The following is a 70,874-nucleotide window of genomic DNA, read 5'->3' on the forward strand; positions in this document are numbered from 1 at the left end:
AAATTTAAATAACAAGTATAAATAAAAATAATAAATAAGTTAAAATTATCCTTATTTTAAATATAAGTATTTTATTCCAAACATGAAATAATTATCAAACAAAATTAATAACTTCTATTTTTACTTCTTTTATTGCTTAAAATAAAATTTTAAAATTATGCTAAGAAGCAATTTTATTTATTGTAAGGAATAGGCTTGCCAAAACTTGCTTTGCAAGAAGTCATTTATAACTATAAAATATAAAATAAGATACAAATTACGAAATTATTTTTCATAAATTGGGGAATGATTTTGAGTGAAGGTTAAGAGTTTGGTAAAAATTAATTATTTTTTACTTAATAACTTAACAGAATTAAAATTTATTACTTGATTTTTAAGATTGTTTTATAAAATTAATTTAATTTTTTTCCAAAATCATCAAATTAACATATTTACTTTTATTAATTTTAATTAATATTTATCCAATTGAATGAAAACTAATATTCATATTAAAAGTTAAATAAGTACAAAATATGAATTGTAGAGATAGAAACAGGAACTTCCATTGGATGCACACAGATAACCTTATGAACATTATTTAGGAAATTTAAGAATCTTAGAAAAAATTGAAAAGATTTCATATTTCACCAAAAAAAAAAAAAAAATTAGGATACTTAAAATGATTTGGAAAAATTTTCTTTGTTAAATTAAAAAAGATTTAGAAATATTTTTTTTAAATCCTCAAATTAAATTTCTTTCCAAATTTCTTCCAAAATTTCGAAATATTTTCCTTTTCAAATTTTCAATTTAATTTTTTTTCTAAATTAATTTTATTCCTAATTTTCATTTATTATGTAATTTCTCATTATTCTCCTTCAACTCAAAACATACTTATTTATTTAACCTCAAATTAAATCTATAGCAACCTTAAATTTTTAAAGGAATGTAAATCGTATAAAAATGCACAAAGTCCTAAACGAATATAACAAAATTATCGACTTAATAACCTAAATAGTCTAATGTACTAAGATAGAGTAAAAAAGATTTAAGATAAAGAATAAAGTTAATTATTTTGACTTAATACCTAAAATTATTTTTAGTTTTAAGATGTGATATTAAATTTTATTATCATATATTTAGTGTATTTACCAAACAAACTTAATTTTTTTATAAATTCACTATTGTTGTATATATTTTCAACTTTTTACTTTCTCGATGTTTCAATGCTAATATACTGATATTTCACATCAGGGCGTTTCTACGCAATTCTAAGATAAGAATATCATTAGATGCTAATTTTGTTTCAATGGTTGGTTTACAAATTCAATTGTGAGATGGGACCTTATAAGGGAATTTGTGAATATGACCTTTCCATAATCATTTGCATCCCTTTAGTTCACTTAAGCTAAGGATTCTTTAATCAAGCAATTACCAAAGGTATCTTCCCACTAATTTTTTATTTAAAAAAAAAAAACCCTAAAATTTAAATTTTGAATGACTTTGAATCCCATCAAAATTATTACTAATTTGGGATGAATGCATGAGGACCACTATTTTTTGGCATTTAAAAAGGTCCCAAAAAAAAAGGGTGGGGGGGAGGGGAAGTGGGCACCATACCTTGAAAGCAAATGTCAAGATCATATCTTGAACAGTGGTGAAGCAAGAGTCAACAACTCCTTTTTTAGGGGACGATCTCAAAGGGGGCTGCCCCCACAACACCCTAGAGAAAAAAATATGGGAGAGGAATGGAGATTGAAATAGGAATATAATACAATGAGTGCCCTACTTTGGAATTGATGCCCTACTTGGACATATTACCATTAAAAAAAATGTATTCTTTACTTTATTGAACCTTTGCCATGATACTTCATACTTTAGTATATTCATATCCTTTGTTAGTGGAGCACTCAAGCCCAACATTGCCCTAATATTTTTGTGCTTGGAATATATACCTCTTCCGTATATATTAAGCCCATCAATTTCATAAGCATGTGGTTTAATTATTATTAATTTAATTTAAAAGTTGATTTAGGTCCATTTCAACTTCCAATGTAAAGTCATGTTCTTTTAAGATTAATATTTGGAAGCAATATTTTTAGTTATTCGTGGGTTATACTTTTTTATGGGTTCGTATCTTATATAAAGGGATGTTACACGTAAACTTTTGGAAGATTGTGGGGGGTTTGTATACGTTTCCAATTAAATGCCAAATGAAAGGCGTGGTCCTCTTTGCATGGCTTTGCCCGTGGTCAAGTGATAGTGTGGAGAAGCATAGAATGTAGAGAGGTGTGGTATTGGAAGGGTTCCACTTCTCGAGTCTTGGTGTCAGGTTGAGTTGCATCCTTCTTGGGGTGCCTAGGCGACACGTACCTAATTTCAGAATCACCAATATTAATATTATACAAAATTTATTAAATATTAAAAAGTATTATTTACTTTTATATTAAGGTATTGTGCGGGAAAGCTTTTCATTTTTTGTTTTAGCTAAAAATTGAAGTTGAAATTAATGTCCAATTTTTAAAAGGTAATATTATTGTTATAAATTTTTTATTAAATATGAAAAAAAATAATTGTATAAGATAAAATAAAACTTCTAAAAAAGTAATATTTTTATGAATTTTATATTAAGCTCTTTTTTTAAATCATAAATATTTTGAATAAAATTAATCAAATAAATATAAAAACTCTTATTCAATCTAAAAATGAATTTTTACTTTCTAAAAAATCAGGTTTAATTTTTATTTTTTATAAATAATGGTTACTTTTAACAAAATTAGTCACACAAGCCTTTATCAAACTTAAGAAAGTTTACGGGTAGTAAGAAATTAATTCCATCAAGACTTTAATTAATTCATATTCGGACGCTAATAACTTAATCAACATAGAGGCTTATCTAATTTACATATTAGCTCAATAAATAAAAGAAATAAATAGATAATAAAATTTAAATTCAAAGGTATAAATTATCAAACCATTAGTGATATATAATATGCTTTAAAATTATTAAATTGTTATTGCTAAAGAGAATGGTATGTACATTAAATTTAAAATTTTAAAGAAATCGATAATTCAATATAGTATTATACTTTGGTTTGACAGGAGGTTTTATGTTCCGATAGTCTGAAACGTGTTCAATTATTGCACTGCTTGTGTGGTCCTTGAACATAAGATTTTCATTATAGAAAGGGAAAAAAATAAAGAGAGGTGATGGCGATTCACCGATATTTATATGAATCACATGACTAGGAACCCAAAATGTCAAAAGGCACACACCATCCCACATGTGACTTTGGAGAAAAGGGTTCATATTGGTATCAATTGTTGAAGGCAAAATGCTTTAGAACTAAGCTTTGAGCAACACAACCTTTTCCCACGTACATGTGCCCATGTGGCTCCATTTCTATGGTCTCCCACCCCATCTTTGGTGTGAATCTATTAAAAGTCGTTGCTTGTGGCAGGGCCCAACCAGGCCAAGAAGATGGGGTTGTCTCCATATGTCAGCATGCCGCGGCATCATCGCTAGACCCGTTCCATTACAACACAACAAAAGCAATTAGACCATCACCATCATTATGTTGCAAAATGCTCTTCTTCGACACGTTACCTATAGAGAATTTTCCTTATAGCATACATCAGTATCTAATGGGCCACCGTTCATTAATAACAAAAAAGAGGAGTCAATGATAATGTGAATATTCATGCAAAAATGGGTTGGGCCTAGAAAAAGGAAAAGGAAAATTAATTGAAGAAAGAAAAGTAAAAGCGGTACGCTTCCCCACGTAACTGATTTGGGGGAATGATATTCGGAGGAGAGGGTAATGTTACTATTTATTATTCTATAAATTAATACACGTAAGGCACAAGCGGGGATAGCTCAGTTGGGAGAGCGTCAGACTGAAGATCTGAAGGTCGCGTGTTCGATCCACGCTCACCGCATTTTAATTTATTTTTAAATATTTTTTATTTCTAATGTTTTATTTTACATAGTATAATTACTTTTAAAAATAATTAAAAGATATTTTTTACATACAGAAAATGGTTTTCTGATTGTTGAACATATTGCTGAACATATTTTCCAGTTTTTTTTATAAAAAAAAATTTTGAAGAATAAAAAAATATTCTCAATTACAATTGCCAAAAAAACCCAAAGTTTTTTTAAAATATAATTTTAAAATTCAACTAAAATTTTCTATTACAAAAAAAAAAAAACAATGGATATCTTAGAAAGTATCCTACACTTGAAAATAGTTTATAAACTATATTTTTCAAAACAATTGTATTTTTAAAAAATAAAATAAAAATCCCCCAGCCCAACTCCATGGATAGGATCAAAGCTTGAAAGAAAATACCCATCTGAAATTGGTGTAGGATTGTTTCTTGGTTGGATTTCATCCATGAAAGAGTCTGGATAAGTATGAAGAACATCATTTTTAGGTGCTCCACTACAAACTTTGTAACTCTTCTTATACCAACATCAAACATATATGATCAACTTTCAATACAAGAAACTCTAAATTCAACATCAACATCTCTGAAAAATGTTCATAAAACTCTACATCTTCTTCTTCTTCTTCCCTCAATGTAAAAAAAAAAAAAAAAACAAATCAGTTCTGAGACTCGTTAAAAGAAATCAAATTCCAGATAATTATCACAACTTTTCTGATCAGGCCCCACCATGGCAGCTGCTGCTTTTTCACTGCTTGAGGCTGCTGGAGCTGGCACTCGCTCAATCTCAACTGGCTTTGGGATCTCGGGAGGGCTCGCACATCGAATCAAAGCCCAGTTGACACCCTCGAAGAAGGGGTGTTGTTTGATCTCTGTTGCCCCTCGTTTATATGCCAATCTGTGCTGTGGCTCCTTTACCAGCAAGCCCCTTATCAGATCCCTTGCTGAAAAACTGACCACTGGTGACTCCGGGAACCGCAGTGGCTGACCCACAACATTGAAGAGGGTTGCTCGATTCCCGGATCCTTTAAAAGGAGTCTTACCAAAGAGTAGCTCATATAGAAAGATTCCAAAGGTCCACCAGTCCACTGCACTGCCATGACCTTCACCCTTGATGATTTCAGGTGCAAGGTACTCGTGCGTCCCCACAAATGACATTGAGCGAGCCCCAGTTGGCTCTGCAATGAGCTCTGGCAATGGGCTCACTTGGTTTCCAATTTCATTCTTGGGTTTCCGGTCCTTTTTGGATTTACTTGAAAATAGGCGAGGGGAAAAACATGTTGTTGGGGCCACACAGGATGGCTGAATACAAGAGGGTTCAATGCAAGTAGGTTGGACACAATAGACTGGGTTCCTTCGTAAGGGTTCAGTGTCAAAAGAAGAGGACTTGACCAGTGTTGGGCTGACAGCACACCGGAGAGAGAGGTCAAAATCTGAAAGCATAATGTGCCCGTCTTCCCTCACAAGGACATTCTCTGGCTTCAGGTCACGATAAACAATCCCAAGCATGTGAAGGTATTCAAGAGCAAGAAGAACCTCTGCTACATAGAACCTGCATGTTGCAAAGCAATGTTAACGATAATCACAAGCCCACATGAACTTTAAAAAACTGATTAGCTCAACAAACAAGAAAGATAACTTCATTTGCTTCTGGGCGATTCTGCATTAAAAGGCAAGCCAAAACTAGAGTTTGCACCATTCAATCATATGACTATACTAGTATCTATCTCACTACTATTGTCTCCACTTTCTCAAAGATCATATTCTCTAGGTTCCTGGGATCATATTCAATGCCCACCAAACAATTTTACCTGGAGAATGCAACAACTTGAACTTTATGAGGAGATGGCAAGCAACTCATATCAGCTAACCTCCCTGACCATATAACAGAATCTCCAGTTAGCACACCATGTGTCTCCAAACTGCATTCCACTCCCAGTGCACAATGTTTTTACCTAGAATTTTTATGACTTGAAATTTAAAGTAAATAAATATCAAGTTTTTTACCATTTTTTATGGTACTGTTTAGTAATATTTTAAAGATAAGATATCTTAGAGTATCTTGGCATGCAACAAGGACATAGGCTCACGCTTTCAGGATCCAAAACAGATGTGAGGTGTCTGAATGGCAACCCAAGCTCAAGTAATAAAGGGCAAGATTTTTGTGTTGCAACCAGTAGAACCAAATGGTAGAAACATAAGCAGAGTCTCAAAAAGTAAGAGGAAGCTCTGTTGTCCACCAAAAAATAACCAAAGGAGTCACACTTGCATGGTATTTTTCTTGCCAATCGGCATCAGACTGACGGCTAATGCAGTTTTCCACACCTCTTAAAACACAAAAGATGGTGCAATTGGTGTAGAAGCATGCTAGTAAAATCCAAGGCAAGGAATTAAGAAAGGACGGAAGCAAGCAAGAAAGAAGAAAAATAAGAAGAAAGAAAGAGGAGAGATATACATGGTTACCCTACTTTTCTAATCTCAAAAGCCCCCCAAATCCCAACTAAGGTTGAAAATTTTGTTTTACAAAGGGGAATAATGTACAACCCTTTTCCTTTTCTTGATAGGCAAAGTAGAATGTACAACCTTAAAGGCTCTAGAAGAGTTTACCTTTAAATTGAATAGATCTATGAAGAAAAAAATGGTTAAACAATGCTAAAGTAGTCACTTCCAAGCATATAGCAAAACTTAAGGGAAGATGCCAATGCAGCCCACATCAAAAGGCAAAACCAACTATAAATTTTTTTTCCCCTGATAGGAAACTAGAGATTTGAATTAATATGTCCCTAGCATAATGAAGGGGCACAGCCAAGTATCTGTAAAGTACACAAAGCCCCCAAAAATGAGCAACCAGCCAAATATAAAGGCCCTCCTCCATCAGCCAAACCACTCTTCAAACAATCAATGAACCCTAAAAATGAAATAGGCAACCTCCAAAGAATACCAAGACCACTCCAACGAAGTTATGACTCATGACAAAAGACTCTTGCAGTGTCTGATTTTGACACCCCAATTTTGAAAAAATTCTAAAGTTTTACTCTTTCGAAAATCATCAAAACAAATATAAAGGGGCAACATCCACACCACTTTATGCCTCCAGCCCACAGAACTATAAGGCCAACTAAACCACATATACTTAACCAACTGCACAAAGAACCAATTATAATCTATATAACACAAGGATTAAGTAGAATAAAAGCCACATATACTAATATACTAAGCAAAGAAGGTAAGCTAGCTAGATCCAAAGTAGAAAGCAGGCTAAAACCAATAAAACATGACTTCTAAGCTACATCAACCCTCTTACTCTTTAGTCATTTGGGCCTATCTGTTGATCCTTCTGATCCTTGGTTGGAATCTTTGCATTCTCCATTTCATGAGATTTTTCCATTTCCTTTCATATATAGAATTTTCTATAATTAAAAAGAATCGGAGTCGTATTGGGAAACATGTTTAATTGTGTCTAATGCGGCCCCAACTTAAACTATGGTACCATTCATCTCCAAACAGCTCATTCAAAACTAGATATGATTGTTAAACTCTTTAGTCTAAAAGGCAAATAATAAAAATACCAAGTTATCACAGAATTAGCAACTGTCAAGTAACTTTTCTTTATAGATGGAATTATCCAGAGTACCACACAAAAGAATAATAGTCATTTGACAGGAGTATTTGTGATTGTAGTGGCGTCCATTGGTGTTCACACATGGTATAAAGACCAAACAAAAAGCAGACTAGCTGAAAGTGCATAGATTAGAAATTAGACCTGCCCTCAACATGTTAGATGCCTTCCTAGAATGCAAAGCCTAGTATGCTCACACTGAAAAACAATACAAGAATAAAAAGTCCCCTTAAAATGATATAATACAGTACTGCACAAAAAAAATACCACATGAGCACAACAGAAACCACTAGCCATGCATCTCTCTCCTGTGCCCTAGATCCAACACATTTCAGATCCATGTCCCACTTCAAACATCTTAGACCACTTGTGACATGTTCAGCATTTACCCCTTCATCAGTGCATTGCCCTGATTTTCTTAACTTCCTGCCTAGCATTCATACAAACTCCCTCATCTCAATACTTCTTTTTTTTTCTTTTGATATGTAAGAGAGTGTATTAATAGGTGCCTCCCTCATCTCAATACTTCAGCACCTGGGTGATGAAATTTCAAACCAAAATATCTAACTCCAAGAGCAACAGCATTCACTTCAAATTGAACAACAGTTAAAAGGTCAGAAGACAAATGATCCCATGTACAAATCTCTAGGTTCATCAGTATATAATCTAATATGAAATCATATGTTCAGTCAGAAATTCTTAATCAGTAGTTTTTCAGTTTGGAAGAATGGGAGACCTCAAAAATAAAATTGGAAAGTACCATTTTCCTAGAACGAAGGGTGGGAATATTAAATTAGAATTTCTGGCCTTAACGAATTTTTTCTTAATCTATTTGGTATTCATTTAGGAGAAACATAAATCCAAAGTATGTTTGATGGAGAGTTTTCTTCATCCTAACTGGTGCACTCCAGAATTTCCTATCGTCCTACTTGATATAACTTCCAAATATGCCATCCAAGATTTCCAGCTGGAGATGAAAACACGCTATATGGCATAATTTTGCTGGCATGAACAGTATTTCTTCAGAACATGGATAGTAAATATGAACTAAATTTATTTACAGGCATGGAACAAATTAAGAAATCATATAAGAAAAGCTTTAAAAGATAAAAATTCAAACATCTTCAAGAAGCAATCTACCAAACCATGCACCAGAACTTGCAAAGTGTTAACAGAATTCTAAGCAAATTTGAACAATAAAGATATCATAAGGAACTAGCATCATACTTAACAGCTTGCTCGGAAAAATGCTTCCCAGGTTGCCTCTGCCTAAGTGTGTGTAAATCACCTCCTGGGCAGAACTCCATCACCAAACAAGAGAATTTTTCGGTCTCAAAATGGGTGTATAAGGTTGGAAGGAAGGGATGGTCCAAGGATTGGAGAATCTCTCTTTCTGTCTGAGCCCGAAGCAGCTTCTTACGACTTGCTAGAGACCCTTTGTCCATGACCTTCATCGCAAAATAACACTTGGTACCCTTCAATTCTGAAAGATAGACACTTCCAATATCTCCACAGCCCAACCTCTTCAGAAGTCTGAAATGGTTTAAACCCAAGGCCCCATCTTTTGCACGGACAACCTGGATGGCTTCCCACCTTGAATCATTAGCTTTATGAGGTTTGCTGATACTGCTACTTAAGCTGCTACAAGTACTTTCATCGCTCACGTCACTGCTTGTGCTACCTCTGCACATACTGCTCTTGCCACTCTCAACAAATTCAACACGATCACTAATTTTGGCACTTCCACTGGTCTTGGCAAGGCTGCCGGTCCCATCACTAACTTTAGCAGCAACTGTGCTATGCCCGTGCTTAGACGTTTTCTTCTCTTGATCAGCACCACCATCTAGTGAGCCTGTGACTTCGCTTACAATAGGTGTTACAATTGTTGGCGTTTGTTGTGAATCACCTAAAGATAAACTTGAACCTAACTTGTCAGTTAAAGAATTGGCAGACCCCTTTTGATGAGAACTCAATGAATTTTTGTCATCTGAGGCTTCTACATCAACCTGCTTTAATGCGACTGGCTGCACACTTCTAGGTGTTTTTTTGGGGGTGACCGGCTCAGATTTGCTCGTTTTTGTAATCTGCAAAGGTGATGGCCTGCGCGAATTTCCTTCCAATGTTTGACTACCAAAAGTTCTCTTTTGCCTATCTGGGGATGTTCTGGCACCAGATTTTGAGGCCATTGAAGATATGCCGATTGCTTAAATAGATCAAATTGAGCAAACCCATTACCCACCCCCCAACTTTTTATTAGTCACTCCATTAGCAATCCAAAGTTTATCCATCTCAAACTCGATCAATGGTAAGATGGCCTCTGCAATTATTATTCCACCCAGAGAAAATTTTCAGAAGATATTCAATTTTTTTAATAAGCTACCCAAGAAATAATATAATTGGAGGAAATCTTCCAATCTTAAACTACACCAGAGGACATACAAATCAAGTGCAGACAAGATTTACCCTCCATTTGGTACTAGAAAAAATGGAAGGGGGGGAAATGAAGTGGAGGATAAAATCTTGAATCTTATTCTTTCAGTTATTTCAGATTTTAGGGGGAAAACATAAGAATCAACTCAACCAAAAGAAGTGGAGGATAAAATCTTGAATCTTATTCTTTCAGTTATTTCAGATTTTAGGGGGAAAACATAAGAATCAACTCAACCAACCGAAATGGTTGGCCTAAGATCAGATGAGTGAAATTTTAGTTTTCTCAGGCATCAAGCAATTGAAAATCTGAGATTAATTTTTTTTCATGCCTGCATTTCTTTTCACCAACCAAACATAAAGCAATGGGAAAGAAGGGATAAGACAGAATCATCACTAGATTTACATAATCTATGCATCAGATCATAAACCAGATCAAGACGTCATGATCAAAGAGATCTAAAATATTCCATGACTCAAACAAACCTATCGATTCACACTTCAAGAAGTACTGAAACTCCTTATCAAAAGAGTCAAAATTCAAAAATTCATCAATAAACAATGATAAAATGAAAGACCCACTTAGAAAAATCAAATCTTTCCAAGGAAAAAAAGGGTTTGCAAACCAAGAATTGCATGCAGACTCAGATCATATATCATTTCCAACAAATAATCAGTAGACCCACCAGCATATGAACATACCATGAAAGTAGACGAACGAAAGTCATCCACCTCAAAATGCCAATCCTTTTTCAGGGAACAAATAAACTTTCTGGAGAAAATGTGCAGGATCAAAGACCCATATAAAGGTAGAAAAAATCAATCAACTCCGCGAAAATGCATTTCTTCCAAAACAGCCCTCAAGATAAGAGCAAAGTCAAGAAGATAAACAAGACCCAGATGCAAAAGCACACAGATCTTGAACGGCAGACCCACCTCTTCTGATCAAACCCTACCAAGGATCAAAAACCCCACAAAGACCCAGATGCTAAAAAACAAAGTAGAGGGCATGGGAAGCAAAACCCACCAAGCAAAACACAAGACCAGTTAAAAGCGAAGAGAAAAAGAAGCCTAAAAGAGAGTACCTGAGTTTCAAATATCAGAACTTTAGGGTTTTGCTTTATCAGTGGAAAGAAAGAGCACCACTGTAGAGAGAGATAAAGAAAGCGAGACCCTCCTCCTGAAATGTGTGGAGAGAGAGGAAAAAAAAAGGTAAAGGAAAGAAAAAAGAGAAAAAAAAAAAAAGCTTTCAGAGTGTGGGAAAGAGTTGGGTGTCTGTGGGCTACTACCATTTAACATATAATGTAATATAGAGAGATAAGAAAAAGTGTATACGTTTTGGTAGAGAGAGAGTGCAAGTGAGGGGTCAAAGCTAAAGTAGGGCTTTTTTGGATCAATAATTTCAATGTATTTTGTCCTCAAACGCAAGGGTCTGAATCAACACATGGGCCTCACTAGGGTTCCTGTCTGTCTATCATGCCTGTTGGACTGGTTGAGTTTCCAATTTTAGGGCTTGGAGTCCTTTAGAATCACCACTCCTGTCCTTCTCCTTGCTGCTGCCACCCATTTTCTGTGGTCCATACACCTCCTCCTGCTTCTTCCCCAAACCTACGCCTATGCCCTTCTTTTTTATATTCCTTGGATCACATTTGATTGGATGGTCAAGATGGCATCATCCATCCAATTTTTTTTTTTTTTCAAATCCAAAATCTTTCTGCAAAATCTTGGTGTATTAATATAATAATATCCTGTTTTTCTTTAAAAATGCAGATTTTTTTCCTTTTTAAATCTGAATGCATTTATATCTTATATTTGTCTTGATGAGTTCTTTTAAGGTCTTAAAAATCATGTGAGAGCATCTTAAACACTATTAAATATAATTTTTGAGAGTATTTTCATAAAATATCTCACATTTTTTAATAATGTTTATTTATACTTTGAAATAAAAAATAAAAAAAAAACTTTAAACTTGTTTGACAATTATTTTCGAAACAATTATCAGTTATCCAAAACAAAAACAAAAATAAGAAAACAGGTTTATCAATTAAAAATTATTTATATTCTCCGTTGTAAGAATAAAAAACAAAGTGTTTAGTTATTTTTTTTTTCACTTATTTTTTATGACTATTTTAAAAAATAATTATACAATCATGAGAATAATTAAAAAAAAAATAAAGCATGGATATAAAAAATATTTTTAAAACATATTAAAAATAATTTTTAAAAACTATTTTTGAAAATAATCACCAAATAGGAGTTTTATTTTTGGAAGTATAATTTATGTAATTAATTTTTTCTTAAATATTAAAATTGTTATTACTTATAATAAAAATATTTTCAAAATATGGTTTCTAAAAATAAAATCAATTACATGGTATTAATAAGGCTTTAATTTTAATTTTATTTAATTTGTTGTGAGTATTACAAAAAAGATTTGATTTGATGGATATTTAGGTTTACCTAGATTGCTTTATTATGATTTAATTAAGTTGCTTTAATTCTCAAATCCAAGTGTACAATTTTGAATTCAAATTAAAACAATTCTTGGTTTGGTGCAATTACCATGCTTGCACCTACTTTTTTTTTTTTTTTTCCTTTTTTAAGAATTAGATATTAAAAGGAAAACAATAGGAAATCTAGGAATAGAATCTATACCAAATTTCAAATTTAAGCAAAAGGCCTTCCAACAACAACATAAAAGAAAAATAGGTAATGGGCATCATTCTTCCTCCTAAGTGTGGTTCAATATTGGCAAATAAATGCAAACAATCAAAGACAAGTTACAACAAACATAATAGCTAACATCTCCTTGTCTGCCCAAATCACATCCTAATGTACCAACCACCATTATATCATATTACCTAAGTAAGTTGATTCAATTTAGGTTTTCAATTATGGCTTTAAATGACATTATCCCCACAAAATTTTACCAAAACTCATCAAGGAGGGCCAAAATTTGTTTGAGAGAGAGAGAGAGAGAGAGAGAGAGAGAGAGAGAGAGAGAGAGAGAGAGAGAGAGAGGGAGGGAGGGAGGGAGGGAGAGAGAGATGAAGGGAGGGGGGGTCATATTTTTCATTCCAAGATAGGTAAAACATCCTCATTGTGAGGGGGTCTAAAGTCAAAAAAAAATGTAGGGGACTTAATTATGAAGAAAATGATCAATGTTCCCTTTTTGGACATCTAAGCCTAGCAAACCCCTAAAGTCAATAAACCAAAGTTGGAGAATCTAGGGCAAGTGCAAAGCTTCATAGAGGTCACAAGTGATTTTATGAGGAAAAATAAAAAATGAAAGACCCCATTAGTTCCAACAGTATGAAGATTGGGGGTGGAATGAGATAATGGGCTGTCATGTTCACCAACTGAATGTTGTCTTGGAGTTTCTAAGGAACCAAACGCCTAAATCTTCCCAGATGGATTTGACTCTTAACCCCTTTGGCAATCATGGACAGCTCATTTAATGTAATAATCCTATTTGCCCACACCACATTCACAAAAAGTAAGGTTGGTAGTTTGCTTCTTAAGACAAGGGTGTTATGAGAAATTCAATTCATCATCACTATAAAAAATTCAACTAAGTTTTATTATACTAACCCTTAATTTACATGGTTGTTTGATGGTCTTTTATCTTGTACTTGGGTCATGGCTAATCAGTCTAGAGTAGTTCAAAGTAATTCATTAATAATATAGAAACATGACTTTATATTATGAGTGGCAATTCGTATAAGTGATAATTCATATTGTGTTAAAACTTAGTTGTTCAACTAAATAGGTTAACCCCAAATACGATTCGAATAATAATCAGATTAAAATATAAATCCAAACATGACTTATTTATTAAACAAATAACATCCTGTGTAACTCATTCAATGATTAAGTCGAGTTTGACCTTATTTGAGTCAATAGAATCAACTTCCCAACTTGACATTTTATGATACAATTAACCTATTCATTCAAATCATATTTTAAACAAATCAAATATAGGTTAAATAGACTATTATTAGGCTATGATTATAATTAAATTAATCATTATGATTATTGGATAGATCAATTCAGCTTAAATTCATACTATGATAAAAGTTGATAAAACAAATAACTTATTTATTAAACGAATTATATAGGTTGATATAAATTCAATCTAACTACAACCATATTTAATCCAAATCTGTGAACAATGTATTAAATCTAAATTATGTCAACGAATCATATCAAACTCTATCATCCTGTTTGAAACATACTTTTACGCAATTTAACACACAATCCGCGAGTGATGAAACTACTGACAACAAAAGCATAAATACTCCTATATACGTTGAGATTAACCCACTATTATTACACTAATCATGGTTAGTTTCTTGGTTGTCTTCAAGTTCTCTTGGATGCCTTTCGGTCCTCCATTCACAATGTTCTCATGTGTTGTAACAGTGAAGTATTTGTTGTTGGAGCAAGGCCAATGTGCCTGACTACAATAATAAACCTTGTTTATTATTCAAAAAGGAAAATGTTGATTAGAGAATGCCAATAACCACTCATTAGTTTAAAGAAGCTGGCACAAGATAGAAACAAAGCAAAACTCAATTATATAATCTGAATGCACATAGGCCTGTGTGCTGCAAGCCTGCAACAGCACACCAAGATTCCATTGTCCTTTGTCCTAATAGCAGAGGTATAAATAAACACATGGTAACACAGGGGATATGCATTCTCATATATGATGTGGGTTTGTGTGCTTGTGTGTAGATTAGTACAGGAAGGCCAAGGCCACACTCTCAGAAAGGAATACTTCCAAGATATATAGTATTTGGTACAAGAGAAAATTAAAAGGTTCAGGGTATTAATTTATCTTTCCACAGGGTCTGAGTTGTGCAGCCTTGAAAAAAAAATAGGAGGGCTTGTGGTTTTAATGAAAAGATTCCATAATGTGCTCAGATTCTCTTCTCCATTGATAAAAGACATGTTAGGTTTTCCTTAAACAAAGAAGAGAGATGATGTGGTAGACTAGTCCAAATCAGCCGAATCCTACAAATATTTGCCAATCCACCAACAATGGAGGCCTGTGATTTAGCATATTCTGGATGAAACATAGAACATTAGTAACTATACAAGCTGAAGTATGCGAAAACATATTTGAGTATTTAAATGTAAGAGCTTCCAAAAGATGTAGAATTTCCTTCAGGATGCAACCAAACCAAAAGCCAAGCTTGTGGTTGCCAGGTGCCATAAGAGGCCCCTGTCATTCAGTTTGGACAAATGCCCCAGCCTGATGCCTAGTATGCACTGGCCGGTTCTGGTCCCCCAGTATATCAAATTCCAAAAGCTTTCAAAGCTCTCATGAATGGTCAGCAACTCGCTTTGGTCATTGAACATGGGGTGGACGACATGATGTGAAACATACCTTTGGATCATAGTGTAGGAACCAAAAACAAGCAGGCCAGAGCAGGAAAAATCTTGAAAATATCCGCAACTTGGAGAGAACACCAGGCACTAATACATTATCTATAATTGAAACATAACAAAACATGGAGACTGTCATACTCCATAATATCTCATCTTGCACAGAAAATATGTGAGCCATATGCAGACAATAAATAAGCTGTTTTACATCTTGCACAAGAAAAAAATAACTTGGGGCTTCCAATCAGGACCAAGACAAGTTAAAAGTACACCAGGAACTTCTCATGCAAAACACGATTTCCTGGCAACTCTAAATAATAATTAGGTTCCTTTCGTCCTTTTCCTTTTTGCTGAATTAATGATGACCTTATCCCGACAATCGTGAAGCTGATTTTTCCCAATATTCTGATTTGAAGCAGAGCACAAACCTTTTCCTTTCTGTTTTTCTTTTCCACATCAATCAATCTCTTCTAGGCATCCCAAGAGCAAAGTTTTATGAGAGCTCAGTAATCACTCGTTCGCATTTGTCTTCCAAGACCTTCACAGCTTCATTAAATAGTACTTCAGGAGGTAATGCCCCAGTTGATTCAATGGTAACTACAGGGAAGAAAGAAAAGTGCAAATTAGAGCATATCTTGTCAAAATCTTTCCACAAAGAAATAACACTGAATTTAAAAACCTATAGACACTGAAATAACTATTTATGCAAAACTGAAACAAAGGTTTGAGGTCAATCATATTGTATCAACATTTGGACCCCTACTGTAAACCATCTGGGTTCTGCAACTGTACCCTGTATTCTTGTTGTATTATGGTAAAAAGAAATATCTCAGGCTAAAACACGAGTATTAAACTTTTTTTTCTTTTTTTGGATAGAGCGAAACATGAGTATCATCTTGACCAGAACCTTGAGTTTTGTTAGCTATCTGGTTTAAGTATAGACATTAAAGAAAATCCTGGTCAGCCACATTTGACTGTCCCACTTCCAGGCATTCAAGTGTTTCACCTTTGCCACCTCTATTGCTTGATGTAACCAGCTGCAAACCTGTCCTGATTATAGGACCCAATTGTCCCTTTTTTTTTATAGGCAATAATTGAGAGTATATTAAAAGCGCCTTAAAAAGAGTGCATCAAGGTACACACGATGTATACTATGTGGCAAAAGCCTAGCCAAGGAAAGAAAAAACAAGAAAAAACAACCTCTCCTTACTTGGAGTTCAACCAATCGACAAAGTTTATCAGACATTTGGATGGCCATCTATATAGACTCTTAACTCATTCCAAAAAAAAGGTATAAAATAAAATTTAATTGCTTGATCCAGTTGTTTAGCATCCTCAAATGACTTCCTACTTCAACCAATCGACAAAGTCTATCAGACATTTGGATGGCCATCTATATAGACTCTTAACTCATTCCAAAAAAAAAGGTATAAAATAAAATTTAATTGCTTGATCCAGTTGTTTAGAATCCTCAAATGACTTCCTACTTCTTTCCTTCCACAATGTCCAAAATGAACACAAGGGAACGGCCCTAATTCCCCATGAATAAACCATGATAACTTAGAACATTCCCTCTAAAATGGAATAAACTTGTTGCCACAGAATCCTAGCTTCGAAAGAATTTCGAGTAAATCATCAACCTATTCTTGTTCATCTTTACACATGTAACATCCATTCAGCACAATACATCTCCTCCTTTTGAGCTAATCAAGCATCATAGTCCTTTCCCAAACAGAATTCCCATGTAAAAAGCCCAACTTTTGTTGGCACCAAAACTACAATTGCCTGGAAAGGCCTCTTCCTCCCCTAGATAAGGAGGCATAGAGAGATTTGACAAAGAAATTGTCACACTTGGTTTCCATCCCGGTCATCCTATACTCCTCAAGTTCTCAATCATTTAACCATTTTGAAAAGCAGGAACTCCATCGACACCCCTCCCTAGCCTACTCCCATGCCTCCGCTACCCAATCATCTTTGGCGATGGCTATAGAGAATAACTATGGGAAATACTCTTTCAAAGACATGTCTCCACACCATCTATCTTTCCAAAATTTTACCTTTATACCATTCCCAACAACAAACGATACTTGCTTTTAACTACCTCCCACCAATTTCTAAGTGCCTTCCATGCCCCCACTTCATAGCCAACCCAGCACATTCCTCAAATGCATCCCCCTTCCTCTATCCAAACTTTCCTATGGTATGTTTCCATAAGGACTATCTCTCAGTTGCGAATCCCAACTCCATTTGCCAAGCATGGCCTTGTTTAAAGTGGATAGATTTCTAACACTAAGGCCCCCATGCTTTTTGTCCAAGTAGGCAATAGAACAATTTACCAAATGAGGCCTTTCATCAAAGGCTCCACCAACCCATAGAAAGTCTCTCTGGATATGTTTTAGTCTTAAGCCTACCCTTCTTGGGATGAGGAACATGGACATAAAATAAATTGAAAGGCTTGACAATGTGCTTTTAATCAAAGTAAGTCTCCCTCCTATAGAGAGGCATTGCCTCTTCCACAAAACAAACCTCCTTTGAAATATCTCCTCCACCCAATTGTCCAACTTCTAAATGTTCATGTGTTCCACCTTGTCAATGTATCACCTTTATCACTTGAACGCAACTAATTGCATGCAAACCAGTTGAGTTTCAATGAAGCATCAAATAGACTGTAACATCCAGCCTCTAAAGGAAGTTAATGTTTATGAACAGCAGGGCACCACCCAAAACTTTAATGTTATACCCTGGGACATTGTTGTTAGTCTAGAAGAAACGAAAATTTAAGACCAGCTTGGAAGCTTTCACCTTAGTGGGTAGAAAAATGTTGATTTAGGCTACCCCACTATAGCTAGATCCTTAAATAGTTAGATATGGAGATCCCAAGAAAGACAAGGACTAGCAATCCCTTGACTAATACTTGAGTCATCAACAAAGAGGATCTTTCATCTTCTTTCTTTCTTCAAAAAAGGACCATCAAACCAGAAAATTTTGATGTGATGATCACCTATTTGGTAGGTTATAGAAAAAAAAAACCAATCTTAATTATTCAAACATTAGAACATTTAAAACAAATTTCTATAGTGAATGCATCGGATGGATAGCTAAGATTGTCCACTTAGTAGTAATTCTATAATGAATGCATAAGATGAAGGCACCACAAACACATTCAAGTGTTATCACTGTGATGTTCTCAGAGATGCCATGGGCCCCGATTCATGCATGCACACCATTTTACTTACATATGAAGTGATTCTTGACACGTCGTATCGCCACATGCTTATCCCAATCATCCCCTCTAATGCATTCTCTACATAGTGTACAAGCTCGTGGTCGGGCTACAGTGGCCTTTTTTTTACCTGCTTAACAGAAAAATCATCAATCAGGAAAATGTGTTATCATAAGCACACAGTATGTGAACCGATTACACCTAAGGAACCTATGTTCCATAAAGCATTTCTAGAGACAGAAATGCTTCTGGCATGAGCTTATTCAATCCACAACATACACAGCCATACAGAACAAATTTCAAAGAGAAAACATTACTCTACCTTTGGCAATATCTTCAATATCAAATACATTAACTGGACATTTCTTGACAAGTTCTTCTGCCTTCTCATCTTCAATTTCTTGTAACAACACAACCTACATAGATAGTAAAAAAGACAAACTCTTTCAAAAACCTGAAGTTGCAATCTGAAGATGCAACTAAGAGAAAATAAATAAGATCTATATCACCTCAGGAAGCATCCTATACCAAGCAGTGGCCACTGGCGACCACTTCGCATGAGTTTTACCCATCCCTTTAACCGCATGTGCTTCAAGTTCAATTTCCTAACAAAGAAACAACAGAGATAGTGAGAACATGAACAAACAATGCCTTCAACAATTAAATTTAATTGAATAAAATTTATGATAAAATTAAAATTCTCTCATTATAGGAGATAGGAGGTGGAGCTTGTTTCATTTGGATAAAACATCAAGCAAAGATGCACAATGGGATAGTTTAAAAGTACAAAAATGTAGTAACCATTCATACAAATACCATACTTAAAATTTGATTTGCCATTCAAAACAAGAATTACTAATTCAACCACAAAATAATTGAATTCTAATATGAAATTTCAATTCGTTGTAAGCTTATAGCCAATAGAAAAAATGAGTAGAAAGTTGTCTGGATTAGGATACCTAAGTAAGAAATTCTATGCGTCCATGGTTAGAAATGCAATAGATAAACAAAGAAAGTCCACAGTAATAATAATCATCCAAAATGAAATGTACCCATCTATAGCAAACCCTTACCATTAGTCCAGTTTGAGAAACAATTACTTGGGGCATTACTTCATCTATGCAATACATAAATATATTGGCAATGAGCAAAACACAGATGAATAAATGATAGTATTACCTGGCCAGGGCCAAGTTTAGCAATAATAATGTCTGGATGCTTAGGACCGATGGATTTGTCAGAAAATTCTGGCAAGGAATCCTGGCTGCAGCTAAATGAGGTATAGGTTTTTGGTTTTGAGGTTGAACTTGAAGTTGTATTTTCTGTAGCCAATGGAAACTCACTACCATGTGGCAACCACTTTAATTCATTTGATTTTACTGCATTATTCAAGACAGCTTCATTGTTATAATGATCACAAACAATCAAAAGGAAAGAGAAAGTGATTAAAGCAAAAGAAGGCATCAGACAACACCATAAATGCAGAGCACAATAACCATACCTGTAAGTCGGGGCCCGCCTCGCTCACAACGAACGTGAAGGTTAAAAACAATGGTGTTCTTTTCATTAGGAGTATCATTTTCTAAATGAAAGAAAAAAGAGGAAATTAGCACCTATGAACAAGCAAAGATCTCAACAGGTGAAACAAGTAGAGCATTGCTTTTGATTGTCATGAAATAGAGTATCAAATTAATAAAAGATAGGTGCTTGAGTTAAACCTGACAAATAATCAAACAGCCTTGGGTCAGCATCGATTGGAATGAGACCCAATCTGTGGGCAAGCACTTCATCTTGGACAATTGATGTATTATTTGCAATGAGAACCTTTTCAATAGCCATTGTGGGAAGCTGCATCCATGAAGAGAAAACCAGAAATAAGCATATACCACCCAGATGCCCCTTTGTTGGCTCTTCAAGACAAGAGCACTCATAGGAATGGTGCAATGCAGGACACAAAGAAAGAATGAATGATAAAAAGGATTTTGGGCATGAGAGCAAGAACATGTCATACTACTATCTTACCAACCGTTTTCAACATAAAAACCGATATTTTACAATGACTAACAATACAATGAGATACTACTCTTTCAATGGTAAGATAAATGAAACAAGAAAACATGCAAGTAATATTATTATTAATGAAATTCTCTACTCTTTCAATGGTAAAATAAATAAAACAAGGACATATATGGGTTATATTATTATTAATGGAATTCTATGAGAGAACACACCTCTGCAATGAGGATCCTACGAAATGCATTAGCAATCGAAGGATCAATACCAATCATATCAAACTCCATGTCATCCTCTGAAAGCCGAATCACTTCAACTCTAAAATTATTGCAGAATTGATCCATCCGCAAACTATTATCAACTCCCATGGATGAATAAGCACCAGAATATTGAACATTCTCTGTCTTCAAATACAAAGATTCCCAAAACATAAGAGACTAAAAGAAACAAATTCTAAAAAATCCAAACCCTTGTGCTCTGTTTCATTGCTGACAAAAATTAGGGAAAATAGAAGAAAATAGATTTTGAATCCTGGGCTCTCATCATAAGGAAAGCGGAAAACAAAAAGGCACCTCCATGCAAACAGCCTAATACTGATTCAGTTGAAAAGGGTTTTTCATTTTTCAGAACCCCAAAGTTCAGAAACAAACAAATTATTGGTGTTTGAGGAAGAATGAAATAAAATAAAATAAAATAAAATTAAAATTTTATGAAATATTGTAAAGGATAGCGGGGTGTGAAGTTGTCCTCGACTGTCTTATGGATGGCACAGTTGAGTTGATAATATTTTTCCTACATTGATTAGTCAACGGAAATTTAAAATTTTGGTTGTATTGGGCACAAATGAATGGAAGTTTTCAAAGTTCAGAGGCTAACTTTGTTTTTCCTTCCTTTTCCAGAAAAAATCCACATCGTTCTCAAAACTTAAAAAAAAAAAAAAAAAAAAAAAAACAAATTCAAATCTTAATTCACTGCTGTTTCATCTCATAATACAAAATAAAAAATTCACTTCACACCAAAAACAACCCAGAACTATCGTTTTTTACTATCGTGCAAATTCTGGGCAACCAAACGGGACGAAAAAAAAGTAGCGTACATGAGTAGGAGCATCGAAATTGCAGAGAACGCGAGTTCTCTGGAGCTCGATGTGTGGAGGAAGCTGCCCTTTTGGGACATCAGGCATGTCTAGCGCTGGACTCCTATGCATGGCTTCTCTTGATGGATCAGTCGATGTGGTCAGGATTAGGATTTTTGGAGTCTGAATCCGAGAGGGAGATGAAAGGGTTTTGGATTTTATGGTAGGGTTTAAAAAGCTCTAGATTGATCAACTAATGTGGTTCAGGGTTAGGGTTTTGGAGTTAGAACAGAGAGATGGAGATAAAAGGGTTTTAGACTTTATTGTAGGGTTTAAGAATGGGCAGTGAGATAGTGTTTGAGAGCTTTTCATGTTCACAAATCAATGTATTATTGACTTGAAAAATTAGATTAGCTAAAAAATTGTGAGTGGGGGGGTATTTAAAATAGTTTTTTGATCTGTTTTTCATTAGAAAAACAATTGAAAATTGTGGGATGTTCTACCAAGAAAACTATTTTTTATTGTAATGTCCAAATAATTTTTTTTTGAAAACAATTAATAATTTCTTGTTGAATGGTTAAAAATATCTAAGAATTGTATTATAAAGCAATTCTTAAATTGTTTATAGATATAAAATTTTATTTAGGAATTCAAATATGAAAAATAATACAATACAAAAGTTTGTGAAATATTCTCCATAATTTCAATTATTTTTCAAAACACTTTACAAAAAATAATTTAAAACACCTCAAATTTTTTTTTATGTAAAATATCATGTTTTTCATTTCAATCAAAATTTTGTCAAACTTATTTTTTAAAAGTAAAATAACCGCTTTATATATTCCAAATACCATACGTATTTTTTTATATACACATGGTATTTTTTGTTTTTAAAAATAAAGAATAATGATAACTTATATATAAAATGCAAGAGCTACTTGAAACTTACCTAAAAAATATGGATTTAAAAAAAAATGTTTAAAAATTTGGGATATTAATTTTTTTATTATCTCAAATTAAAAAAAAAAAATAAGTAACTTTTAAAAACATAAAGTAACAAAGGAATTGTATCCAGAGCACTTGATGTTCTTATTATTTATTATTATTATTATTATTATTATTTTAAAAAATCCCTTTTACAACAGTAAAAATTTTCATATATATTACCCTTTTTCCTTTTATATATATATATATATATATATATATATATATATATATAGTATATAATAAAATATTCTAACATGCCTATATATATTCTTGTAATAGCTTATATAGTTTAGTAATAAACAAAATATGTATTTATTACTTATAAAATAATATTTAATTTGATAATCTTTTTATATTTGTAATATTCATATTTCTTTTATATTATGGATTAATCTTGTATAAAATCCTAGCTGATCACCCTGAACGAAGAAGAAGCGAGCATAAACCAATCTAGAAGCAAAAGATGAACGATAATGTAGTTTTTAGAAGCAAAAGGAAGTTGTATGTATGCTTATGAGGCTCGAAATGGTTATGCATATTTTATTTACTTGTCAAAAAAAAAAAAAACCCTAAAAAAATATTTCAAAAGATGAACGATAATGTAGTTTTAAAAGCAAAAGGAAGTTGTATGTATGCTTATGAGGCTGGGAATGGTTATACATATTTTATTTACTTGTCAAAAAAAAAAAAAAAAAAAAAAAACTAAGTGGTTCTCTTGTTCTCTTGAATTTTTTTTCTTCATGAAAATGAATAGCAAGGCTCTCGTGCTATGAAAAACAAAGTGGTTCTCGTATTGGTAGTTTCATTCACTATTTGAAATAAGAAAATAACCAATCTAGATTTTTGGACATTCCAAATGGTAACTCAAAACCTTTTTTTCCTTCATATATATTACCTTTTTTCCTTATATAATAAAATATTCTAACATGCCTATATATATTCTTGTAATAGCTTATATAGTTTAGTAATAAACAAAATATGTATTTATTACTTATAAAATAATATTTAATTTGATAATCGTTTTATATTTGTAATATTCATATTCCTTTTATATTATGGATTAATCTTGTATAAAATCTTGGCCAATCACCCTAAACGAAAAAGAAGCGAGCATAAACCTCCTACTATTCTTCACAACCAGGCGCGTGGACTAGGGTCACAGGTGTGTTCTCTGCGAGTAGTTTTTGTTAATTTCCCTTTATTGAAGCTTTATTTGTTCGTTTGTTTGCTTTGTTTAATTCTTTATGCATTTTTATATTTCTGAAATTAAAACGAACAACATCTTTGGTTAGTAGTCTGAAATTAAAATATTTCAAAAGATGAACGATAATGTAGTTTTTAGAAGCAAAAGAAAACTGTATGTATGCTTATGAGGCTGGGAATGGTTATGCATATTTTATTTACTTGTCAAAAAAAAAAAGAGAAAAAAGAAAAAACTAAGTGCATGTTTGGATGCATTTATTTACTTGTTTATTTTTTTAAAAAAAATGTGAATTCTCATATAAAATGTAGGAATTCTTATACAAAAACTAGGTAGAGACCTTTTGTAGTTGAAAACACTCAAAAAATTTTAAATTTAAGGAAGTAAAGTCACTTCCTTAAATTTTTAAAATTTTGAAAAGAATTTTCAAGAATACAAGATGAAGTTTGGTTTTTTGTATGAGAGTTCTTATATCTTGTATAGAAGTTTCCATTTTTAAAAATAAAAAATAGGAAGCATATGCAAATCCCACCTAAATTGTTCTTTTGAGCTTTGCTTTTACTAAGTTAGTTGTTGGTTTTTAAATAGTTTGGAAGTTAAATCAACCTGTTTCCAATCAATTGGTAATGGTATTTTTTGTTTTAGGAGGTCAAGAGAAGGAACCCAAGAAGCTGAGCTGAAGGAAGTTGAGAAGGTGAATTATAGTGATAACCAGAAGGGATATCAGGAAAGATGCCTTCACAGAAGATCAAAACAGGTCACCAGGACACAGTCCATGATGTTGCCATGGATTACTATGGAAAGAGAGTGGCAACAGCTTCATCTGATAGCACCGTTAAGATAATTGGTGTTAGCAATAATGCTTCACAACACCTTGCTACTTTGACTGGCCATCAAGGCCCTGTTTGGCAGGTTGCTTGGGCACACCCCAAGTTTGGATCAATCCTTGCTTCTTGTTCCTGTGATGGCCGAGTGATAATCTGGAAGGAAGGAAATCAAAATGACTGGACACAAGCTCATGTTTTCAGTGATCATAAATCATCTGTCAACTCCATTGCCTGGGCACCTCATGAACTTGGCCTCTGCTTGGCTTGTGGATCCTCTGATGGGAATATCTCTGTCTTCACTGCTAGGTCTGATGGCGCTTGGGACACCACAAAGATAGATCAAGCTCACCCTGTTGGAGTAACCTCAGTTTCATGGGCCCCATCAATGGCTCCTGGTGCTCTGGTTGGATCTGGTCTGCTGGATCCTGTTCAGAAGCTGGTTTCTGGTGGCTGTGATAATACTGTGAAGGTGTGGAAGCTATACAACGGGAATTGGAAGATGGACTGTTTCCCTGCTCTTCAGATGCATACAGATTGGGTAAGGGATGTGGCTTGGGCACCCAACTTGGGGCTTCCAAAGTCCACAATTGCAAGTGCTTCACAGGATGGAACAGTTGTAATATGGACTGTGGTGGGCAAGGAAGGTGATCAATGGGAGGGTAAAGTTTTGAAGGATTTCAAGACCCCAGTTTGGAGGGTCTCATGGTCGCTGACTGGAAACCTATTGGCTGTGGCTGATGGAAACAATAATGTGACATTATGGAAAGAAGCAGTTGATGGTGAGTGGCAACAGGTTACTACAGTGGACCCATAGATTCCATAGCCTGATGAAGAATTTTTTTAATTTTTAAAAATGTAGAGAGGAATCATTCTACATTCAAGTAGAGTGAAGTAATTTTAGTAGAAGTGTTTTTTTTTTTTTAGGAAAATAACATGTTTATCCGAAAAAGATACTATAAGTGGTTTTTTAATACTATTAAGTGATTTTTGAAATTTTTAAGAATGTTTATGAAATTTTATTAAATATTAAAAGAAAAATTCAAAACATTTTTTTAAGCTAAAAAAATTTCTTAAAATCACAATCAGACTTCAAAAGTGCGTTTGATAGTGGTTTCAAGAAATGTTTTTAGCCTTTATAATATTTAAAAAATAAAAAAATTTAAGTGTTAAAAAGGTTAATAACGTTTTTTAGAATTATTATCAAATGTACTCTAAATATTTTTATTAGAGAGATGATTTTTTGGAATGATTATTCACTAAATATTATTTGAATAATTAATTATGTTGTATTTATTAGAAATATATATAAATTACATGAAAAAAAATCCTTAGGCTCATTTAGCCATGTTTTTTGGAACTTTTTTTTTTTCCAAAACTGTTTTTAACTTAAAAAAAATTAAAAACAATTTTTCTAGTATTTTATAAAAATAAAGGTGTTTGGTACTATGTTTTATAAGAATAAAGGTGTTTGGTATGTTGTTTTATAAAAATAAAGGTGTTTGGTAAGTTGTTTCTAAAAATAGTTTTCAAAAATAAAAAACAAAAACTTATTTGGATTAGTTTGTTTTTAAAAATAATATTTTTTTAGTTTTGTAAAAATATTGAAAATTCAAAATTTTATGAAAAATGGAAATAGTTTTGCAATTACAAATAAAATAAAAAAATAAATAATTTTTAGTAAAACATGAATAATAATATTACAATAGAATCATAAATTATACTTTTATAAAAAATACTATTTTAGTATAGGTTAGCAACATAAGGATATTAACATTTTCATAAATTTAGTTAAAAATGAACAACAATAATTTTTAATAATATTTTATTTAAAATAAATGATCAGTAAAGTTTAATTTTTTTAATATGTAAATGAGTCAAGTTTTTCATTTCATGCACACATTACATAATATTTTAAAATATTTTGATTTAATTTTTAATTAATTAGATCGGTTTTTTGAGTTCCATATTATTTAAAAAAATTGTTCAACTCATTAATAAAATTAATATAAAATATCACTTGATTTGAAGTTCATTTTTACAGTGAGAAAATATATGAAAATATAATTATGTGCAAAATAAATCATTTTTCAAAATTATCAAACTTATTAATGAATTTAATGCACAAGTCTTGTTTAATTTGGAGCGAGCTTACTTGGTTTTAAAAAAAAAAAGAATAATGATTTTGTGTAGAAGAGAAATAATAAAATCATTTTAAACCAAATTTTATTTATTAATTTCTAATATTGATTGGATCATTACTTGAGTTTTAAATTTTCTTAAGAAATTACTAGAGACGTTACTGAATCCAACATATTAATTATTATTTAATTTGGAGTTCATTTGCCTAGTGAAAAAAAAAATCATAAAATAAAGATTATATATAAAAAAGAAACAATAAAGTCATTCTAAATTAATTTTTGTCCATAAATTTGGTATTAATAGGTTCACTATTTGATTTTAAAATTATTTTTAAAAATTATAAACTCATTAATAATCCAATGCATTGAGACTTGTTTAATTTCGAGTTTATTTACCTAATAAAAACATTTGTAAATATATATATATATATATATATATATATATAATTTTAGTCTATAACTTATTAATGATATTGATTTCCATGACTTTTTAGTATTAATTAAATTGGTTTTGTAAGTTTCAAATTATTTTTTAAAATTAATAAATTTTATATATCAAGTATAGTTTGTTTTAAAATTTATTTTCTTAATGAAAATTTTAAAAAAGTTAAAAAAAATTAGAAAATTATATGTAATTTAATGGAAGATCATATTTTAATAGAGATTTTAGATCATGAAAAGAGAAAGAAAATGATATCATGTTTAATTTTATTTATTTTTTATGTTTTTTTTTAAATTTTATATGTTTTTCTTTCATTTTTTAAACTTGTGAAAACAACTTTTACTTATTCTTTAAAAATTGTTTTCTATTTCACTTTGTTTTTAAAAACTATTTTAAGAGAACAACTACTAAACAATGTTAGGAATTTTAAAAAATAGATAACTATTTTTAAATTACACAACTAAACAAACATTCATTCTCTATGTAAATAAATATTTTGGTTTAAGGAATGATTTTTTTAGAATTACTATTAACTACATATATTTAAATAAATAAATAAATTATAATTTATAATAATTTATAGGAAAATTAAAACAATCTTTTGATTTTATTAGAGAGTGGTAGATTTGTTGCATTATGTAACTAGAATACTAGAAATTAAATACAAAAATCAAATCTAATAAATTGAAATTAAGCCCTTTTGGGAATTATGAGTCTTACTTGGGGCCAAAATCTGAAATAATAAAATAAAAATAAGGGTGATTTATGGGATTATAATTCTTTTTTGGGGCCAAAATTACATGATTATTATTTTGTTGGTATTTCTATGAGACCTATCATATGTAAATACGAAAAACAAAATCATTTATTGGTCTTATTTCTTAATTAAATACTTCAACACATCTTGTGCGAGTGGGAGATTTCAGAGTTAGGTTAAGATGCCCAAATGGACTAACTCGACCTGACCTAATAAATAAAATAAAATAAAATAAAATGAAGGGAACAGTTCTAAGAGTTTAAAACTATTCAAAATTTGTCACTAAAAAAAAACCTTTAAATTATAAATAACAAAATTTTTCTTTCTGAAGCAAAAATCCTCTCTTTAATAATTTATTGTTCTCTTGAAATTTTTTTCTTCGTGAAAATGAATAGCAAGACTCTTGTGCTGTGCTATGAAAAACAAAGTGGTTCTCGTATTGGTAATTTTATTTACAATTTGAAATAAGAAAACAACCAATCTAGATTTTTGGACATCCCAAACGGTAACCCAAAACCTTTTTTTCCTTAATATATATATTACCCTTTCTCCTTTTATATATATATATATAATACAATAAAATATTCTAACATGCTTATAATTATTTGATTAAAATGAATTAGTTTTTAATATAAAATATATATTCTTGTAATAGCTTATATAGTTTAATAATAAACAAAATATGTATTTATTACTTATAAAATAATATTTAATTTGATAATCTTTTTATATTTGTAATATTCATATTCCTTTTATATTATGGATTCCACAATCATTTATATGGTTTTTTTTTTTCTAATATGTTTTGAGACCTAATTTCAGAAAAGTGTGTTTCAATATACATATTTATAAAAAAGGAAAATAAAAGCAAAAAAAAAAAAAAAGGGCTTTACAAAATTCAAATCTTAAAAATAATTATTTTATGTTTATTTTTTATTTTTATCAAGGTATCACCAAGTTCTACCTTTTGATAACGATACAAGTAAGGATTGAAATATCCGTTTTTATGAATATATCGGTACTTCGATTTTACGGATATATTGAAAATATCGGAGAAATATTGGTGGATATTTTTTCACAAATATCGGTGGAGTGAAAATTATTTAAAATTAATAGGAATACTTGAAAAACTTCAAAAAATGATAAAATAAATAAGAATACATATTTTAAAGTTTTATTGTAAGTGTAATTGACATATATATATATATATATATTCGATATTTGAATTTTAAAAATAATATATATGAATTTTGAAAGTGTATAAAATTAGAATTGAGTTAAAAAATATTTGATTTTATTGAATAAAAATAATTTATACATAATATAATACATATCAGATTGCAATAATCCTTATATTAAGGAAGAGATCGATGTTTTATTATATCGTTAAATGAAGGGAGTTCATCTTGTTAATTATTTTAATAATTTTAAAATACTTTTATTAAAACATATTTTATTATATTTTAAATGAAAAATTAAATTAATTTATATAAAATATCTTCTTTGAAATTTTATTTTTTAAATTTTATTAAAAATAGGTAGTAACAATTTTTTCTATTAATATTAATTTATTTAATAATTAAAATAAAGGTTGATAATTAATAATTATTTATATAGAGAGTAGAAAATTATTCTCATGATTTTTTTATTTTATTTTCATCTCTACTAAATATAAAAATCAAAAGGGCACCCTCTTCTCTCTCGGGCATCAAGAACCCTTTTCTGAAGGTGTCCTCCAACGAGAGAATCCCTAAAAAAGCCCTATTTTCCTCTGCTACTCTCAATCCTCGCAGGTACTAATCTAATCATGTTATTATTATTTTTTTTGCAACCCCCGTTTGATTCCCAAGAAAATCCATCCCCCATTCGATTTCCGGGAAAATTCATCCTCGTTTGATTTCCGAGAAAATCCTTTCAAAACCCCCCAAGAAAACCAAAAAAAATTGCTTTTCTTTTGCTCCCTGTGTTTTCTGGATCTGTTTTAGGGGTCTCTTGGCTGTTGTGCCATTGGATTTAAATTTCACGAACCCTAAATCCACGATTTTTGAGCCAGGCTGAAAAACACAACCTTTGCAAATCATGATCAGAATAGCATCTTATGTTTTTTTTATAAAAAAAAAAAATTGGACAGACTTTGTATCCTGTGCGCGGGCTGGACTGGTAAGAAATATCGGGAAATTTTCCGAAAAATCGGTAAAAATACCGAAATATCGGCGATATTTTGAAATTCTCCTCCGGTTGCTCCGCGCGTCAGCTCCACTCGCGACTTATCTTCGATTTATCGGTGCTTCACCGATATTTCTCCGATATATAGGAGATTTGCCGATTTTTTGACGATATTCCCGGGAATCGATAATCGGGGGCGAATATCGTATCGAGGCCGACCGATATCCGAAATTTCGACGAAATATCGGCGATAAATTCCGATTTTTCAATCCCTCGTACAAGTATACCTTCCCAAGTACTAACTTTAACTTCCCCCACCCCTTCCAGACCAGATCCATTCAGTTGGGCCGAGGTTAAGGCCAGCCCAAACATAGATTAAGCCCAACTTAACCAGACCACGGCCCTAGATTTGGGTTAGGGTTTATCTCGCATAATATCCTGGCCGATCACCCTGAACGAAGAAGAAGCGAGCATAAACCCTAGTCGTGACCTCCTACTATTCTTTACAACTAGGCGCGTGGGTCACTGGTGTGTTCTCTGCGAGCAGTTTTCGTTAATTTCCCTTTATTGAAGCTTTATTTTTTTGTTTGTTTGCTTTGTTTGATTCTTTATGCATTTTTATATTTCTGAAATTGAAACAAACGGCATCTCTTTGGTTAGCAGTCTCAAATTACTTTTCTCTCTGTTGAAAGGAAGAAATTTTCCCGTGAATTTTTAACTGAAACTCTAGAAAAATATTTCAAAAGATGAACGATAATGTAGTTTTTAGAAGCAAAAGGAAGCTGTATGTATGCTTATGAGGCTGGGGAATGGTTATGCTGAAGTTTCTGCCCTAAGTTTAATTTAGGAAGTATTATTGGGAAACCCGGAATTATGTTACAGTTGCTTCGTGGGGATCATTCAGAAAGGGTTTTGCTTGAAATTTCTGGGTTTGAGGTTTTATAGGAAGTAGGATAGGTATAGCATCTTTCTGTGGCTTATATTATGTGAATTCTTCAGTAGGATACTAATAGTTGTTTAAAACTTAATACAGTACGACCCATTATGCCCACAACAAAAAATGGACAATTATTCCATTTATATAGAATGATTATTTGATTCCTTTTCCTCTTTGAATCATAATTCAATCAAATGTTATGATACATTTTAAATGGAAATCGATATGCATTGCAGTTTGTGTCTTCTCTTAAGCTTATTTTATGATACATATACGAAACTACCGATACAACAATGTATATGTGTTTAACTATTTTTTATAACTTTAAGAAAAATCAAGTTCATATATATATATTTTTTTCATTTGAATGATTTGAATATATTAGTTTATTATTTATTTATTTTGTGGGGAAAGAATGATGACAAGCATGAAAACTTGAAATTTTGGAGATGATACATAAAGAAATGCATATGCACAACACATATAAGTACACATATGCTTGTCTTGAATTCGGAACTAAAATCATATGTAAAAATTCAAAAAGTTTATTTTTGTGGATTTTATGATAAACCTATGAGTTAAACTCATATTTTGTTAAATTGAACTTTTCAAAACTCTTGTACTCAATGGTTTCATATGGAATAACATAATTTAACTCTTTAAATCCTACCATCTTTCTTGAAATTGGCTATATATATTACCATATACTTCATGTTTCCAATATATATTTACATTTATGCATATTTTTTGTATTTATTTTTCGAAAAACTTATGATACACGATATGATACGATGCATGATACAAAAAAAGAACAAAAATGATCCATGATGTGATTTACAAGTTAACAACTATGAGTACAATCAATACTCTCACATGACATAGCATTATCAGCATTTTCCATTTCCCTATTGGAACAAAAGGATCAAGGAGAAATGGCTGATATTAATAGGAGTCCAGTTCATTGATCTTGACGATTCCAAATGTGTCGGAATGATTGTGGGAACGGGGACTTCTCATGTCCAAAAAAGTCAATCTTGCTGTGTGGTGCAATCTCTCATGGCTATTGGCTCCTGTCATAGTGTATTGTCCTTTTGGTCTATTATTGTAGTTTAGGTTGCGTGTCTCTGCAAATCAGTGTTTATTTATTTATTTTTAATTTGTCTTCATAACAGTTGCTTAAGTTCTCAGTTTGATATATATATTCATGTACTCCTCTCTTATACTAAGATACAATTTTATCCTGTAAATTTTTATCTGTTCGCAGTTATAATGGCCCCTGCAGCCCTTAATAAGAAAAAGGTCACAAAATCACAAAAACCTCCACCTCAAAAGAAGCAAAAGAAGGAAGTTTTCACTGCTAAGCCTCCAAAGAAACACGACATTTCTGATGATTCTGATAGCCCAACTGAAGAAATAGTAGATCATGAAGGACTTTTTGAAGAAGAAAATGAAGAAGATGGGTTTGATTCTCATTCTGAAGCTTCTTCTGATGGAGATGATCCATTCACTGATGATTTCCTCCAAGGAGGTGATGATGAAGGTCTTTCTCTCCCCCTCTTTCCCTCCTTCCCCATATTCCTAGTTCCTTTGTGATCAGGCATTGTTCACTTTTGTTATTGCAGAGGAAGGTTCAGGTTCAGGTTCAGATTCAGGTTCAGATTCAGATTCAGATTCAGATGAATTTGATATTGAGAAGAAGTCAAGAGCTATTGATGAAGAAAGGGCAAGGGAAGAAGAAGAAGCAGGGGCTGAAATGCAGCTCAACATTAAAGAAGAATCTGACGAGTTCAGATTGCCAACCAAAGAGGTTTGTTATCCTAACTGCCTTTAATTTTGAGCTACCAAGGAGTTATTGATGAGTATGATACAAATTCATTTGTTGTAAATTTCTTATTATGATCTTAGTTCTAGTTTCTTTCTAAAATTCCCTTAGGAGCTTCAAGAAGAGGCACGCCAACCCCCTGATCTCCCAAATCTTCAGCGGAGGATAAAAGAAAGTGAGTGATATTTTATTTTCATTTTTTGCATTTCATGCTTCAGCTGCTCCCTAATTAATTTTCTGAATGTTTTTTCGATCTTAATTGTAATATCTGCCTTTAGTTGTTCGAGTACTGTCAAATTTTAAGTCTTTGAGGCAAGAGGGGGCTCAACGGAAGGATTACGTTGAGCAGCTCAAGGTCGATTTAGGTTCATACTATGGTTACAACGAATTCCTCATTGGGGTTTTGGTGGAGGTGATATATCAAATATTTTTATTCTTGTCTGATGTATCTTTGGCATTGTAAAATTTTTGTTAGTTTTTCTATCCTCAAATTTCCTTTACTAGGTGTTTATCCCAGTTTGCTTTCCATTTTCTTTTCACAGATGTTTCCTGTTGTTGAACTTATGGAACTTATTGAAGCTTTTGAAAAACCTCGACCTATTTGTCTACGGACGAATACCTTGAAGGTGAAATGATGCTTTTGCATTGCTAAATTTTGATCTTGATTCCTGTTTTATATTTCTCTGCTCACATTCTGCATCTTGTTTTTTTTTTTTTCTTCCATTAATGACTCAGACACGTAGAAGGGATTTGGCTGATGTTCTGTTGAACAGAGGGGTAAATTTAGATCCCTTGAGCAAGTGGTCAAAAGTAAGTGATTTTTATCTGCATCTCTTCCTCCCCCCCTCTTTTATCCCCTGCAGTATTGAGAATCTGAAGGACCTTTCTATAAATTCTTAGGTTGGTTTGGTCGTGTATGACTCACAAGTGCCAATTGGTGCCACTCCTGAATATATGGCTGGTTTTTACATGGTAAGTGGGTTTTAAATTTGTGACATGCTGTTGTGATGTTGCATTGAATTTTTCTTGTTTCATATGTTGTGCACAGTTCTCACATTTAATTTTTTCACAGCTGCAAAGTGCAAGCTCATTTTTGCCTGTGATGGCTCTTGCCCCTCAAGAAAAGGAACGGATTGTTGATATGGCGTAAGTAGCTATGGCTTGTTCATGAAGGAATATGCTGCTAACTATCCCATCTGAATCATTTTTTTAATTTTGTTGCCACAAATTCTTATCTTCCTTAGAGAAGTTTTAAATTTTAAAGAATGTTTTACATATATGCTTGTCCACTCCTAGTATACTACAATGAGCTTGTAGCTCCATTTGTCTGTTCCCAATTGCAGTGTTGCTAGTTGCACTTCTAGTGCAGCTTCACTCCAAACAAAATAAAGCAGGTGCACTGTGGGTATGTCATAAGATCTTAGCATATTTCTTACACTAGTTGGTTTTCTTAAATAAAGTCAAGTCCCTGCAGCTGTGTTCAGTAAGGGAAGACAGCCAAATCCTTCAAGTTTCCTTAATTTTCTCAGTTTTCACCAAAGTAATGCCATGTCAGCTATCAATTTCATTATATGATGTTAATTATGTGATCAACATAAGTTTTCTTCCAAATAGTTTTCATAATTTTCTGACTGTTTCAAGGAATGTGATGCATCACTGATAATAAAATAGACAGCATTACTTAATGCAAAACTTAATGGTTATGGGACCTTAGATGAGCCAAGCCCATCCATCAGCAGAAGTTCCATTGTATTTTGGTTCACCACATGGTTTTTAAAAGAATAAAAGGAAAGAAAAAGGGAGAATTTCCCAGGTTATGCTTATGCATAGTTCAATAATTTGTGGAAGTGGAAATGTTTTAGAACATTTGTAGAGCTTTAAGTGGATTCTCCCTGTTGATGCAAATTTATACTTGTTACAGGGCTGCACCTGGTGGGAAGACAACCTACATTGCTGCTCTTATGAAAAACAGCGGTATGTGGAGTTCTCCTGCTGATTTGGTTAATTAAGTTGTGTGTCTCTGCTTGTGCTCGCATCTTGCATGCATGCCTTATTTACATCATTTCGCACTTAACATGCTGATTGGTTGATAATTTTATTTTTTACATTAATTTTATTTTTAAGTTTTAGAGTTTATATGATAAATATTTTCTGGTAGGTTTAATATGGAATAGTTAGTTGCAAAACTGACTTTTTGGCTAAAGGGTGAGGGGGGAATTTAGGGAGATGTTTAAGGCACATACATGTATTCCTTTTTGTTTAGTATAATATATGTGCTCCATATATTTATATTTTTTAGTTTGTTAATGAAAATGTTACAGGGATGATCTTCGCAAATGAGATGAAGGAGCCAAGGCTCAAGTCACTCACCGCAAATTTACATCGTATGGGTGTCACGAATACTGTGGTCTGTAACTACGACGGAAAAGAGGTGCCTCTTGTTACCCTTAATTTTTCTTTGACATGGTAAAGTTTTATGTTTTGAGGTTTCTTTGAATTCTTTAGAATTTGAAAATCTAGTTTGTTGTTACTGTTGGCTTGGTGTCATTCATGGGTTAGGTAAATATCATGTTTTGGTGGACAAGTTTGCTTATTAAATGAATAGTTTCTTGATAGAAACAGGTTAGTTTCTAGTGGTTTTTATAATAAGAGGAATATGTTAAATGTTCTTAAAGGAGATCTTCATTAAATCCCTTTTGAAGTGTTCTCATGCTCTGATGAAAAAAAAAAAAAAAGTGGTCTCATGCTTCATTGGGAATGGAGAAGCATGCATTGTTGGACTTTTTAGATAGCCTTAATTGTGGAGAATTAGGTCTTTATGGTGGCTATCTTGTCTTGAAGGTTTTTGTTTTAACTTTATTTTCTTGGTGCCTCTTGTGTACCATGTGTGTAAATAGGGGGTGCCTCTTTTTGTTAGGCACTGCTTAATATATCCTCTGTTTGCCTATTAAAAAAAGAAAAAATAAAATAAAAGCATAAAGAGGGTGCAACTGGATGTGTACACAAAATATACAAGAGCCCCTCAGGTGAACTATCTATAGTGTTATCAATAATGGATTTGGAACTCATTTCAAACCCTTCACTGTACATGCTGGATAACAATTGCAATCAATTAAGCCTATCCACCTGAGTTGATAACACCTCTATCTCATGGAAGGGGGGTGTACAGTAAGAACAGGCAGTGTAAACATAGGAACATCAGCATTCTTAATGCTCTTCCTTGTAACTTATTAGAACTCTTTCTTGTACTTGAGAATGATTTTCTCTAAAATGGCCTTCTATTCATATTTTGGACCTTGATTTTTTGCTTTTCATTATACCAATATTGTGTGGTGAATTTCTTTCAAGCTCACATCCCCAGGGCCAAGTGCAGACAAGTAGAACAATCTTTTGTATTCTGTGTCAAGTTTTTAAGAGCATTTTTTATTTGAATCAGCATGGCTAATAATCTAATGCTTTTTTCCCCCTGACACCAGCTGCCCAAGGTTTTGGGTCACAATACAGTTGATAGAGTGTTATTGGATGCCCCTTGCAGCGGGACTGGGGTAAATAACTTGCTTCCTTCTACTTGTTGCTTCATGAAACTATATAAGATTTAGCGTTTTTTTAGTCTAAAACAAATTCAAGTAAGAATTTTTTCTTATTGTTCAGGTTATATCAAAAGATGAATCCGTCAAAACTTCTAAAAGCTTGGAAGATATACAGAAATGTGCTCATTTACAGAAGGTATATTATTCTTTCAGTAATGCAAATTTTCTAGATGTATTAGGTTTACCTAGACAGTTCTCCTGGTGTATCAGTTGAGTAGGATAATGTTATTGGAGTAATCGCCGGACGGTTAAAAGAGTGGTGTAGAGGCAGTGAGTATTTATATTTATTGCACCTTATCACATAGGTCTTGTATGTTCTGAATGATAACCATATGGTGGAAAAGTATTGAGGTGGAAACACTGGCCAGTGCTTTTGCCATTGCCCTAAATTTTACAAGTGATGCAGTGCAAAAGCAATCCTTGTGAGGAATATTTTGACCTTGGGCTCTTGTATAATTATTTTTTTTAGTTCAAAATGATTATGCTTTATTAACTTATTTTATTTGGTTTTATTATGTGAATTTGGCATTTTCTTGTTTCTTTTACAGCAACTAATACTTGCTGCCATTGACATGGTGGATGCCAATTCAAAATCTGGGGGATATATTGTCTATTCCACGTGCTCGATAATGATTCCTGAGGTTTGTCTTTGGCAACACCTTTTTGGATTTTTTTTTAAGGCCAATCTTCCCCCTGTTTCTAAATTCGGATCTTGCAGAATGAAGCAGTTATAGATTATGCACTGAAGAAGAGGAATGTAAAACTTGTACCATGTGGACTTGATTTTGGGCGTCCTGGGTAATGCTGATTTCTCACTTGTTGTGCAGTTATAGGCCTTGTCTATTTTCTGTATTTAATGGTGCTTTTTTCCTTGTTAACAGGTTTACACGGTTTAGGGAACATCGGTTTCATCAATCATTAGAAAAGACTAGGCGTTTCTATCCCCATGTTCACAACATGGATGGATTTTTTGTGGCAAAGGTATATTTCAATTATTTTTGTCACTATCAATTGGTTTATCAGTTATTGTTCTGTTGTTTAGACTAGTACTGATAGAATCATGTGTGAATATGCTGCGGCTTGAATATCCTGGATCAATGCTCTACATGCTAGATGCACACTTGGGAGTGATGGTATAAATAAACTGTACACGTGTCCAAGCATCATTAAATCACCTGCCAAATGATTTAGTAAGTGTTTTGGTAAAACTTAATACTTAATGCTTAATAACTTAAGATGACTTTAAATTAAAATTATGTTGAAGTCACTTATTATTTGATTCATACTTTTAAGCATTAAGGTTGTTTGGTAAAACCAAAATTTTTCTAAACTATTAAATTGACATATTTACCTTCATTGGTATTAAGTAATAAGATTATAAGGGAAAAATAAGGAAAGAAAGAGAAATGGGCTATGAAGGCAAAGGATGTTTGGGATTTAGAAAAAGTTAATTATTTTGTTTTATTATTTTAAGCCATTTTTAACTTTAATTTATAATATTAAGTTATTTTATCAAACATACTTAAATTATATTATTAAATCATTAAGTTGATTTACCAAATACCCCATCCGAATGTACCAAATCATGTTTGAGAAAATCATGTGCATTTGAAATGACATGAATCAATTGTGCCCCTGCCATGTTCATCCCCACCAAGCATTCTCAACAGAACTCTCCAAATAGTTGGGATTAAGGGACAGCTGAGTTGAGTTCAATTTTGTTGGTTGTATATGAACATTTTAAGAACTTAAACCATGGCTAAACTGAGTTTTGTTTTGTTCCTCAGGCAGTTTTCTTTGATTTGATATAGATTGTAGTCATAATGTTATGGATATGTAGTGCAATCTCTGGCCCTGTTATTTAATATTCATGATTTTGACTTTTCCCTTTTGTTTCCCTGTTATTTAATTTTACACACAGGGCTCCAAATTTTCTTTTTGGCTTCCTGATTATTTAACAGAGATCAACTTTTCTTATTGGTTTTCTGCAGTTGAAGAAAATGAGCAACTCTAAGCCAAATCCAACACCTTCAGAACCATCAGAAGTGGAGGAGCAAGCTCCTGAGGAAAATGACAGCGACAGCGAATTGAACATGGGAGAAAAAACTCAACAGCATCCTGGTAAAAGAGGGACAAAAAAGGAAAATGGGGGTTTGAAGAATGCAGCTCCTGAAAATGGGAAAAAAGAATCCCCATCCACCACCACAAAGAGGAAGAAGAGGAAATTCCCTTCCAGAGAAGAAATCTCAAAAGCCAGGTAAAAGGCACTCTCCTTGCTGATCAAAAATAAAATGTAGTGAGAAAGGAACTTATCAAAAAAAAATGTAGTGAGAAATATTCCAAATGAAACACTATTTTCACAGGAAAATACAACAAAAGTCCTGAACAAAAACATTATCATAACTGTCTATTTCTTTTAAAACTCCTGCAGAGAAGAGAAGAGAAAAACTATGAGGGAAAAGAAGGGTGCAAGCAAAAGGAGTTGAAGTTATTACTCGTATGACAGCAGCAGCAGCAGAACATAAAGAGCCAAGTGCTAAGCAGACAATATTTTTGGGGTGTATTCAGGGCTAAGTCAGGCATGCGAGAAGAGGATTCAACCAAGAAGCAAAGAAGTAGAACAGCTTCTAACAGTGTGATGGAACAGACAGCTACATTTTGGTTTTGAAGGAGAAGACTTAAAAGTTAACTTGGCCTTATGGGGCACAGCCCCAGTCCCAAAATTTTTGTTTTCCTTTTTATTATTGTTTGTGTTGTATTAGTCTTTCAGTTGTTTGGGCAGAATTGTATGCATCCACTTTATGATAAAAGCATATAGTTTATCTATAGGCAGTCTTAAGTACCACCCTTTCCTGCATGCATTTTTCAAAATGCAAGTTATGTCCTTTTTTTTTCCTTTTTTAAATATGAATATGAAAATGAAAGAGGACATATATGAAAATGAAAGAATTTTACAATTTATTTGCTGCCCGGATGCCTGAGAGAAATGTCAGTTCATGAACATCTATAATTGCAGGTTATGTTCAGTGTGGGAAGGCAAAGAAACCTATTCATCTTTTTTGCAAAGATGGAAGAGGTGGGGCTGAAGTGTAATGAGGTGACAGTGGTGGCTGTGCTTGCTGCTTGTGCTCATTTGGGTGTAGTTGATTTGGGGAAGGGGATTCACGAGTGCATAAATGGAAATGGGTTTAAGAGAAATGTCCATATTTCTACTACTCTAATGGATATGTATGCAAAATGTGGATGCTTGGAGGAAGCACGTAGAGTTTTTGAGGAGATGGAAGAACGGACTGTTGTGTCATGGTCAGGCATGATTGGAGTGCTGGCAATGCATGGAGAAGCCGAGGTAGCTCTAAGACTCTTCTCTGATATGTCCCAGGTCTGCATCGAGCCCAGTGGGGTCATTTTCGTTGGATTCTTGCATGGTTGTTGCCGCATGGGGGTTGATAAATGAGGGGCGCAGGTTCTCTGTCAGCATGACTAGAGATTATGGAATAATTCCCCAGATTGAGCATTATGGTTGTGTGGTTGGTCTTCTGAATAGCGCAGAGCTACTTCATGAGGCCCATGAGTTCATCAAGCCGAATGGGATTGTGAGAGGTGCTCTCCTTGGAGGATGCAGGGTGCACAAAATCAAAATATGTCAGAAATGTCATAAGAAGCAATCAAACATCTTCTTGAATTAGACCCGCACCCACTTATAATATGTGGTGTTATCAAACATCTATGCAGAGAGCAGAAGCAGGAGGGTGGGAAGCTTGTGAAGAAAACGAACCGGGTGGAGTTCAATGGCAGTAGATGAAGTGGTCCATAAGTTTGTGGCTGGGTGAGGAGAGCCATCCTGACACTGAGAACATATTCCAAGGGTGGGAAGAACTGCTGGAAGAAATGGGGCTAAAGGGATATGTGTAAAAATTTTTGATGTCCCATAAGAGTAACATTAAGTAGAAAAAATGTAGAAAAAATTTATGATTCATAAAAGATCAATAATATATGTGGGGTTATCGTATCTCCAAATGTTCTTGTTGAAATAGAGAAAAATAAGAAAATAAAAAGATAATATCCAGGGTCTTATTCCTACTGGAACTTCACACCATAAACACCACTAAAATGAATTCCTAGAAAGAAGAATACAAATTTGTTCTCAAATAGTAGGACAACCTTCAGCCACAACCCCCGGTGCTGTAGGGCATGAAGCCAGTGGGCAATGATCATCTGCTGCCAAACCCCACCAGTCCACACCAAAAATATCTTTAGATTGAAGGGCAAAGAAAATGATGATTCCCATAAAGGCAACCCCGGCATCTAAAGCTGCTGATAAGATGTAGGTGTGCTTGGCCCACCACTGCCTGTACCTGTTGTAAACATAGAAGTTGAAGAAAACTCCCACAATTCCCCACATCACAAAGTGTACAGCTCTAGCTGGTGGCATGTTTCCTGTAGCTCCTATGATAATGGGCATGTGGATGAGCCTGATCCATTTTTGGTTGGGGAATTTGCGTGAAAGGAACCATACTGGAACAGGGGCAAGAAAGCCAGCAAGGAAAAACCAATTCATCTCTGGGTAGACCCCCAACCTTCCGAACATTCTGAGTGGACCAATAACTCCCCATATGACTGAAGCATTGTAGAAAACGTCATCACCAGGGCATGTCCATGGACTTCCTTCTGGAAGCAAGGCTACATCGCATATATGCTCCACGGTTGTAAGAAGCCACCATGCTGTCCCAAAGTAGACGCTTGAAGCAATCACAGTTCCAACTAACTGAACACAGAGTAAAACATTTTAATGGGAGGAATTTAAAGTTAGTCAAAAACTGAGATATTGTTGGTAGGATGATTTACCTGAACGAGGAACATGGATCGGGGTGGGATCTTCATGTAGTGACCTAATTTGAAATCACTGAGAAATGTGAGTGCCTGCACCATGCTGATATAGCCATAGGTCTTGAAAACCACATTTGCAAGCGGTTTCCCTGGGTACATGAACCCAATAATCAGCTCTGTGATCACATTTAGCCCTGGTTGCTGCATAGGCATAACAACTTTGATTTAGGAATGAATGGCAATTCTTAATTGTGTTCTGGTTCTACAACTTCTCGAGTTCAACACACGATGTAAAACAAATAAACAAAACCCATGTAAAACAACCATGCCTGATTTGTCGTGGCCGTTATTATCCCGATGGGTAAGGTGAAAAATAATGCCAAGGCACAACATAGCAAAATTCCCCACCATGGTAGTTGAAGCTGCTTGTCGAAACCTTCACAGGCAAGGAGTGAAAGACCAAGCACTACAATCAAAATTGAATGAAACCACCATTGGGGGACTATTTTATAGTTCTTCTTCATCAGTCTCGTATGCACGTCTCCAAACTTCTCTCCTGCTGCTGCCCTCGTCTTAGTCCACATTTGCCAGATAGTACTAAACAATTTTTTTTGGGTAGAAAAACCATGAGAAGAATGTGGGGTCAACAAGGATTGTCAAGAAAATGGATTGAAGACAAAGCTAAGAATGTTAAGAAAGACTTACCTTCCATTGAAGAGTGCAACATGTGAGACAGAAGCTGCTAGAGTTGCAAACTTTACCCTCCCATTGATCACCTTCCTTGCCCACAGTCCATATTACAACTGTTCCATCCTGTGAAGCACTTGCAATTGTGGACTTTGGAAGCCCCAAGTTGGGTGCCCAAGCCACATCCCTTACCCAATCTGTATGCATCTGAAGAGCAGGGAAACAGTCCATCTTCCAATTCCCGTTGTATAGCTTCCACACCTTCACAGTATTATCACAGCCTCACAGCCACCAGAAACCAGCTTCTGAACAGGATCCAGCAGACCAGATCCAACCAGAACACCAGGGGCCATTGATGGGGCCCATGAAACTGAGGTTACTCCAACAGGGTGAGCTTGATCTATCTTTGTGGTGTCCCAAGCGCCATCAGACCTAGCAGTGAAGACAGAGATATTCCCATCAGAGGATCCACAAGCCAAGCAGAGGCCAAGTTCATGAGGTGCCCAGGCAATGGAGTTGACAGATGATTTATGATCACTGAAAACATGAGCTTGTGTCCAGTCATTTTGATTTCCTTCCTTCCAGATTATCACTCGGCCATCACAGGAACAAGAAGCAAGGATTGATCCAAACTTGGGGTGTGCCCAAGCAACCTGCCAAACAGGGCCTTGATGGCCAGTCAAAGTAGCAAGGTGTTGTGAAGCATTATTGCTAACACCAATTATCTTAACGGTGCTATCAGATGAAGCTGTTGCCACTCTCTTTCCATAGTAATCCATGGCAACATCATGGACTGTGTCCTGGTGACCTGTTTTGATCTTCTGTGAAGGCATCTTTCCTGATATCCCTTCTGGTTATCACTATAATTCACCTTCTCAACTTCCTTCAGCTCAGCTTCTTGGGTTCCTTCTCTTGACCTCCTAAGTTTTGTAGGTTGAGAACAAAAAATACCATTACCAATTGATTGGAAACAGGTTGATTTAACTTCCAAACTATTTAAAAACCAACAACTAACTTAGTAAAAGCAAAGCTCAAAAGAACAATTTAGGTGGGATTTGCATATGCTTCCTATTTTTAATTTTAAAAAATGGAAACTTCTATACAAGATATAAGAACTCTCATATAAAAAACCAAACTTCATCTTGTATTCTTGAAAATTCTTTTCATTTAAAAATTTAAGGAAGTGACTTTACTTCCTTAAATTTAAAATTTTTTGAATTCCTAAATACCATGTGTATATAAAAATTTTATATATAAGTTACTATTATTCTTTATTTTTAAAAACAAAAAATACCATGTGTATATAAAAAAATACGTATGGTATTTGGAATATATAAAGTGGTTATTTTACTTTTAAAAAGTAAGTTTGACAAAATTTTGATTGAAATGAAAAACATGATATTTTTTATAAAAAAATTTGAGGTGTTTTAAATTATTTTTTGTAAAGTGTTTTGAAAAATAATTGAAATTATGGAGAATATTTCACAAACTTTTGTATTGTATTATTTTTCATATTTGAATTCCTAAATAAAATTTTATATCTAGAAACAATTTAAGAATTGCTTTATAATACAATTCTTAGATATTTTTAACCATTCAACAAGAAATTATTAATTGTTTTTGTTTTAAAAAATTATTTGGACATTACAATAAAAAATAGTTTTCTTGGTAGAACATCCCACAATTTTCAATTGTTTTTCTAATGAAAAACAGATCAAAAAACTATTTTAAATACATTGATCACAAATTTTTATCTAATCTAATTTTTCAAGTCAATAATACATTGATTTGTGAACATGAAAAGCTCTCAAACACTATCTCACTGCCCATTCTTAAACCCTACAATAAAGTCTAAAACCCTTTGTGAACCCCGCATTTCGGCTCATGCGTTTCCCACTCGATGGCGAGCTCGATTTTGGTTTTGAAAAATTGATTTTATTTGATTAAGAAAACTGACTTGGAGTCGCCACTTATTTTTGTTTTATTTTTAAAGGGTAAACAAAATAAGAAAGAAAAACCCTAAGTGTGACTCCATATTTTGGAAAAGGTGGTCTGTGAAAAACCGGATCGGGTTCGGGGGTCAGGTTACTTATTGGGAAGGTACGGTAAAAAACCATAGCACCCCTCTAAGTCCCTAGAAACGGGTCTCTACTAATAGAATGAAGCTGACGCGGCAATCAATGAGAAAGTCAATGGATACTCACCTTAATCATGCATGACGTGGGAAGTAGAGCATGTATAAAGAATGAACAAAACATGAGGGGATGCGTACCTGGTCCTCCAATCACGAATGCGCTATCATGAAACAGGATTAGCGAATGACGAATCGATAAAATTATGCGCATGTCAGGGAACAGAGTAAATCAAACAAGGATGGTAAATAAATCAATTAATCAATCAGTCAGTCATAAAATCACATATGTGGGCCCCCACCAAAAGCCCGATTGATCTTGCTTGAATTAATCTCGCGAATCCCATTATTTCGAAATTATGAAGATTCATCATTCTTGCTTGTGTAAAAATCAAAAGAAATAGAGCATTATTTAAAAATCGGAGTAGAATTAAAGTTATTCGAGAGAAAACTGGATTTTTGAGATTTATTTGGAAATTAGAGTCTCGAAAATTATTTGAAGATTGGAGTCTTGAAAAATTAAATTTAAGAATCGGAATTTTGGATATTAAATTTGAAAGAAATTAGAATTTTGGAAATCGGAAATTAAGTTCGGAAATTGGAATTTTGAAGAATTGTTTAAAATGGAATTTCAAAATAAATAACTAAAATAATAACAATTAAATAGATTAATGTGAATTTTGGAATTAGAAATTAAAATCGGAAGTGGAAATTTTAATGAATTGTTTAAAATGGAATTTTAGAATAAATAAATAAGATAATAATAATTAAATAAATTAATGTGAATATTGGAATTTTTTAAAAATAGAAATTTAATTCGAAAATCGGAAGTTTTAAATGAATTGTTTAAAATTGAATTTTAGAATAAATAAATAAGATAATAATAATTAAATAAATTAATGTGAATATCGGAATTTTCAGAAATAGAAATTTAATTCGGAAATCGAAAGTTTTAAATGAACTGTTTAAAATGGAATTTCAGAATAAATAAATAAAATAATTAAATAGATTAATGTGAATATTGGAATTTTTGGAATTAGAAATTAAAATCGGAAGTGGAAATTTTAATGAATTGTTTAAAATGGAATTTTAGAATAAATAAATAAAATAATAATAATTAAATTAATTAATGTGAATATTCGAATTTTCAGAAATAGAAATTTAATTTGAAAGTCGGAAATTTTAATGAATTGTTTAAAATTGAATTTCAGAATAAATAAATAAGATAGCAATAATTAAATAGATTAATGCGAATATCGGAATTTTCAGAAATAGAAATTTAATTCGGAAATCGAAAGTTTTAAATGAACCGTTTAAAATGGAATTTCAGAATAAATAAATAAAATAATTAAATAGATTAATGTGAATATTGGAATTTTTGGAATTAGAAATTAAAATCGGAAGTGGAAATTTTAATGAATTGTTTAAAATGGAATTTTAGAATAAATAAATAAAATAATAATAATTAAATTAATTAATGTGAATATTCGAATTTTCAGAAATAGAAATTTAATTTGAAAGTCGGAAATTTTAATGAATTGTTTAAAATTGAATTTTAGAATAAATAAATAAGATAGTAATAATTAAATAGATTAATGCGAATATTGGGAATTTTTGGGATTAGGAGATTAAATTTAGAGATCAAGATGCTGAAAGATAATTTAAAGGTTGTTAGAAGGTGGAATTTTAAAATGAATAAATGAATAAGTGGATGGAAAAGTAATAGAGATGACGAGGATAATAATTAAATAAATGAAATGTGAGTATTAGAATTAAAATAATAATAATAATAATAATAATAATAATAATAATAATAATAAAATCTAGAATTGCATTTGAGAGTCGGAATTTTGAAGGTTTGTTAAAGGATGAGATTTTAAGATAAGTGGATAAACAATCGAATAGTAATAATAGCGGAAATAATAATTATTAATTAAATAAATATGGAAATTGAGATTTTGGGAAGTTAGGAGATAGAATTGAGAATCTGAAAATTATAAAGCCCAAGTGTTTAAAGAGTTGAATTGTTAAAAAAACTAATTTTATAAAATCCATTTTTTGTTTATATAGGCCTTGGAAATGGGCCATCAAAGATGGCCATATAAGATAAGATTATACCAGTGGGCTTAGGATATGCATGGGCTGACTTCACATAGGTGGGCCAAACATGAGGCCCTCCCCAACAATATATATGGGCTTGGGCTATATCTCAACGTCCATATCCAATGCAAGATGACCCAGGCCTTTAATCTTCAACAAGACGAAATCTTCCACCTGGGCAACATCTTCGGCATGGAGCTTCCAACATGGGTGCCGTGGTCGTCGGGGTTAGGGCCGCCTGCGATGCAGGTAGTGGGGAGGTCCTCGCCATGAGCGTCGGCAGTAGCTTGGAGGACGCGGGGCTCGTCATCCATGAAGGTGGCGCCACCAGCACCGGCGTCGTGGGGTCTGCGCGTGGCTGGCGTGTATCGCTTGAAGCTCCAGCACTGGATAGCCTTCACGGCTGGCATTCATCCCAACTCAGCTTGCATGGCTCCCTCATCCAGTTTTGCGTGCATGAGACTAAAAAAATAGGTTTGCATGGGAATGGTCTGGCTAGATGGGTAGTGAGAATGACGGGTCTTATTAGGTCCAGAAAGAATGAAATAATAAGGGTGATGGTGAAGAAAGCTACTAGCAGTGGGCACGAAGAGAGAAATGGGTTTGAACGGTTGAATAAATATGCAGCAAATGGGTTGGATGGAAGCTATGATGAGTGCGCATACACAGTCCTTATGCGCGCGGGTGGGTGAGTTTAAAAAATGAAATCAAAACATGAATGATAATAATCTCATATGAAAGCATCGGAACAGGGGCCAAAACAGATGGGAAACAAACATAGAACGAAAATGAACAAGCTCAGATTCTATAAAAATAAATGAAAACCCCCAACAAAACACCATCAAACGCCCATATAGGATCTCATATATATTCAGATAATGCTATGAAGAGAAGTGAACGTAATCGAAAGAAGGATACCTGAACCTCCGCCCTTCAAGGTGCTTCTCCTTTGGTTCCTTGCTCGGTCCCCCCTAAGGTGTCTTCCCCTCCAGATCCCCCTTCTCTGCGAATCCCCCCTTCTCTCTGTTTTCCCCCGCTTTTCCCTTTTCCTCTGCCATCACCCATCTAATCTGGCCGCCTCCTCCAGCTGAAATCCCGGGGTGGTCAGAAGATTTTAATGATGGAAAAATCCAGCTCCCTCTCTGGGGGGTCTACACCCTTTTATCTCCATCTCTCTATTCTAACTCCAAAACCCTAACCCTGACCACATTAATTGATCAATCCAGAGCTTTTTAAACCCTATTTTATGACAAAAATTAATTTAGAATGACTTTATTGTTTTTTTTTTATATATAATCCTTATTTTATGATTTTTTTTTCACTAGGCAAATGAACTCCAAATTAAATAATAATTAATGTGTTGGATTCATTAACGACTCTAGTAATTTTTTAAGAAAACTTAAAACTCAAGTAATGATCCAATCAATATTAGAAATTAATAAATAAATTTTGGTTTAAAATGATTTTATTATTTCTCTTCTACACAGAATCATTATTCTTTATTTTTTTTTAACCAAGTAAGCTCGCTCCAAATTAAACAAGACTTATGCGTTAAATTCATTAATAAGTTTGATAATTTTGAAAAATGATTTATTTTGCACATAATTATATTTTCATATATTTTTTCACTGTAAAAATGAACTTCAAATCAAGTGATATTTTGTATTAAATTTATTAATGAGTTGAACAATTTTTAAAAATAATTTGGAACTCAAAAAACTGATCTAATTAATTAAAATTAAATTAAATCAAAATATTTTAGAATATTATGTACACTAAATGTGGACATGAAACGAAAAACTTGACTCATTTACGTGTTAAAAAAAGTTAAACTTTATTCATAATTTATTTTAAATAAAATATTATTAAAAATTATTATTATTCATTTTTAACTAAATTTTTAACCCTTGCTTCTCTAATCCTATTACAAATCATAGTCATAGCCTGGTTAAGCTAATCCTACTATCATTATTTCTCTTTAACCCTAATAAATATCTGTTTGATGCAGAAATATCATAAATTATAAATAAATGTTGTAATGAAAATTTGTTTGATGCCAAAATGTTGGAAATTATGAATAAATGTTGTAATGAAAATCTCCAAAAACTCTTTGAGGATTAGATTTAATCATGGTTTTTTTTTTTAATTCATAGTTATAACTTATTTACTTACAAAATTTCCAAAAAGCCAATATGATGAAATAGAAAATTTATGGAAACCTCAAAATTATGGAGGATAATGAATTTGATAAATTTCCATATTATGAAAGAAAATCAAAATATCCTTATACTAGTAAAAAAATGTTTTAAATTCATATGAGTTTTTCAAAAGAATTTAAAAATAAAAAGTATCTCATTATAAAATTTCAATAATTTTAATAATTTTAATAATTTTTATAATACAATAATTTATATGCTATTAGAATCTTTTTTAAATAACTAATATAAATTAGCATAGAGTGATGAAACCTATGATTGAAAAGTGATCTAAAATAAACTATTTAAAAAAAAATTATATATATATATAAAAATAATAAGTAAGAATATTCAAGAGATTTTATAAATATTTTATTTATTTATTTTATCAATTTTATTTAAAATTATGAAATTAAATTTATTTTGATCTCAATATATTTCACACAACTTTGGATCTTTAAATACTAATTAGTTGAGAGTTAGTGTCTTGAAATAAAAACAAATTTAGAAGAGAAAGTATCATTGTTTTTCACAATCCACTAATTTATATATATAAAGTCAATGCTTCTAAATCAAGTAATTTTAAAATTTTTTATGCAACTTCTTTTAGGAAAAATTGATAGAATTTATAAAATTTCTTATAAAACATATTTATTTGAAATTTTTAATAAAAAAAAAGTTTGGAATTTTTTTTATTGAATTGTTTTTCCTGTCTTCCATATGTTTGAAATTTTTTTGGTTTTTTTCCATTCAACTAAAATTTTATAATAAATCATAAAAATTTTAAAAACAAATAATTTAAAATTTAAAAGCAAAAAACTAAAAAAATAAACACCATCTAAAATATATTTTTATTCTCCTTGTTTCCTGATGAATTCTTGACTCCAGGATACCCCAGAGGAATTACAGTTATCCTCACCTTGAAAAGGACAATTTCCCTCCTCTTGGTTGATGGAATTTAAACAAGAGCCAACAAAATTGGGTTGAGGCAATGAGTTTTTCAACTGTAACTTGATGTGTCACCTAGTTTGCTCTGCTCTTTACGTACACTTAAGTCATAATATTTTCCCTTAGATATTTTTTTATTAATTTAAAAATGATAAATTAATTTTTTTTGATAATTTTATTTAATATTATCAAGGGTTATTTCAAAAAATAATTATAGATTTATGAAAAAATACATATATTTTAAATTAATGATTTATAAAATTTGAAAAAAATTTTCATAGATTTTAAAATTAGTGAGGCAAAACCAACTTATACTTAACTCAAACAAATTAAATTTGGAATAATGGTGTTGAAACAAAGAAAATCTAAAAAATAAATACACATGATTCATTAAAAACCTCTGAATTGGTCAAGTTTGTTTATCAAAATCATTTGGGCTCTGTTTGGATGTTTGAAAAATAAGACAATGTATATGGAATTAAAAATGAGAAAAAATAAATGGAAAATTTAGAATTTAAAATTAATTAATATTTTTAACCAAACAATAATCCTATTCTTCTTCTTTCCCCGGTGCTTTACCTGATCTAAAACGAAAATCCAACTCTCCACATGCATCTGGACGTGGAGAAGAAAAATGGCCAGATCCATTGGATATTACGCTCTCTAGCTTTAGCTGGCACTGTGAACAATTCCCTGAATAAAGATGAAGGCAAATGCATATAGATAGGCGGTGTTGCAGACGGGAGAAATGGCTGAAATTGAACGTGGGTTTGCTCAGGACAAATCTCCAGAGAAGCATGTTAATGGTAGGCCTTTATACAGAAAATAGTCTTTTTGTTTCAGATTGTCATATATGATGGTCTATCATGATCTGGGGGCCTGAAACCATGGCTGAAGATTGAGATACTAATCATGCTGTGATTGATTGGAGCACGGTATAAAGTGCTTAATGATTGTCCAGTGGAGCAAGTGAGGCTCACTGTGCCGATAACAGACGATCCAACGCAACCTTGTCTGACTTTCAGGACGTGGGTGCTTGGCGTAACATCATGTGGGATCCTATCCTTTGTGAATCAGTTCTTTGGTTATCGCCACAATCATCTGTCGATTACGTCGGTTTCGGTACAGATACTTGTTCTCCCCAGAGGAAAGCTCATGGCTGCAGTGCTTCCGCGGAAGGAGATCAAAGTCCCAGTCGTAAAATGGCCGTTTTCGCTGAATCCAGGGCCTTGTAACTTGAAGGAGCATGTGTTGATCACCATGTTTGCTAATGCTGGAACCAGTGGTGTTTATGCAGTAAATATAATCACGATTGTTAAGGCTTTCTACGATAGGAGTCTCAATCCAACTGCTTCTTATTGGCTAGTACAAACTACTCAGGTAGATTTGGATTTTTTTTTGTTTTTGTTTTTGTTTTTTATCTGTCAATTAAGTAATTGTATTAGTTATGGCCTATGTTCATAAGGATTTTCTATCATTTCATGAATTCAGTTGCTTGGCTATGGATGGACTGGTCTGTTCAGGAAATACCTTGTGGACTCCCCTTATATGTGGTGGCCAGCAAACCTGGTCCAGATCTCTCTTCAGGTACATACATCTCTCTCCCTCTCCCAAGCCCTCTCTCTCTCTCTCTTGATGAACAGGGTTTTGGGTAAATTGCAGGACATTGCATGAAACATAAAAGAGAAGCAAAGGAGGACTCACCAGGCTGCAATTCTTTGTCATAGTGTTTATTTCAAGCTTTACCTACTACCTTGTCCCCGGCTTCCTATTTCCTTCCATCAGTTGCATCTCCATCGCATGTTTAATTTGGAACAACTCCATCACTGCCCAACAGATTGGTTCAGGCATCCACGGGTTGGGGCTTGGATCTTTTGGACTTGACTGGTCCACAGTTGCTGGCTTCTTGGGAAGTCCTCTAGCCACCCCTGCCTTTGCCATCGTTAATGTTCTTGTTGGATTTGCCTTAATTGTCTATATCATCCTCCCCATTTCTTATTGGGCAAATGCATATGATGCTAAGAAATTCCCTATATTCTCATCTCGCACCTTCGACTCAACTGGTCAGCCATACAACCTCACCAGAGCTTTGGACAAAAAAACTTTCTCAATTGATCAAGCTGGATATGATGCTTATAGCAAAATTTATCTCTGTGTCTTCTTCGCATTCTCATATGGGATTAATTTTTCAACTCTCACTGCTGCTATCTCACATGTTGCACTCTTTCATGGAAAGTAAGTCTCTTCAACATTATTGTTTTCTTTCCATTTTCTTGGCAATATTCCCCTCTCTTGATTTAATTTCCTTCAAAAATTTTGTTCTAGAACTATTATGCAAATGTGGAGTAAAACAAGGAGATGATCATTTTGCTGATGTGCACACAAGACTAATGAAGAAGTATAAAGTAGTTCCTCAATGGTGGTTCCACATTATCTTGATTGTAGTACTGGCTCTCTCATTTATTGCCTGTGAAGGTTTTAACAAGCAACTTCAACTACCAAGGTGGGGGATTCTGCTCTGTTGTACCTTGGCACTATTTTTCACCTTACCCGTTGGAATAATAATGGCCACAACAAATCAGGAATAGTCCTAAATATATATATAGCAAATGGGTTTGCTCAAATTCTAAACCAAGACACCGAAACAAGTAAAAAACCATTCCTAATTTTAGTTTTTCATGAGCAGCAACTGGGGCTAAACGTGATCACGGAGTTGATTATTGGGTACATATACCCAGGGAAGCCTCTTGCAAATGTGGCTTTCAAGACCTATGGCTATATCAGCATGGTGCAGGCACTCACATTTCTCAGTGACTTCAAATTAGGTCACTACATGAAGATCCCACTCCGATCCATGTTTCTCGTTCAGGTAAATCATGCTAACAAACAGCTTTATATCTCAGTTTTGTAACTTAATTTGAATTCCCACTAAAGTGCTTTATGAGTTTGGATTTTTGTTTGATTTTAGTTGGTGGGAACTGTGATTGCTTCGAGTGTCTACTTTGGCACAGCATGGTGGCTACTATCGACTGTTGCCAACATCTGCGACCGATCTTTGCTGCCAGAGGGAAGTCCTTGGACGTGTCCCGGTGATGAAGTTTTCTTCAATGCTTCCATCATATGGGGAGTTGTGGGTCCCCTCAGAATGTTCGCAAAGTTGGGGGTCTACCCAGAGATGAACTGGTTTTTCCTTGCTGCAGGCTTACTTTCCCCAGTTTCAGTGTGGTTCCTGTCGCGCAAATTCCCCAACCAAAAATGGATCAGGCTTATCAACACGCCCATTATTTTGGGAGCTACAGGAGCCATGCCGCCGGCTAGATCTGTGAACTATGTGACGTGGGTAGCAGTGGGACTTTTCTTCAACTTCTATGTTTACGGAAGGTACAAGCAGTGGTGGGCTAAGCACACCTACGTCTTATCAGCAGCTTTGGATGCTGGGTTTGGCTTTATGGGAATTATCCTTTTCTTTGCCCTTCAATCCCAAGATATTATGGGTGTGAACTGGTGGGGTCTGGAAGCAGATGACCATTGCCCGCTGGCTTCATGCCCTACAGCACCAGGGGTGACGACTATTTATATTTTCCTATGACTTACACTCCATTGAAATTTAAGGTAGTTATAGAGTCAATAATATAATAGAGAGATCTGAAAAAGGTAATGACTTTTACAATTAGCCTAAGGGGAGAGATTTATTTATTCATTTATTTTAAATTTATTTGTAAAATGGATTTGAGATCGAGCGCTCAAGTGCCTCAAGCATTCAGATTTGGCGTGCACTCTCTCTTATGCATTAATGCCACTCTTGGTTTGTTTCCTGCTTGTGAGCGCTCAAAAGGCCCAAATTTATGTGAATGATATTATTTTGGTGCCATTTCAAATGACTATATCTTGAGATTTATTGAGGAGATGATTAAAACTCCCACTTTCCAACCCTATCAATCTATAGTTGTATGCTAGTAAGCCGTTACTATGCTTTTTCAAAAGAAAAATCCTAAACTACTTCACTATTGTATTAAAATCTAAGTTATTTTTATTGGGTTTTATTCATTTAAAAAATAAAAGTCATGGCAATTGTTTTTTTAAAACATTTTCCTTCTTCATGAATATATATATACATAAATATATATTTAAAAACTATTCTTAAAAATAGAAACTAGGCTAAGTTCAAAGAATATATTTTAGTTGTTTTTAGTTTATTTTTTGAGGATTATTTTAAAAATATTGATACAAATATAAAAAATGATTAAAAATAATGCATTATAGATCAAAATTATTTTTAAAACATATTTTAAAATATAAAAAATAAATTTAAAAACATTTCAAGTTTCCAAACAATCTTCCTCTATAAAATATTATTGAATAATTTTCAAAATTTATTTTCTATAACTGTTTTTTGAAAACATTAACAGAGATATAATTTTATTAAGCCACACACACTAATTGTATCAGTAATAAGGTTTAAAATATTTGGATATATTGATATATCCAATATCCATGGACCCAGTAGGAAATTCGGCAAGATATATCCATCAATTGATATTTTATCAAATTTTCAATTTTTTTTTTGTTTTTGTTTTTTTTTTTTTTAGCATTTCAACCGAAATTTCATCTATTTGTTTTTTTTTTCAATTTTTGATAATCAAAGTAAATTGATTTTAATTATTTTATTTTTACATTTGATTTAATTTATTACCAAAAATATAAAAACATAATTTTCTTAATAGGTTTTTTTTTAAATAATCAATATATTTATTAAATATAAAAATAAAAACATTAAAAAAATTATATATATATATTATTATTTATTAGACATCATTAAATACATTTAAATTAAAATAGATCATAATTTTAATATTAAATATATTTTAAAATTAGACATGTTATCATAATATTATTGTAAAATAATATATAATGCATCACAATAATATATAATGCAACTTAATAATAAATCTGCACTTATAAAATTTATATTTTTTTTATCCATATAGAGGATATAATTATCAAATATGGTAAATTACATATATCATTTTTTTTAAATAACTTTAAAATGTCTATTTTTAATTTTCATATAATTTTATTATAGTTTTTTTTTTCAATATTTTCAAAATTTTCATTAATTTTTATGTTACTGATAATTTGTATCAAAATCTCCACCGATATATCCATAAAATCAAAATACTGATATATCCATAATTACCAATATTTTCATTATTGATAAAAAACAACCAGTTATATCTCTATCATAAGTTTACATAATCCATCACTTTGCCTATAAAAACATGAAAGAATTATTGCATTATCTCATGTTGGGTTCAACTGAATATTCATAACAAACAAAATTATTCCATATTGGTTTCAACTGAATATTGGTTAGTGTCCTAGTTTATTTTTGGCCATCAAGCTCAATTCCTGTCTGTTGGGAACTAATAATTTGTCTTAAAATAGAGAAAAGTACAGGAGATTTCTCCAATCGGACTAGATTTTATTGGGGTGTACAAACTGCTTCCCTGATAGTTGGGAAAACAAATTCCAACTGCCTAGGAAAAGATTGGAAACCTCACCTATATGTATATATACATGGGAATGGTGGTGCCGGAGATATTAAGGAGGAGAGGAGAGGAATGGCGGAATTTGAAGGTGATGCTGCTCATTCTGAGTTCTCCAAGAAGAAAGACATCGATGTCGATATTGCGGGTATGCCTATCTGCACAGACTAGACTTCTTATGATGAGGGATGAACCTGAAAAACGTCACATACTCTTATCATCAACAAAGTATATAATGAAAGGGAGAGGATGCTAATGATGCTGTGATTTGTTGATGCAGGGGAAAAAGAGGTCAATGACTGTCCTATTGAGGAAGTGAGGCTCACTGTTCCAATCACTGACGATCCGACGGAGCCGTGTCTGACTTTCAGGACATGGGTGCTCGGCCTAATATCATGTGTGCTTCTAGCCTTTGTGAATCAGTTCTTTGGGTACCGGGATAATCAGCTATCCATTTCATCGGTTTCAGCACAGATAGTTGTTCTCCCCTTGGGAAAGTTTATGGCAACAATGCTACCGACGAAACAGGTCAACGTCCCATTCACAAACTGGTCATTTTCGCTTAATCCAGGGCCATTTAGCTTGAAGGAACATGTGTTGATCACCATGTTTGCCAATGCTGGAAGCGGTGGTGTTTATGCAGTATATATAATTACAATTGTCAAGGCATTCTACCATAGGAACCTCAATCCAGTAGCAGGCTATTTGCTATTACAAACTACTCAGGTACATTTGGATTAATCATCAAGTGATTGGTTTCTCTTGCTTTTGATTTTGAGACATTTTATACATTGCAGCAACTTCATAATAATTTCTCTTCCCTCAATGAATTCAGTTGCTTGGCTATGGGTGGGCTGGTCTCTTCAGAAAATATCTGGTGGACTCCCCTTATATGTGGTGGCCATCAAACCTGGTTCAAGTCTCGCTTTTCAGGTACATCTCTTCCCAACACCGCCCCCACCCCCCCCCCCCCCCCCCCCCAACTCCTCTCTCTCACCCATGGAAACTTGTTTGGGTCTCTTCCTCATGGAAAGTGGTTTTGGTAAAAATGCAGGACATTGCATGAACCAGAAAAGAGATCAAGAGGAGGAGTCACGAGGCTGCAGTTCTTTCTCATTGTGTTCATTTCAAGCTTTGCCTACTACCTGGTCCCAAGCTACTTGTTTCCTTCCATTACTACCGTCTCCTTCATTTGTTTGATTTGGAAGAAATCCATCACTGCCCAACAGATTGGTTCAGGCCTCTCTGGGTTGGGCCTTGGATCATTCGGCCTTGACTGGACCACAGTTGCAAGCTTCTTAGGAAGTCCTTTAGCCACCCCTGCTTTCGCCATCATTAATGTCCTGATCGGGTTTTTCTTAATTGTCTATGTTATGCTCCCCATTGCTTATTGGACTAATTTATATGATGCTAAGAAATTTCCAATCATCTCCTCTCATGTGTTCGATTCAACCGGTCAGCCATATAATCTTACCAGAATTTTGGATAGTCGCACTTTCCAGATCGATCGAGCTGGATATAATGGTTACGGCAAAATTCATCTGAGTGTCTTCTTTGCATTCACATATGGCATTAGTTTTGCAGCTCTAACAGCTGCTATTTCGCATGTTGCCCTCTTCAATGGGAAGTAAGTATCTTCAACATTCTTAAGTAGTCATCTTTGTTCCTTTAATTTTTTGTGATTGAACTAACAATTTTCTCATGATTTTCCTTCTGAAAAAAAATTGTTTAGAACCATTATGCAAATGTGGAGAAAAACAAGGTCTGCGGTAGGAGATCAGTTTGGAGACGTGCACACAAGACTGATGAAGAAGAACTATGAAGCAGTCCCCCAATGGTGGTTTCATGTAATCTTGATTGTAGTGCTGGCTCTTTCATTCATAGCCTGTGAAGGTTTTAATAAGCAGCTTCAACTCCCATGGTGGGGAATCTTACTAGCTTTTGCCTTGGCACTATTTTTCACCTTACCCATTGGGATAATAACAGCCACGACAAACCAGGCATGGTTCTTTTACAAGGATTTTCTTTATTCTTTTTTATCACGCGTTCAACTTTTGAACCAGAACACCAAGTAAGAACCCCTTATAAACTTAATGCATTGATGTGCAGACACTCGGGCTGAATGTGATCACAGAGTTGGTCATTGGGTACATATATCCAGGGAAGCCTCTTGCTAATGTGTCTTTCAAGACCTATGGCTACATCAGTATGGTGCAAGCACTCACATTTCTTGGAGACTTCAAACTAGGCCACTACATGAAGATCCCTCCCAAATCCATGTTTGTTGTTCAGGTGAACCATACTAATGATAATTTTGTATCCTAGTTCCTAACTATGAATCATGATTCATGACTAAAATGTTTCAATTTGGCATCTGTATCGATCATTCAGTTGGTGGGAACCATTGTTGCTTCAAGCGTCTACTTTGGGACAGCATGGTGGCTACTTGAAAGTGTTCCCAACATCTGTGACCGAGCTTTGCTGCCAGAGGGAAGCCCTTGGACATGCCCTGGCGATGACGTTTTCTACAATGCTTCAATCATATGGGGAGTTGTGGGTCCACTCAGAATGTTTGCGAAGTTGGGCGTCTACCCAGGGTTGAATTGGTTTTTCCTTGTTGGCTTACTTGCTCCTGTTCCAGTATGGTTGCTGTCACGCAAATTCCCCAACCAAAAATGGATCAAGCTCATCCACATGCCCATTATTATAGGAGCTACAGGAAGCATGCCACCAGCTAGAGCTGTGAACTATGTGATGTGGGGAGCAGTGGGACTTTTCTTCAATTTATATGTTTACAGAAGGTACAAGCAATGGTGGGCGAAGCACACCTATGTCTTATCAGCGGCTTTGGATGCTGGAGTTGCCCTTATGGGAATACTCATTTTCTTTGCCCTTCAGTCCAAAGATATTTTTGGTGTGGGCTGGTGGGGTCTGGAAGCAGATGATCATTGCCCACTGGCTTCATGCCCTACAGCACCAGGGATAGTAGCTGAAGGTTGTCCTGCTATATGAGGATAAGCTGTTTGTGCTTCTAAATATATCATCTACTTATACGCACTCTTGAGAAATCCATATTAATTATTGTTTCTATAATTGAAAATGTTCATGATGATGCCCATTGTAAGATTCATTAGGAAGAAATGTACTGATATTTTCAAGATGTTCTAATTTTCATATCAGATTTGCCCTACTTTGAAGACTCTGAGCTTAAGTTGATGGAGTTACGAAGGAGAGAGGATGAGTTAAAAGGAGGATGTGAGAAACAAACTTAAAACGCAATCTTTGATGGAGAGATAAACATTACATCAAATGTTTGAGAGCAAGACAAACACCATCGATGTAACATAAATGCTAGCACCAAAGAACAACAACAACAACAACAACAACAGCAGCAGCAATAATAATTTAACAATGAAAATGAAATAGCTTGTCAATAAATCATACATCCTCTCCTCTCAACATCACCCACCCGCTTTGTCAACCGGGTAGGTCACAAGTTCTCTTTGCGACGTTTTCTCAAACATTATAAAGTAAGAATTTGAAAAAAAAAAAAGTTTATTCTAATAAGTTAAAAATAAATTCATATTTCTTATAATAAATAAACCAATAATAAATTTGTATTTATTATATAATATTAATAATTATTTGATATAATAGAAAATAAAATTTGTTGTAAGAGTTTTTCAGATATAAAATGTTTTACAATATAGTTGTACTTTGATATATGGTATAAAAGTAAATAAATAAATAAATATTTTATATTAAATAAATTAATCAGAATTAAAATAATTATATATTATTAAATTTATTATTTATTATCTAATAAACAACTTTATTACTTTTTGAATTAATAATTATGATTAAATAAGATTTGTTTGACATTATTTCCTCTTAAAATTATAGGAAATAAAAAAATATATTAACCTATTTAAATAGAATTTTTTTTGCACAATATTTCCTAAACTTGTAGTAAACTAAAATAAGAATCCTACCAATATTTGTTTATAGAGAAAAAAAAATTGAAATAAAATAATAATAATAATAAAATATCTAAAAGGAAGGAAACATCTATGCGAAGAAGTTTAGTTATCGATTTATTTGAATAACATAACAAGTAAAATGACATTTTTGGGAAAATGGATGATTCATTTAAAAATGCATGTATTTCAAATTATTTTAAATGGATGAAAATAATACTAATTTAAAATTTTTGGGTTCTTTTTTTCATATATTTTTATATTAATGAATTAAATCACACTTTTCCCTATTATTTATAAAGGTTTCAAAGGTGATTACGATGATTTGAATTTGATAGAATAATTTACATAAAATAGATATATATTTTTAAAATTCTTAAAACATGTTTTAAAAAAATTCTTAAAAGTACTATTTTTTAATTCTTAAAAAAATATTTTATTTATTTTTTTGAAATTTAATATTTATTTTTTGAAAAACCTTTAAAATATTTTTTTTTCTTAAGTTTTGATTTATATAAAGATCAAAATGATTAAATAAAGATAAAGATAGTTACTGATAAATATTTTAAAATTTATTTCTTTATTAAATAGTACATATTCAAAATGAATAGAGTACAATTGTTAATCCTTACTTAGTGAAATCTTGTCAAAATGAATTCAAATCACATAACTAGAAAAAAGGGGAACATCAATTCATTTGAATTAGAAAACCCTTAAGTAGAGACTTTCGTGTTTTTTTTTTTTTTTTTCCATGAGCAAACATGGTAATTTGAAGAATGCTGACGTTAAAAGTAATGAAAAAAATTCAAATAATAATAAATTTATAAATTTAAAAGCAATGGATGAAGATAACATGACAAGTAAAAGAGACAATAAATAGACGAAGATAATACCAATTAAAAAAATTGACAGTTTATTTTTCGTATATTTTTATGTTGACATTTTTTTGTTTCGACACTTTTTGTGAACTTCTGAACACTTCTAAAGACAGAGGATACGCAGCACAAGGGGGCGATACTCCGGTGGTTTGTTAAGAGCAGAAGATATTATCTGTAGGTGAGGGCACGTTTCAAGGGGTGATTGCTTCTTTTGTTGGGGTTGGTTAGTGAGCTCTTGAGAGAGGTGAGAAGTAGAGAAACTGAAGAAAAACAAAGAGGAGAGGATTCCAGGTGGTTCTTGTGGGGAGGCATTTCCAGGTATGATCATTAGGCCTCTCATCTCTTCCATTATTCTCTTATCCTTTTGATTATTGGATGCTAATTGTTGCTTCATGTTTCTGTTGATTATTGAGCATTGTTCATGTTTCTGTTGATGATGGAATATTGTTTGCTGATTGATAAGCTTTCCAAATATCCTTCATTGCAATTTTATAAGTTCTTCTGACTTTTTCATACTAATTATGCAAAGTTTAACAATTTTTTATCGGATTGGAATCCAGAAATGCATGTTAAATGCACCTATAATGGTGTTCAATTATTAAAAACAGAATTTCCGTAAAACTGGTTAAGACGGTATTCAAATAAAGATCCGATTCTTTGATAAAAGATAATTTTTTTTTTTTTTTTTAACCGTTTGGAGAATGGAAACTGATCTATCTTTCGGTTCTCTCCGAAAAGACCTTTCTTTTTTAAACCCATTTTGAAAGAACTTGAAAAAAGAATTAGAAAATTTAAAACAAGTGTTTTCTAAAAAAAAAAAAAAAAAACCAACCCTTTTCTTACAAAGAAGACTTTGTGGGACAATATAAAAGGAATATAAATATTATTGGTATACTCATATATATTTGAAAATAAATATTATATATCTTATCAATATTTTGTTTCTTTATTAGACTTTATTCTTATAAATGACTATATTTTTATATTATACTTGATTAATTATAAACATATTATAAAATTGTATTAAAGTATTTTAAAATAAAAAGAATAATAAAAATACAATACAATTATTATTATTAATATCACATTATATGTCTTAGAAAATAAGGAATATTATCTATTATAATAATGGATCTCATAACATGACAAATATATTATATAAAATTTTATTTATATGTTTCTTCACAATCCTTTTACAAAATCAAAGCTAGAATGAAAATAGAAAATTAAAACTAGAAAAATAGTTCAAACCAAACAGAACCTAATTATTAAAATTAATTTTCAAACATTAAAATCTACATCTCTAAAATTACAGTATAATATATTTGATATCTATAAATATTATTTACCGATTAATATCATATTCTTAATTGGATTATTAGTATATTATGTCATTTTTAAAGAAAATAAGTTATAAAATTAATATTTTTTAATAATGTATATCTATAAAAAAAAACTCTCAAATATAATTTAAATTATTTTATTAAATATGGTAAAAAATAATTTACAAAAACTTCATGCATTAAAAATAATAAACCAAATCTTCATATCACTAATTATCTTTTAATGTTTTATTTCTTCTAGCCTACTCAATGTCTACCACATATTATGAAAAAATAATTACTTTTAATGAATTGAACAAGATTTTAACATTTGTATATATATATAAAAAAAAGTTATTCAATGACACTAATTTAAAGAATATAATAAAAAATATTACTAATTATTAAAAATTAATAATTTAATTTAAAATTTAAATATTAAATGATATGATATCTAGAGTTATCATAACAAATTTCGATTTAAATAATTTAGTTGAAATAATGATTAAATAAACATTTGCATGATTATAGGAAACAAATGCATATGTTAATTTTAGCTTTTTATATAATAAATTCATTATTTAAATGTGATGATGTTTATCTACTAGTTAATTTAAAAATATTTGGAGTGTTTGTAATTTTGAAATTTTGTTAATGTTTTTATGAGTTATTAATTCAAATTTTTTCTTAAATTTATTGTTCAATCCTTAACGGCTTGTTTATAAAAGTAGTTAAGATTTGTGGGGTTGAGGGCAAAGCTTTTAATCACTTTTTGAATTATTTTGTAACGGTAGAATGTGAATTCCTTGTTTAGTTGTGGGCCTTTGAATTGCAATTCACGTAAGTACTAATCAAACCCTGACCCAATTGTATGTTATCAATTTTTGTTAAAAAATATTTTATTTATGCTAAGGAAAAAAATGTTGAGGATAATGATTTTTTTTTTAAAATCATAGTAAAAAATATATAAAAAATCAAATATAATTAAAAATTTTCAAAAATTTATATATTTTAAAATTATTTAATCTTTATATAATAGAGGAAAATAAGTAAAATGAATTTAAAAAAACATATAAAAATAATTTATTTAGGTTAAACCTTTTTTTTTCTTTTACTTTTCATCACTATTTTCTTTTTTTCACATTTTTCCTATAAACAAACATAGCCTTATGAAATAGATAATAATATTGACTTACCAAATTTGTCGTAGAAACTATTTCTAAAATATTATAATTTTTATTATCTTTTTATTTTTCAAAAAATTAAATATTTATAATAATAACAACATTAATGATAGTAGTTATTAGTTGTTACATAATTATACAATAATATTTAAATATATTTTTAGAAATAGTGCTATTATTTTTAAGAGTCTAATTTGATTTAAAGTGTATTTGATATTGATTATAGAAAGTGTTTTTATTATTTTTAATACTTGAAATTTTTTATTTTTGAAGTATTTCTAAAATCACTATCAAACACAGTCTTAATTATATGCAACTTAACTTATTTGTTAAAGGTTCTTATTTTGTCATTATATTTATACGTGTTCATAAAAGAACACTTTTCCCATAAATTAATTTTAATTTTAATTTAATAAATTTCAACATTTACAATTTAGTATTAAAATTTATATAAATAAAGTTTAAAATTTTATTAAACATTTATTTTATTAAAATATATCTAAAAATTTAAGAATAATTAAAATTAATTAAAAATTAGATATGTTCAAAATATTTAATTTTATACAAAAGTGAAAAAAAAAGTGAATGATTTTTAAAAAATGTATTAAAATAATTTATTAACATTAAATCTTCAAAAACAATTTTTTTTTTCTTATACTTTTCTATGTCCTCAAAATTATTTCGAAACCAAATATAACATAAGGTATTAGGTATTAGGTGCATACAAGGAATTAAATCTTCTCAAAACAAGGCCTTAACTCATTTTCTTCTTCTCTAAGGCAATGTTTGGTTCGTGGATAGTACTAAGGAAAAAAAAATGTTAAGGAAAATTATCTTTTTATATTTGGTTTTATTATGGAATATAAAGAAAAAAAATGTTAAAGAAACTGATTTTTTCATGTTTGGTTATCCCAAAGAAAATACAAAAAAAATCGAATATAATCAAAATTAATTAGATATTTATATGTCTTCAATTATTTAATCTTTATATTGAATGGTTAAATTAAGTAAAATGAGTTTGAAGTAGTATATAAAATAATTTATTGACTTTAACTCCATTTTTTATTTTCCTATGACTTTTTTTTTTCCTTTTATCTTTCTTCTATATTTTTTTCCTCACATTTTCCTAGGGAACCAAACATAGCCTTGATCTTTATATAGAAGAATTATATATGTGAAACGAGTTTGAAATATGATATAAAAATAATTTATTGACTTCAAATCTCTTTTTTATTTTCCTTTACTTTTTCTTTTCTTATATTTTTCTTCTCTATTTTCTTTTCTTTACATTTTCCCTCAAACTTTATGAGAATCAAACATAGCCTAAATAAATGAATTATTGCATGAAAACCTTCTCAACAAACAAAATGGTATTTTTAGGCTATAGTGTGAAACCTAATTCCCACCCCCAAAAAGTCTAAACGAATTTTCCATAAATTTACACATGAAACCTGAAAATGGAAATGAATTTCTAGCAAATCAAGTTGGTGAACGGATAAAAGCAAGAATGAAAATATCTATAATCATGGATATATCAGTATTTTTATTTTAAGATATATCGGAAAAATATTTGTGGATATTTTTTTTTACAAATATTAGTGAAGCAAAAATTATTCAAAATTCATAGGAACGCGTGAAAAAACTCTAAAAAAAATTACTAAATAAGCAAAAATACACATTTTAAAATTATTTTATAATTGTAATTGACATAGATATGGTCAATAAGAAAAATATCGAGATATATACTGATTTTAAGAATAATAAATATGAACTTTGAAAGTGTATACTTAGAAAGTTAGACTTGAGTTAAGAAATATTTGATTTTATTGAATAAAAATATTTTATATATAAATATAATATATATGACATTGCAATAATCCTTAGTACCAAAATAAAGATTGATGTAGTTTATCATATTGTTAGATGAAGGAACTCATCTTGTTGAAGACAATATTTAGTTTAAAATTTTTAAAATATTTTTATTAAAACATGTTTTATATATTTTAAATGAAAAATTAAATTAATTTATATAAAATATTTTATCTGAGATTTAATTTCTAAAATTTTATTAAAAATATGTGGTAATAGTTTTTTCTATTAACATTAATTTATTTAAATAATTAAAATTATTAATAATTTATCTTATTAAATTAATTTTAATTTATAAAATTTTAGAACTTTCTTAATTTTTTTTATTGTGACAATTTTGTTGGGTAAAATTATATTTTTAATATTTTAAAGTAAAAACATTTAAAACTAAATAAAATTAAAAGGATAAATATAAAAAAAAAACTTTAAGAGTGAAGTGATAATAATTTTTAAAAATAGGATTAATGAGATAAATATAAAAAGTATTAAAATATATATATATAACAAAATGATAATATAAAAAGACGGGAAAATTTGACCGTTGGATGTAGGAGCAATTTTTGAAAAAATTCCCCAAAAAAATCATCAATTTTTCCGATTTATCCCCAATTTTTTTTGGGAAATTTTTGTGACCGCTCTCATCTGATGCGGGCATCGCTCCATCCGATTTTTCGCCAATTTATCTGCCAAAAACCGATATTTCAGCGATTTTGCCGAAATTCCTCTCGACCAATAATCGATGGCCAAAATGGTTTCATCCACCTTTGACATCCAAAATATTGCCGATATTTCGAAGATAATATCCGGTTTTTTCATCACTAGATAAAAGAAGTTGCAATTCTTATATTTGGATTTTCTCTCCCTGGAAGACCATTCCCATTCCCCTCCCCATCCCCATTATTCCCCATTCCCATGCCAAACTAGTTACCATGCATTCACATCAATACTTCAGAAGATTTGCAATGATTTTTATGGGAGAAATCAGAAAAAGGAGATCCTAAATAAAAGGAAATTTGATTTTTTATTTTTTTTTATTTTTGTGTTTTTAAACTGACTTATTTATATTTAAGAAAGTGAAAGAGGAGAGAACGTACACCCTAAAAGTTACTCCATAGATTTCATTAAGGAAATTCTTGACTTACTTTCATCTAAACACTTGCCTCAAATAAACCCTTTGAGACTTGTGAATCATAGGGCATATCACATTGAAAGTATAGACAATTAATATACGATAGCCATGCAAACATAGGAAATTATTGTCAAATTTCATTTACACTCCTTCAGGTTTAGTGCAAATATATTAAATCATCGGTCTTAAATTTAATCATTTAGCACTTTATAAAATATTTTTTAAATAATAAAATTTATTTTTTAGAGAATTGTTAAACACACCTACCTAAAATATTTTCATATAAAATTTCTTTAAAAGATAAATTTTATAAATAGAATAAATTTATAAACATACAAACAGACAAAATTTAAAACCAATGATAGTTATGTATTTACCCCAATTCTTGGACTATGTATGTAAAATCCCAAAAAGGAATGAAAGCCAAAACCTCAACCCCTAGTGATTCAAGGCCAGTGGAGTCCAGCCTGGTTTATTTGGGATCAAACAGAATTTCATGAATTTTTAGGTAAAATTTGTTTCAGACCCTTTAGAGGCAAAATCATTAAACACCCACCCACAAGGCTGGATTGGTGATAAAGTTCGTTTTAGACCATGAAAATGAATTCCCAGCCATTGAATTATGAAACAAATCTTGTTAGGAGAAAGTAGGGGTGATTTCCCAAGCTGGATTTTCTATATCTGGCTTTTCTTGCTGGACGACCTTTCTCTTATAAAGAAACAGGACAGAGGAATATTTCAGAATCATTTCAAACAAATAAGAATTTTTCCTTAATCATTCTAAAATCCAAACAGTTTTCCATCCATGATTTTTGATTCACAAGAGAAGATGGAAGAGAATCATTAAGAAAGGAAAGTTTGTCACCGTCAAAGGGAAATTTTAAATTTTCCTTAAGTGACAATAATTCCATTCGTAACTGATAAAGTAGAAATTCCAGCCTTATTTGTACAATCTGTCATATTGAGAAGCCTTGCATAAAAATTTATTGTTATCCATATATATAGGTATATGAATTGAGTTTGAAGAACACATCAAAGGGAGAGCAATGGCAGAACTTCAGGATGAAGTCACCCAGAAGAACTTCAAAGTTGATGGTATGCATTTCTCAAGAAAATAGTCCCCTTTTTTTTTCTTTTCCAATGGAGATGAACATGAAAGAATCAACAAACAAGTTGAATTGTTTTTGTACATCCAATAGTGGAATGATCAAAGTAGTGAAGTTTTTGAAGTGGGATACTAACCAAGTTGTGATTTGTTGAAGCAGGGGATGAAGAGGAAAACGATTGTCCCATAGAGCAAGTGAGGCTCACAGTTCCAATCACAGATGATCCAACAGAACCTGTTCTGACATTCAGGACATGGGTGCTTGGTGTAGCATCCTGTGTGATTCTGTCCTTTGTGAACCAATTCTTCGGTTATCGCAGTAATCAACTCAGCATTTCATCAGTCTCAGCACAGATAGTTACCCTGCCACTAGGGAAGTTCATGGCTGCAACACTCCCAGAGAAACCGATCAAAGTCCCATGCACAAAGTGGTCGTTTTCCCTGAATCCAGGGCCTTTTAATATGAAGGAGCATGTGTTGATCACCATGTTTGCCAACTCTGGATCCGGTGGTGTTTATGCAGTTGGTATCCTTACAATTGTCAAGGCATTCTACAAAAGGAGTCTCAGCCCAGGAGCAGGATACTTGCTAGTACAAACCACTCAGGTAGGTTTGGCCTTTTTTACAGTCAATTCAATCTCTCCCTTTGAACCATCTAGTCTGATCATTGATGACCCTGGTTTGAAAGCCAGAGGACTTTCTTTCATCATTGAGAATTTTTATTTTCTATACAGCTGATCCAACATAATATCACATTCACCATCTTTTTTGTATTCTTTCGTAGGTGGACATTGTTCCATTAGTTAATTCTATGATGCTTATGTTTTACATATATTACTTATTTTGTAGTATATGGTTTACTCATACTGCTAATCCACCAATTAATTTGATATTTTAATTTCTCTTGTTGACCTTCATAGTTTCTCTTCTTCTATTGAATTCAGTTGCTTGGCTATGGATGGGCTGGCCTGTTCAGAAAATACCTAGTGGACTCCCCCTATATGTGGTGGCCATCAAATCTAGTCCAAGTCTCTCTCTTCAGGTTCATCTCCCTCTCCCTCTCCCTCTCCCTCTCCCTCACCCTCTCCCTCTCTTTCATTCTCATGAAAATGGTTTTTGTTAAATTGCAGGGCATTGCATGAAAAAGAAAAAAGAAGCAAAGGAGGACTCACTAGGCTGCAATTCTTTCTCATTGTGTTCATTTCAAGCTTTGCCTACTACTTGGTCCCAAACTACTTGTTTCCTTCCATCAGTACCGTCTCCATTATTTGTTTGATTTGGAAGAACTCAATCACTGCCCAACAGATTGGTTCAGGCCTCTATGGCATGGGCCTTGGATCATTCGGCCTCGACTGGGCCACAGTTGCTAGTTTCTTAGGAAGTCCCTTAGCCACTCCTGGCTTTGCCATCATTAATATTCTTGTTGGGTTTTTCATAATTGTCTATATTTTGCTCCCCCTTACCTATTACAATAATGCATATGATGCTAAGAAATTCCCTATATTCTCATCACACACCTTCGATTCAACTGGTCAGCCATACAATCTCACCAGAATTTTGGACTCAAAAACTTTCTCAATCAACCTAGATGAATACAATGCTTATAGCAAACTTTATCTTAGTGTCTTCTTTTCAGTCACATATGGGATTTCTTTTGCAACTCTAGCAGCTTCTGTCTCACATGTTGCACTCTTCAATGGAAGGTAAGTCTTCCTTAACATTCTTAGCTTTGTCTTCAATCCATTTTCTTGACAATCCTTGTTGACCCCACATTCTTCTCATGGTTTTTCTACCAAAAAAAATTGTTTAGTACTATCTGGCAAATGTGGACTAAGACGAGGGCAGCAGCAGGAGAGAAGTTTGGAGACGTGCATACGAGACTGATGAAGAAGAACTATAAAATAGTCCCCAATGGTGGTTTCATTCAATTTTAATTGTAGTGCTTGGTCTTTCACTCCTTGCCTGTGAAGGTTTCGACAAGCAGCTTCAACTACCATGGTGGGGAATTTTGCTATGTTGTGCCTTGGCATTATTTTTCACCTTACCCATCGGGATAATAACGGCCACGACAAATCAGGCATGGTTGTTTTACATGGGTTTTGTTTATTTGTTTTACATCGTGTGTTGAACTTGAGAAGTTGTAGAACCAGAACACAATTAAGAATTGCCATTCATTCCTAAATCAAAGTTGTTATGCCTATGCAGCAACCAGGGCTAAATGTGATCACAGAGCTGATTATTGGGTTCATGTACCCAGGGAAACCGCTTGCAAATGTGGTTTTCAAGACCTATGGCTATATCAGCATGGTGCAGGCACTCACATTTCTCAGTGATTTCAAATTAGGTCACTACATGAAGATCCCACCCCGATCCATGTTCCTCGTTCAGGTAAATCATCCTACCAACAATATCTCAGTTTTTGACTAACTTTAAATTCCTCCCATTAAAATGTTTTGGTCTGTGTTCAGTTAGTTGGAACTGTGATTGCTTCAAGCGTCTACTTTGGGACAGCATGGTGGCTTCTTACAACCGTGGAGCATATATGCGATGTAGCCTTGCTTCCAGAAGGAAGTCCATGGACATGCCCTGGTGATGACGTTTTCTACAATGCTTCAGTCATATGGGGAGTTATTGGTCCACTCAGAATGTTCGGAAGGTTGGGGGTCTACCCAGAGATGAATTGGTTTTTCCTTGCTGGCTTTCTTGCCCCTGTTCCAGTATGGTTCCTTTCACGCAAATTCCCCAACCAAAAATGGATCAGGCTCATCCACATGCCCATTATCATAGGAGCTACAGGAAACATGCCACCAGCTAGAGCTGTACACTTTGTGATGTGGGGAATTGTGGGAGTTTTCTTCAACTTCTATGTTTACAACAGGTACAGGCAGTGGTGGGCCAAGCACACCTACATCTTATCAGCAGCTTTAGATGCCGGGGTTGCCTTTATGGGAATCATCATTTTCTTTGCCCTTCAATCTAAAGATATTTTTGGTGTGGACTGGTGGGGTTTGGCAGCAGATGATCATTGCCCACTGGCTTCATGCCCTACAGCACCGGGGGTTGTGGCTGAAGGTTGTCCTACTATTTGAGAACAAATTTGTATTCTTCTTTCTAGGAATTCATTTTAGTGGTGTTTATGGTGTGAAGTTCCAGTAGGAATAAGACCCTGGATATTATCTTTTTATTTTCTTATTTTTCTCTATTTCAACAAGAACATTTGGAGATAGGATATGGTACCCCACATATATTATTGATCTTTTATGAATCATAAATTTTTTCTACATTTTTTCTACTCAATGTTACTCTTATGGGACATCAAATATTTTTACACATATCCCTTTAGCCCCATTTCTTCCAGCAGTTCTTCCCACCCTTGGAATATGTTCTCAGTGTCAGGATGGCTCTCCTCACCCAGCCACAAACTTATGGACCACTTCATCTACTGCCATTGAACTCCACCCGGTTCGTTTTCTTCACAAACTTCCCACCCTCCTGCTTCTGCTCTCTGCATAGATGTTTGATAACACCACATATTATAAGTGGGTGCGGGTCTAATTCAAGAAGATGTTTGATTGCTTCTTATGACATTTCTGACATATTTTGATTTTGTGCACCCTGCATCCTCCAAGGAGAGCACCTCTCACAATCCCATTCGGCTTGATGAACTCATGGGCCTCATGAAGTAGCCCTGCGCTATTCAGAAGACCAACCACACAACCATAATGCTCAATCTGGGGAATTATTCCATAATCTCTAGTCATACTGACAGAGAACCTGCGCCCCTCATTTATCAACCCCCATGCGGCAACAACCATGCAAGAATCCAACGAAAATGACCCCACTGGGCTCGATGCAGATCTGGGACATATCAGAGAAGAGTCTTAGAGCTACCTCGGCTTCTCCATGCATTGCCAGCACTCCAATCATGCCTGACCATGACACAACAGTTCGTTCTTCCATCTCCTCAAAAACTCTACGTGCTTCCTCCCAACCATCCACATTTCGCATACATATCCATTAGAGTATTAGAAATATAGACATTTCTCTTAAACCCATTTCCATTTATGTACTCGTGAATCCCCTTCCCCAAATCAACTGCACCCAAATGAGCACAAGCAGCAAGCACAGCCACCACTGTCACCTCATTACACTTCAGCCCCACCTCTTCCATCTTTGCAAAAACGATGAATAGGTTCCTTTGCCTTCCCACACTGAACATAAGCTGCAATCATAGATGTTCATGAACTGACATTTCTCTCAGGCATCCGGGCAGCAAATAAATTGTATGCCCCTTCATTACTTTATCAATTGGGTTATCATTACATGGATGATGTGATTGAGATGGAATATAAATAAGTTTACACTTTTCCATCCAATCCTAATATTTTAGATAGTAAACTTCTTTTTAGAATTAATATTTTTAAGTTAAGCAAAATA

General features: G+C 32.7%; 8 protein-coding genes, 1 non-coding gene and 1 pseudogene across 12 annotated transcripts; 6 read left to right on the forward strand and 4 right to left on the reverse strand.

Moving 5' to 3' along the window:
* The first annotated feature begins 3,842 nt into the window (after positions 1–3,842).
* On the forward strand, positions 3,843–3,915 carry TRNAF-GAA. Its single transcript has one exon. It is a non-coding gene; the product is annotated as a tRNA-Phe (tRNA).
* Positions 3,916–4,406: 491 nt separating this feature from the next.
* On the reverse strand, positions 4,407–11,239 carry LOC117908829 (serine/threonine-protein kinase D6PK-like). 3 transcript variants are annotated; one of them, XM_034822603.1, is made up of 4 exons: positions 11,056–11,239; positions 10,673–10,922; positions 8,771–9,860; positions 4,407–5,476 (listed from the first exon to the last, which is right to left on the reverse strand). In XM_034822603.1, the coding sequence occupies exons 3-4, from the start codon at positions 9,727–9,729 to the stop codon at positions 4,600–4,602; spliced, it is 1,836 nt and encodes a 611-aa protein (XP_034678494.1). In that variant the 5' UTR covers positions 9,730–9,860; positions 10,673–10,922; positions 11,056–11,239; the 3' UTR covers positions 4,407–4,599. The 3 variants fall into 3 exon arrangements, with proteins under 3 accessions (XP_034678494.1, XP_034678495.1, XP_034678493.1); XM_034822604.1 differs by lacking the exon at positions 10,673–10,922; XM_034822602.1 differs by having other exon boundaries at positions 10,673–11,239.
* A 4,176-nt stretch (positions 11,240–15,415) lies between these two features.
* LOC117908082 (DNA-directed RNA polymerases I and III subunit RPAC1-like) lies at positions 15,416–22,005 on the reverse strand. 2 transcript variants are annotated; one of them, XM_034821761.1, is made up of 9 exons: positions 21,694–22,002; positions 20,816–21,001; positions 20,303–20,432; positions 20,086–20,166; positions 19,764–19,963; positions 19,094–19,189; positions 18,907–19,000; positions 18,598–18,714; positions 15,416–15,958 (listed from the first exon to the last, which is right to left on the reverse strand). In XM_034821761.1, the coding sequence occupies exons 1-9, from the start codon at positions 21,802–21,804 to the stop codon at positions 15,855–15,857; spliced, it is 1,119 nt and encodes a 372-aa protein (XP_034677652.1). In that variant the 5' UTR covers positions 21,805–22,002; the 3' UTR covers positions 15,416–15,854. The 2 variants fall into 2 exon arrangements, 1 of the variants encoding a protein (XP_034677652.1); XR_004650153.1 differs by having other exon boundaries at positions 15,870–15,958; positions 18,598–18,712; positions 18,904–19,000; positions 21,694–22,005.
* A 2,565-nt stretch (positions 22,006–24,570) lies between these two features.
* Positions 24,571–25,501, forward strand: LOC117909263 (protein transport protein SEC13 homolog B-like). The gene has a single exon (XM_034823219.1). The coding sequence runs from the start codon at positions 24,593–24,595 to the stop codon at positions 25,499–25,501; it is 909 nt and encodes a 302-aa protein (XP_034679110.1). The 5' UTR covers positions 24,571–24,592.
* A 4,214-nt stretch (positions 25,502–29,715) lies between these two features.
* LOC117908860 (probable 28S rRNA (cytosine(4447)-C(5))-methyltransferase) lies at positions 29,716–39,365 on the forward strand. Its single transcript, XM_034822654.1, has 18 exons — positions 29,716–29,817; positions 32,392–32,667; positions 32,750–32,934; positions 33,061–33,124; positions 33,228–33,361; positions 33,492–33,575; positions 33,685–33,759; positions 33,850–33,921; positions 34,022–34,095; positions 34,871–34,923; positions 35,271–35,380; positions 36,426–36,494; positions 36,601–36,675; positions 37,088–37,180; positions 37,258–37,337; positions 37,421–37,520; positions 38,531–38,796; positions 38,971–39,365. The coding sequence occupies exons 2-18, from the start codon at positions 32,397–32,399 to the stop codon at positions 39,023–39,025; spliced, it is 1,860 nt and encodes a 619-aa protein (XP_034678545.1). The 5' UTR covers positions 29,716–29,817; positions 32,392–32,396; the 3' UTR covers positions 39,026–39,365.
* Positions 39,366–40,495: 1,130 nt separating this feature from the next.
* Positions 40,496–42,147, reverse strand: LOC117908861 (oligopeptide transporter 1-like). Its single transcript, XM_034822655.1, has 4 exons — positions 42,072–42,147; positions 41,696–41,963; positions 41,385–41,567; positions 40,496–41,304 (listed from the first exon to the last, which is right to left on the reverse strand). Exons 2-4 carry the CDS (start codon positions 41,948–41,950, stop codon positions 40,684–40,686), a joined length of 1,059 nt encoding a protein of 352 aa, XP_034678546.1. The 5' UTR covers positions 41,951–41,963; positions 42,072–42,147; the 3' UTR covers positions 40,496–40,683.
* A 119-nt stretch (positions 42,148–42,266) lies between these two features.
* On the reverse strand, positions 42,267–42,983 carry LOC117908862 (protein transport protein SEC13 homolog A-like). The gene has a single exon (XM_034822656.1). The coding sequence runs from the start codon at positions 42,884–42,886 to the stop codon at positions 42,317–42,319; it is 570 nt and encodes a 189-aa protein (XP_034678547.1). The 5' UTR covers positions 42,887–42,983; the 3' UTR covers positions 42,267–42,316.
* Positions 42,984–50,175: 7,192 nt separating this feature from the next.
* LOC117908157 lies at positions 50,176–53,016 on the forward strand (annotated as a pseudogene).
* Positions 53,017–55,048: 2,032 nt separating this feature from the next.
* LOC117908158 (oligopeptide transporter 1-like) lies at positions 55,049–57,985 on the forward strand. The gene is made up of 7 exons (XM_034821815.1): positions 55,049–55,121; positions 55,254–55,699; positions 55,809–55,906; positions 56,028–56,600; positions 56,706–56,973; positions 57,083–57,265; positions 57,365–57,985. Exons 1-7 carry the CDS (start codon positions 55,049–55,051, stop codon positions 57,983–57,985), a joined length of 2,262 nt encoding a protein of 753 aa, XP_034677706.1.
* A 1,965-nt stretch (positions 57,986–59,950) lies between these two features.
* Positions 59,951–69,675, forward strand: LOC117908602 (oligopeptide transporter 1-like). Its single transcript, XM_034822255.1, is given in 9 exon segments — positions 59,951–60,146; positions 66,338–66,427; positions 66,598–67,043; positions 67,382–67,479; positions 67,568–68,140; positions 68,248–68,336; positions 68,339–68,514; positions 68,643–68,825; positions 68,906–69,675. Coding segments are annotated over 8 exon segments (2,235 nt in total). The 5' UTR covers positions 59,951–60,146; positions 66,338–66,378; the 3' UTR covers positions 69,527–69,675.
* Positions 69,676–70,874: the final 1,199 nt, after the last annotated feature.

Source organism: Vitis riparia, chromosome 19, assembly GCF_004353265.1.
Source record: "Vitis riparia cultivar Riparia Gloire de Montpellier isolate 1030 chromosome 19, EGFV_Vit.rip_1.0, whole genome shotgun sequence".
NCBI classification, from domain to species: Eukaryota; Viridiplantae; Streptophyta; class Magnoliopsida; order Vitales; family Vitaceae; genus Vitis; species Vitis riparia.

Excerpts from the sequence above, each read along its gene's own strand:
- LOC117908829 (XM_034822604.1), bottom strand. The coding sequence starts at position 9,729 with ATGGCCTCAAAATCTGGTGCCAGAACATCCCCAGATAGGCAAAAGAGA. Across the intron at positions 5,477-8,770 it reads TTTTCCGAGCAAGCTGTTAA|GTTCTATGTAGCAGAGGTTC; the intron begins GTATGATGCTAG and ends TGCAACATGCAG.
- LOC117908082 (XM_034821761.1), bottom strand. The coding sequence starts at position 21,804 with ATGCATAGGAGTCCAGCGCTAGACATGCCTGATGTCCCAAAAGGGCAG. Across the intron at positions 19,190-19,763 it reads CTAAACTTGGCCCTGGCCAG|GAAATTGAACTTGAAGCACA; the intron begins GTAATACTATCA and ends TTTCTTTGTTAG. Across the intron at positions 18,715-18,906 it reads TATTGAAGATATTGCCAAAG|GTAAAAAAAAGGCCACTGTA; the intron begins GTAGAGTAATGT and ends TCTGTTAAGCAG.
- LOC117909263 (XM_034823219.1), top strand. The coding sequence starts at position 24,593 with ATGCCTTCACAGAAGATCAAAACAGGTCACCAGGACACAGTCCATGAT.
- LOC117908860 (XM_034822654.1), top strand. The coding sequence starts at position 32,397 with ATGGCCCCTGCAGCCCTTAATAAGAAAAAGGTCACAAAATCACAAAAA. Across the intron at positions 33,125-33,227 it reads TCAGCGGAGGATAAAAGAAA|TTGTTCGAGTACTGTCAAAT; the intron begins GTGAGTGATATT and ends ATCTGCCTTTAG. Across the intron at positions 37,521-38,530 it reads ATGGATTTTTTGTGGCAAAG|TTGAAGAAAATGAGCAACTC; the intron begins GTATATTTCAAT and ends GGTTTTCTGCAG.
- LOC117908861 (XM_034822655.1), bottom strand. The coding sequence starts at position 41,950 with ATGTGGACTAAGACGAGGGCAGCAGCAGGAGAGAAGTTTGGAGACGTG. Across the intron at positions 41,568-41,695 it reads TAACGGCCACGACAAATCAG|CAACCAGGGCTAAATGTGAT; the intron begins GCATGGTTGTTT and ends ATGCCTATGCAG. Across the intron at positions 41,305-41,384 it reads GATCCATGTTCCTCGTTCAG|TTAGTTGGAACTGTGATTGC; the intron begins GTAAATCATCCT and ends CTCTGTGTTCAG.
- LOC117908862 (XM_034822656.1), bottom strand. The coding sequence starts at position 42,886 with ATGCCTTCACAGAAGATCAAAACAGGTCACCAGGACACAGTCCATGAT.
- LOC117908158 (XM_034821815.1), top strand. The coding sequence starts at position 55,049 with ATGGCGGAATTTGAAGGTGATGCTGCTCATTCTGAGTTCTCCAAGAAG. Across the intron at positions 55,907-56,027 it reads GTTCAAGTCTCGCTTTTCAG|GACATTGCATGAACCAGAAA; the intron begins GTACATCTCTTC and ends GTAAAAATGCAG. Across the intron at positions 57,266-57,364 it reads AATCCATGTTTGTTGTTCAG|TTGGTGGGAACCATTGTTGC; the intron begins GTGAACCATACT and ends TCGATCATTCAG.